A 72089-nucleotide genomic window follows, 5' to 3' on the forward strand; every position below is an offset into this window, starting at 1 on the left:
TACTGTACATTGTATATGAAAAAATATTTCATAAGCAAGTTGATTATATGAATGCATAATAAATACACAGACATGGTGTTACACTGAATACTTTTAATCCTTCATCATCACCTACATTTGTCAATTCATAGTTAACAGAGGGTGACATGGTGGTGCAGTGGTAGCACTGCTGCCTCACAGTTAGGAGACCTGGGTTCGCTTCCCGGGTCCTCCCTTCGTGGAGTTTGCATGTTCTCCCTGTGTCTGAGTGTGTTTCCTCCGGGTGTTCCGGTTTCCTCCCAAAGTCCAAAGACATGCAGGTTAGGTGCATTGGTGATCCTAAATTGTCCCTAGTGTGTGTGTGTGTCCTGCCCAGGGATTTGTTCCTGCGTTACGCCCTGTGTTGGCTGGGATTGGCTCCCTGTGACCCTGTGTTAGGATATACTGGGTTGGATAATGGATGGATGGATGGATAGTTAACAGAATTAAAAATAAGTACAGTAGAACATGTAAAGGGAATAGTTCAGGTAGGTAACCAAAAATGATCAAACTGATGGAAATGTCCGATAAAGAATAAAATGTATTTTTAAATCCATCATACTTTAAAATCAGTGGTTTACTATTAGTAGCATATAAAATTATTTATTAGGTCATTTCTAAAATAATAATGCAGTTTGGTCATAACTGATCATTTATAATAGGCAACTTTACTTGATATGTGTGTAGAAAATCAACACTACTGTACTTGAGATGGGGGGTGAGGTGCCAACTTGTGCCCTTACACCTGACACCACCAACAATAAGATCGACCCTGGACTCTGCTGTGTGTATGGCGATTTATAATGGGCCCAGTATACGAGTGAGAGTGGACATATTTGAGTGTGAATGTGCCCTGTAGGCACCTTCTGTTTGGATCCTGAAATGGTTTAAGCATGTCAAAAAACAGACAGATAGCTCTGGGCATTAATTGGCAAAGACGTACCTGCAATCTCCAAACTGGCCCAGTTTGAGTAAAAAAAAAAAAATTATATATATATATATATATATATATATATATATATATATATATATATATATATATATATATATATAAATATACACTCTACAACTAGTGCCCAATCCATGCCTTGTACCTTATAAATTCCATCTCAACAAACTCACAATTAGGTTTAGAGAATGGAATATTTGATTTTCCTTGGATAAGTGGGTTTAGTATGGGTGTAGAAATTGATGGTGAACTGATAGACGAACTGAAAAACTGACTTGGAAAAATAATAAAAAAAAAGATTCTCCATGGCTAAAACTGTTTATTTATACCTGTAATTCAAACCATACATCGCTTAGGCAATCCATTAATTGGACACATAAAAAAATGATAAAATGAACACTTCCTAAGTTTAACCAGCAGAAACTGGAGAATAAAGTGAACCCCGTTGTGATCATAATGCAAATATAAAATTCTCAAAGGCATTATCAGATTCATTCAGAAGGTTTCACTTGCAGACACATTCATTTGAAAGCGAAAGCAGATCGTGAACTAACAATGAAAGCCCATTCATTTGGATGTGCGCACCAGCTAAGCTTCCAGCACAATTCCCGGTCATACATACTGTACTGATGTGCCTTCACTTTTAATTAAAACACAGCCATTCACACGTCATTCAGATGCTATTAAGTTTCACCAAAAGACAGCGTGAGTAAAAGGTGTGAGGATTGTGTTCCTGGAAGAAATCCAGCTCGTATCGTCTGAACAATGACGTCGTAAAAACTATGGGCTGTGGGAGGAGCTACGTGAGGAAAGCCACGCCTTCACCTGCATCGCCTCTTCCTCTGCAGGTGGATATCAGAACAGCTCCAGAAGTGTCGCCGCGGAGCATTTCGTTTTTCAGTTTAACAGGGAGTTTACAGGGTACGGCTCGTGTTCCTTTATAATCAGCTCATCTCAAGTAAACGCGAGAGACGGGACAATGCGAATAATCATCATCGGATTACTTCTGCTGCCTATTATCTCAGGGTCCAAAGGTGAGTCGATGGCGGTTACCTGTTGTCCTAATGTTAATCTTGGGTCAGCTATGCTGTCTATGGTCTGTATTATTCGTGTTTACTGTCTATTGAACAACATCCTGTTCTCGTTCCTGTCTCGCATTCGATTCTGACACAGTGCACCTCGATTCGCTGCGACCTGTGTGTTAATAAGATCGGCGTCTGCATATAAAAAGTGTGCAAAAGCTCCATAGTCTATTGTTAACGGAGCCATCTGGCCACCCCTTCCTTGGAGTGATCACACTTTAGGATGGGTGTTGTTTTGAGAGATTTTTTTTCCTTTCAAAAAGGATCTCGATATCAATCGGCGTTGCAATTATGGTTTTTAACGTTTGACACCTTATCTTTTTATCAGAGTCCGTGCCTGTTTTGTATTCTATGGTTGTCACGTAAAACTCACTTTTCTGTATCTCGCCTGTTTTAAAATCGACATTGCAGAGACAATATGGCAATTTTATTCGGTTAAACATTATTTTTCTGAAAGCCTTCATACGTTTCACTATATAAATATCGCAGAATGCAGAGTATTTACCGCCTATACAACGGCGATTGTAGTGCAGTTTAGCAAGCAATGCTATGTAATAAAGCTTAAGGAGTTCGCGCCTGCATGTATTTTTTTATCTGAAGTGAATACATTTCTAACACACCGCATTTTGTTAGCTATAAACTTTTGCCAGCAAATAACAGTGAAAGGCAGTATTAACAGTGAGTAATTTGTCACGGTTTATTAAAGGGGGGGTGTTAAAGATCATTCATCCACTATCGAACTCGTTTAAAACAGAGTTACCTGCTCGGAGCCCGCCCCGAATGGGACTTCGTACAGGCGCCAGGACTTGTTAGCATCGGGCCAATTTACAGACTGCGATTGTCGTAACCTGCAGGCGAAACCGATTAAGAACATCAAGGGTGCCTCAGTCACATGTCTTCATTAAATTCGTAATTGATCAGCGATTCTCGTGTCAACAGGTTTCAGTCCTGAAACTCGTTTTTTCTTCTTTAGGTTTATAGTCTGTCAAGAACAGGGAAGACTCGCGGAGGCGACGTGGGAGGGGATGATTTAAGCAGGTAGCACAGTTTCGATTGCGCAACCAGAATCAGACCTGTAACCTGATCCCTAAAACCGGGATCACCGAGACCTTAGTGGGAATGTGTAGAAAATATTATTAGTCCTGTGAGTGGACAATCCGCTGTTTTTTTTTGTTTGTTTTTTATCTTGAAAATCTTGTAGGTGTTTGTCTACGTGACAACGAAAACATTTTTTTCAGATATGCAAAGTCATTTCTAGTTTGGATGTTTTGTCTTCCTCGTTTACAGGGTCATTTGAAATCAAATGTTTTACATTTTTCAAATCTACGTGATGGGCATTCATTGTTCAGACCCCTCATAATTGATTGTTGGATTCACTCTTCAGCGCGACCCTGCTCTGGACAAGCGGGTTTGGAAGATAGAAGTCTGGATGATAGACTCACCCATTTCAACTACTGTTTGCACGAGTATTTTCGGAAATAGATAGATATAATTATAATGAAAATAGAAATACGTTGAACTTTTTGCCTAACCATAACGTTGAGAAACGCGTGGCATCACGAAAACTTACAGGTACATAATATGCACCATCATGAAGTTCGAAATCTGTATGAACTGCTACATGTGGATTTTATTACGTTTTCCCCATCTTGTACAACTAGATTTTAAATGCATTGTTTGAATGTAGGATTAGACGTACAGTGAAGGCACAACTTGGGTAGATTTACTTCATGCTGTTTTTTTTTTTTTTTGTGGTTTATTTTATATTGGCATGTACTGCAGATCTATGCATAGCGGTGATTTATTTGCCAAGATCCTGATGCTAGGAACGATCAATTTGTACTCCTATGATGTGTGTTAAAGTGCAGTTATTGACATTGCATGCTTTTCCCATTGTAACCTCCGTCCCAGATTTTCTATACTTGTTTCTCACACATCCTGTCCATTACGTTTATGGCCTTGCACTGAATTAAATGGGTTTAAAGAGTTACTCGCCGTCCCTGAGAGAGGAACCATCAGTCCATTGTTATGCACACTTAAATGTGCAACTGCATGCACTCCTTTATTTTGGGCCAGTAGTCACCAATGCACAGGTCTTTGAAATGTGAGAGGGAATTGGGAGCACCGCGAGAAAACTCTACACATGGAAACGTGAACTCCACGCGGGCGATGATGGGGGCTGCTCTCGCACTTGAAATGATGTGCTCTGTGTTTATAAAACATGAGGTACTCGTATCTTATTTTTAATATATTAAACAATCAAATCTGAGATTATTTTAAGAAAATAAAGGGAATACAATAAGTGAAACCTACAAGATTAAAGCAGCCAATCCATTGTCACTTATTACACTTTGCGACTCCTGATTGCCCTGGTTGTGAGTGAGTTTGCCCAGTAGTGGATTAGCGTCCCACCCAGGTTTGACTTGACTAAGACCAGGGTCTTACTAATCCTGCAATGCACAAAATCAACCACAGAGAATAGACACCTTCTTTTTTTTTTTTCTTGTATTGCACAGGAAATGTTTTGACTTGCAAAAGGTTCTTGCTCCTTACATCTGAATTATCATCATCTTGAGTGTTTTTTTTTTTTATTTTATTTTTTTTTTATGTGATGTTATCTGTTTATCCTTCTGTCTAATTTCTGTAGCCCCCTCCTCTAAGTCAGGGTGGTCACGCTGCCAGCGAGATGGGAGGACCCCGCCCTGGGAAGTCCACCTTAGGGCTCTCTCAAACACACACACAAGCAAACTCCTACGTCCGTTTGCACCCAGCAAAGTCAAAGTACATGACTTCTCTTTGTGAATTTGAATTGTTTGATTTTGAATATTCTGTGCTACTGATTGTACTTTACTTACTTTGCCGTAGATTTAATTCAAATGTTAAAAAAGTTGAAAACATAGCAGAAATCTCGAACTACAGTCATGTTAAAAGCTAGTACACCTTATTAATTTTTTTTCTTGTTTAACATATGTAGTAGACCTATCAAGATTTAATCTTCATTTCAACAGTATCTATAAATAAATATAAAATATTACATAGGAGAAATCTTGTTGCATACAGCAGCAGAAACACAAAGATACAGACTCTCAGGACAAAATACAGGCAATTGATAAATTAAATAAAATGAATGTACATTGTGCAGAGATTTCAAAATGAACTTTGAGTATACATTTTGTAGCCCATTGCATGCATCCATCCAGCCATCCATTTTCCAACTTGCTGAATCCGAACACCGGGTCATGGGGGTCTGCTGGAGCCAATCCCAGCCAACACAGAGCGCAAGGCAGGAACCAGTCCCGGGCAGGGCGCCAACCCATTGCATGCATGTTTATTTAAATCGGGGGTCCTCAATCACAGTCCTGGAGGGCCGCAGTGGCTGCAGGTTTTTGTTCTAACCCAGTTGCTTAAGTAGAAAGCAATTCTTGCCAATAATTTAATTTCATGACTTGTTCGTGCTCTAACTCTACCATGTTAGGTCATTCTCATATCCTTGATTTTCTTCCCCTTTCTAAGGATATCATCCAAATGATTTGAAGGCTAAAATGGATGAGCAATTCTCAGTCCTTCATTTTTTTTCTCTATTTTCCTTCCAAGTATTTAATTAAACCCAATAGTGCATGATAAATACACACAGGCGTAAATGGACGCCAGCTAAATGGAGGACTGCTGGTTTCTCTTTTGTCATTTGCATGTTATTGCTAATAAGGAGCCATTAAAAACCGAGAATACAGCTCTTTAAGACTAAAATAAGCCATAAAGGTTCAAAATCTTAACAAGCAAGAGAATTAAAATGAAGCAGAAGTGTTACTTGAGCAATAAGTGCTTCTATTTAAACAATTGTGTTAGAGCAAAAACCTGCAGCCACTGCGGCCCTCCAGGACCATGATTGATGACCCCTGATTTTAAATGATACAAGTGGTGTATGAGGAATAAGTAGACCCCTAAATGTAATAACATCTATAAACACCTAAAATTTAAAATCAGGTGCATCAGGTGATGGGGGGGGGTTTGGTGGGTTACAATCAAAGTTTGTCTTTGCAATAATTTATTCAATTAAAAAAATGAGCAGACATGCATTTCTATCTGGAAAAAGTAAGTCCACCCTTGGCTCTAACAGCTGGTGCTCTCCCCCATAGTAGTTGTTTCTTATAACTGACTAGAAAAAAAGTTTTTCCTACTGCTCCATGCAGAGTTCTTTCACCGGTGGAATGTTTGAGGGGTTTCTTATTTTCGCAGCCCATTTCAAATCCCCAGCATCTTGATGGGATTCAGATCTGGGCCATTCCAGAGCCCTCCATTTCTTTCTTTTTCAGCCACTCTCTGGTGGATTTTCTGGTATATTTAGAGTTATCATGTTGTAAAGTCCACGTTTAGTGGAGTTTCTGGCAGATGGTCTTCTATTATCCTGAAGCTCCCTCTGGTACAATGAAGAATTCATGGTGGATTTTATGATGGTGAGCTTCTCCAGGCCCTGATGGAGCAAAGCAGCCCCAAATTAGAACATTTTAATCAGCAAGAATTACAGTTGGTATTGGGTTCTTTTGGTCAAAAATTTTGGTTATTGCTATATGTGCCTTCTGTAGAGTTGGCACAGTGGTAGTGCTGCTGCTTTGCAGTAAAGAGACTGGGAGTTCATGACTTGGGGCCTTCCAGTGTGGAGTTTGCATGTTCTCCCCACATGTCTGCATGGGCATCCTCCTACTGTCCAAAGACATTCAGGTTAGGTGAATTGGTGACACCTATGTGTGTGTGTTTGAGTGTGTGATGAACTGGTAACCTGTCCAGGGTTTGTTCCTACATTCCACCCCATACTACCTGAGATAACCTCCAGCATTCCCCGCAAAACTGGTTTAGATTCAGTGGGTTAGAAAATGACAAGACCTCTTTAGAGACTTAAAAACTGATTCTATATATAAGGGCTCAGCTCTAATTATATATCTATCACATGAGTGTTTGTGTTTTCATTGCTTAATCTAATTTTAATTTGGTTTTTATTTACTTGTAACTATCCCTTTGACATCTTGTAAAGCACTTTGTGCTACAGCTTTTATATGAAAGTGTGCTATAGATAGACAGGTTGTTCTTCTGGTATTGCAGCCAAACCACTCCATCCTTGCCATGTCTGTGCTACGCACATTGTTTCAGAAGTCCTGGACACTTTTTTTTTTTTTTTTAGATGTTCATGGCTTTAGTTTTGTCATGATCTGGTGTTCTTTCTGGGCAGCAAAGGTTTCCTCCTGGCACATCTCCCATGTAGATCTAAGTTGTGCAGCCTCTTTCAAGCAGCTGAACTTGCTATGGCAGCCTGGCCTGGATGAATTGGGAGTTGCTTGAAATCTGAAATCGACCTAGTCGCTCTTTTCTTGATTTTTTTTTTTTTTTTTTCTGCACTGCTATGTCCTTTTTTTGTAGCCTGGAGACCAAAACTCCAGATGAGGCCTCACTAGTCTATTATAAAGCCTGAGCATAACCTCCTTGGACTTGTACTCTACACATCAGGGTGCTATATAACCTAAAATTCTGTTAGCTTTCTCAATGGCTTCTGAACACTGGCAGATGATAGTGTAGAGTCCACTATGACTCCTAAATCCTTCTATTAAGGTGAACTTTCAATTTCAGACCACCCATTGTGTATTCAAACCTAATATTTTTACTTCCTGCAAGTAATACTTTACATTTACTGACATTAAATTTCATCTGTACAAGCCTGTATGCTATCCAAGCCCCTCTGTAATGATCCAACAAATTCTAGATTATCTGCCAGTCCACCTAGCTTGGTATCATCTGATCAGCAAACTTAGCCAGCTTGTTCTTTATATTCCTATCCAAATCATTTATTTATGTATATTATATAAATAATGGCAGCTGATCTAGCACTGACCCCTTCTGAACACCACTTTTAACATCACCGTAACCCTTTGCTTCCTGTGCTTTAGCCCAGGGGTCACCAACTCCAGTCCTGGAGGACCACCGTGGCTGCAGGTTTTCATTCTAACCCTTTTCTTAATGAGTGACCTGTTTTTGCTGCTAATTAACTTCTTTTGAACTAATTTTAATAGACTTGCTATTGAAGACTCAGACACCTTAATAGTTTCTTTTTCCTTAATTAGTAGCCAAACAATTAATGAAATACAAAATGAGTCAAAACATACAATATGTAAAAATAAAGAAAGAGACATTCCTGAGAAATTCATATCTGCTCAGGTCCCCAAAACATTTTCACAGAGCTCTTAGAAAAGAGAAAATCAACAATATTACAAATGTCTGCTATTGCACAATAAAAACAGCAGCAAGCCATAGAATTAAAGAATGAGTTTAATTAACTACAAGAATCGACACCTCATTAAGCAGCTAGTTGGAGTTTAAGGCCCATTTCTGTTTGGGTGCCATTTAAGGAAAGAGATGAAGCAATTCAGAAGACAGGGAAACATCTTAAAAAAGCAATTAAATTAAAATGAATTCACAAGAAGTTAATTAGCAGCACAAATGGGGCACTTATTAAGAAATGGGTTAGAATGAAAACCTGCAGCTGCGGTGGTCCTCCAGGACTGGAGTTGGCGACCCCTGCTTTAGCCAGTTCTGCACCCAGCTACACACAACACCCTAAACTCCTACTTCTTCCCTCTCATGTGGCACCTTATCAAATGCTTTCTGAAAGTCAAGATAAATCATTAGGTCAACTTAGATCAAACATGACCTCCCTCTTCTGATTGTTCAGTAAAACTCAGGTTCTTACATGTGCTATGCCGTCTTTTCCTTAATAATTCCTTACATTAATTTACCTGTGGTAACTAATATTGTGATCTAAAAATCATTGAACTTTTTTTGTTTTTGTTTTCAGCAAACAGAAATGGCTCTGGACGTTCTTTCATCCATAGACCATCGGACGAAAGCAGCAACGATTTGAGTCATTATGCAGAGAAGATCCTTACGAGCAGCCTGACAACAGTTTTTTTCCCAATCCTATACATTATTATTTTCATTGTCGGCGTACCCACTAATGCCATGGCTCTTTGGGTTTTCATCTTTCGGGCAAAGAAGAGACACCCGGCCTCAATTTACATGGCCAACCTTGCACTTGCAGACCTCCTCTTTGCCATTTGGATTCCTCTTAAGATTGCATATCACATAAATGGGAACAACTGGATCTATGGAGAAGGCCTCTGCAGAGTGCTCGTGAGCTTCTTCTATAGCAACATGTACTGTTCCATTCTCTTTATGACCTGCCTCAGTGTCCAGAGGTATTGGGTCATTGTGAACCCGATGTCCCACCAGCGGAAGAACACCTCGGTAGCTATCGGCATTTCCATCTCCATCTGGCTTCTAATTGTCCTGAGCACCATTCCGCTCTTTATGCAGAAGCAAACCATACATCTTGCCCAACTCAACATTACCACATGCCATGATGTGCTTGAAGAAGAGGACATGACTTTAAACATGTTTGGCTACTTTCTGTCCATGGCCATTGGAGCATTTTTCTTCCCGGCTATACTGACAATAGTAGCATATGTGTTAATGATCTTAACCCTAACTGGCTCTATGAAAGATGACAACATTGGAAAAAAGCGGAAAAAGGCCATTCGTCTGATTATTATAGTGTTGGTTATGTACTTGGTGTGCTTTACCCCCAGCAACATCCTCTTGGTCATTCACTATGCCCAAATTCGGTCCAACAATGACGCATTATACGCCGTCTACATTACCGCCCTGTGCTTATCCAGCCTGAACAGCTGCATTGACCCCTTTGTCTACTACTTTGTTTCTCAAGAGTTCAGGGACAACGTGAAAAACACCTTGATTTGCAGAAGCAACAGGACAGTGGAAAGAATGCGAGTTTCTTTCAGTTCAATGAAATACTCCAAGAAAACCAAAAGTTTTACTTCAAGTTCACAAGGCACCAGCAATACAACCTGTTGAGATTTGTCTGCAAACTGCGTCTCTTCAGCCGGCCTGACAGCTGATGAACTCCAATGAGTGGGCCAAAAGTAAAAGGAGTGCAATCTGATCAATGACGTCAGGAGAGATTTGGCTGCGAAAAGCATTTGGTGTCCGCTTTCATGATTCTTGGTGTCCTTACAAAAGTTCACTTTTGATACAACAATGTTCTTTATCACTTTTTGTTATCGTGTCATGTCCGCTGAGCAAGGACATTGTGAAACCTCTCAAAATGCCAAACCTCCTCCAAGTACATGTTTTTGCAGTGGATTCTCCTTTTTTTAATGCTAGTAAGGCATGTTCACTGAGGACTGTTTCTTAATTTTTTAAATATATTTATTTTTTTTATGGGTTAAAGAAATGTATGATGTACAGGTTTTTCTAACAAAACGGAAATATACTTTTATACAGGAAAAATGTTTTTATGTTTATTTGGATTTTTATTTCTTTAGTAATACCAAAGTTTTGTAAATAGATTTTTACATGCGCATACCTTTTTAATAAAATATTAATATGAAATGAAACTTGGCTGTTAATGTAAAATCATAGCAGAATATAACATTTTTCAAACCCACTGTCAGTGTTGTGCAAGTTCAAACCTCACAAGAACGAGCTCAAAGTTCAGTTCAAATTAATAAATTCACGTTCATAGTTCACCATTTCAATTTTGAACTAGTTCATGTTCAGTTCATTTTGTATTTTTTTAAGGAGTGAGAATAAATGACCCATGAGTTAACTTTTTTCAATTTTGCTTGCCTTATATTAGGCTATTACAGTGTTCTTGAATAAAATACAATTATTATTAAGACTTTTTTATTTAAAAACACTTTATTGAGTTATACCTGGCAACAAACACATATAACCATATATGTTAATATTCGCCCGGTCAAAAAAGAAATTGGAGTATACGTATAAATTACTGCTGAATTTCCATCTGTGTGACACAAATGGTAACTATGGAAACAGCGTGTAGGTGAACTAACCGATTACGCTGCCGGTCAAAATTCGCATCACATATTGTATGCCCAACGGGGGAAAAATATAAAGTGGCCTAGCGAAGTATGATGATTTCCTAAAAGCGAAAGCGGAACTTCACCACATGCTCGTGTCAGTGGGGTTGCAGGTTAAGCACACGCAGGCACACACAGACAGTGTCTATTTGATTTGACGTTATTTTTTCCGAATACAAATAAATGGCAAAAAGTCATACAAAATAAATATTCATAAAAATCCATTATTTGTACTTATCTGAATACTGTATTCAGATTCGGCTTCACCCCTACATTACAGGATAAGGCACAACTTCTAATCTGGACCTTCCAGAATGTCACGTAAACCTAAACTAACTCACGTTCAAGTTCTTCACTTGCAAATACGTTAAATTAATTTCACCGTTCTTTGAAAAATGAGCTTGTTCGATGAACATGCTCTTTTGAACTAGTTCATGCACAACACTGCCCACTGTGATGGATGGCAGGCATGGGCTGGCACTTCAGCAAGGATGATCCCTAGCTGGCTGAGTGGCCATGAAGAAAGGTGGGGTGTTTCCTGCCTCAGCCAGAAGGTGGGCTTTAGACGCCAACATGAAAATAGAAGCAAGTAGGTTGGAGTTCCAGCAGAGCCTGACTAAAGAATCTTAACCAGCCTGGATGCCAGTATAATGGAAGGACAGGGGGAAGAATGTCGTATTCTCCCCCTACACACTTAGGGGAATGAGTCCTACCTTGTGGTCTGGTGAGGAAACATGTAAAGGGTATACACCAGGCAAGCACAGAAGTACTCCAGGGACTGGGGCCGTGTCCTCTCCTGTTCTGGGAACTGTAGTCCCATGTGTCAGCCCTACTGAGTTCCAGGGGGAGCTACAGGAATCAGCTATCCCAACTTAGTGAGACTTCCACTTGACCCGGAAGTGCTTCCCATGTGCATCATCCTGGCATTGGAAGTATTTCCGCATCCTGCATAAAAGGAGCTGCTCTACCTCACCCAGCCAATTCGGAGTCTGGTACAAAGAAAGGAAATAGGCCTCTTTGGTAAGAAAATGATTTTGCTATCACGGTACTGTACCTGTTTGGCTGACAGGTCATGTATAGATCATCCATGTACAGACGCGATTCAAATTCAATTTTACCAGCATGATATTTGTATATTATTACTCTCTAACTTATTGCCCCCCATCTTTAGGTAGCTTATCCTGGTAGCATCAGCTGCAGAGCAGAACTCTGCTAAAATTCTCCTCTCTGCCTTTGACACAGTCAACCACCAGATCCTCTTTGCCACCCCCTGTGACCTTGGCATCACTGCCTACCCTTCAGGAAGATCCTAGCATGTGTCCTTGTGAGGAGAGATGTCAAGGGTATGCACCAGGAAAGTGCCCCAAGATTGGTGTTGTGTCCTTTCCTTTTCTCTCTAAACTTCTGACTAGGCCCCATTGCTTTTCCTATCAGCACCATACTGATGATACACAGCTCTACCTGCAGTTCCCTCCAGAGGACCACACAGTGTCAACTAAAATCTCTGCATATCTCACTGAGTAAAGGAACATCATCTCCAGCTCAACCTGGCAAAGATGGGCCTTCTTATTATTCTTGGTCTTACAAACTCACTCTTTTCAACAGCTTCAAGACCAAACCGTATCTGACTGAGTACAAAGCACATCTCCTGGTCCAGGCTTTGGCCTTGTCACATCTGGACTACTGCAGCTATCTGCTGGAAGGAGTACCAGCATGTGTCACCCAGCCATTGTAGATGATTCAAAATGTAGAGGCCTGTCTGGTGTTCAACAAGCTGAGGTGAGCATGTGCCACTCCTCTTTTTAGATCACTACATTGGCTTCCTGTAGTAGCACATATGAAGTTCAGATCTTTGGTGTTTGATTACAGAGTATTCAGTAGGTCAGGACCAATATATACAGTATGTGGAGACACTTGTGTGGTCCTTTGCTCCTTCTTGACCTCTCCAGTCTGGTGATGGCACAAATCTTGTCCAGACTCTTTTCAGGTGTAGCTCCTAGATGGTGGAACAAACTTCTGACTCCCTTAATGTCTTTAAGAATCATTTGAATACTCTCGTTTGGTGAATTTCTAATTGTTATTAGCTGTTAGTTTTTTGTAACCTTGGAACTGTAACAAGCTTCTTCAGAGCTCCTCACTTGTGACGATCAATTTTGGAATGTCCTGTAATACTTGTTCCCAAACAGTCCATCAGGCTGATGTTTACTTGATTATGTTGACGTCTTTTGCAAGTCACTTTGGATAAAATCATCTACTAAGCAAAGAAATGAAATTCAGCCATGAATGTGACATGTATCCATCGCAAAGCCTGTTTGCTTTCACTCTTCAAACTCACTCTGATTAACCTCCACTGCACACCTTTAGGTTATGCAAGATAAACAGACACACACTCAACATGGACAAGAAGGGAGTGTGCAGACTCAACAGGTTTACTGAGCAGGAAATCAAAGCCAGGTCCACAGAGTATAAAACGTTGTTCTGCCGTGCCCTACAGCACAATGAGCAAGCATGCTGAATAATTTAGCACTGCACTGTTTTTGTAATTTCTATTTTGTTATGTTTTCTCCAAAAAAGCCAAATAAATAAGCAATTGAAGGTATTGGTGACAGAACTGAGACTCTGTATTGTGCTACCAGAGTTAAGAGAGCATGTAGACAGATGGTATGCTGGTATGTCGTAGTTAAAGGCAGGTTGGTACAAGTGGCTGGAATGCAGTGACAAGTGACTTTGTTCAGTTCTGCATAAAGGATAGAGTGGCCTGTTCCCTCCGGTGACACCAACAAACCAGTTCTTCTCAGCCCTAAGTTAAAGGTCAGTATCTCTGCAGCCTTCACACCAATAGGCAAATGTGCGTTAATGGAAAGAGGGAGGAGAGCCCTGGAGGCAGACGGCGAGACAGAAAATGTCAGCCAGGTGTGTCTTAGTGAGTTAAAGGTGGCAGCTTTCTTGCACTCACAAGTGACTTGGCTGTAGGCTCCTGTGACCATTTTGCATTTTCTTTAAACTACAAAAGGTGCTGCTTTTGAAAATATATAATTAAAACATCCGTCATCCTTTTACAATTACAGCTGTCAACATTAGTTAATTAAAATTATGGCTTACTGTACAGCAGGCCTTGTCTGGGGAAAAAAAATTGGAGACATGTAAAATGAAATGATGAGCATTAGATGGAATTTGAAAATGCAGAAAAAACATTGTTCATTTGCTGAAAATGGAGATTCAGCAGGCATTTCTAATAAATGTTAAATTAAGAAAGGAAATTCTCTTGTGTAAATTTCAGGTGTAAGTTGAATTTGTTTATGGGATGGTAGTGGGGGCCCCAAAATAGAACAGGAAGGATGAAGTCATGGAGAAGTACCAGAGGTGGAGCAAACTGGAGAAGGGACCATACTGGACAGAAGTGAACCTTCCATTTACTGTAAGCAGCGCTACTATCAGTTTATAGGGTCATTTTTGTCATACGTACTGTATGAAGGTAAGTCAATAGCTGTTGTCACTTTTCTGATAATTTTGTTTTGGGTTGGTTGAATATTTCACACCTTATTCCAAAACATCTGAATGGATGTTTACGAAGTTTTACATGTGCATTACATTTAACCCAACTTAACATATATAGTGTGTGGAGTTTCAAAATGTTTACCATAATTAGGGTTCAATAGAGGGGACAACAACACAAAAACCCACCTGGCATACTGTGTCAAGGACTCAATAATTCAAACAGCCATACGGTTCATTAATGTGGGATTATGCATCCATTCATGAAACTACAGTAAACCAGAATATACAAAGGGAGGGGGAGTTCATGGTTTTGGCCCAGCAAGGAGTTACTCCAATTATGGAGTCCAATCATACAAAAAAAGAGCAAACATTCTGCTCAGCGCTGCAGAGAAATTGATAGAAAAGTAGCGTAAGATGGCAGCTGGGACACTTGGATTTCAGCCAGCAATGACAAAAGGGGCAACATTTAAAAACCTTAACCCATTATAGAACTACTAGATGTGTAAGCCCGTGCTGTAAAAAACCCAGGGTCCTAGAAACTATTGAAATCGGCAGATAAGAAAATGAAATGTAGAGATGTCAGGTAATTGAAAGGAACTACTCTGGGCATCTCTCTCCCAGGAGGGTTTGTTTTGCCACTGTGCTCGCATCGCTTGTGCGTTAGTGGATAAGCGAGTTTTTGGTTTCCTCGGAGGCAGAGCCCTTACCCTGAGACTCCACCTCTCACTTCCGGGCCGGACAGACACACACACACACTTCCACGTGTAGACGTTTATATATAATACTAGCAAAATACCCGCGCTTCGCAGCGGAGAAGTAGTGTGTTAAAGAGGTTATGAAAAAAAAAGGAAACATTTTAAAAATAACATAACATGATTGTCAATGTAATTGTGTTGTCATTGTTATGAGTGTTGCTGTGTTTTATATATATAAAATACACACACACACATATAAACATATATATACATATACATATACACATATATATACATATCTACATATATATATATATATATACATATACACATCCACATATCAACATATATATATACACATATATACACACACACACGCTTTATGGGTGATGATTGTTTTACTCTTTTTATCTTTATTTTATTTTATTGTAGAATCAACTCCTATCTGCGCACAGCAGGGCAGCCGTGGGCGGATGCGTATGGTGTATTCACTCCATGTTATCGTGCATTGCGCTGTCAGTGGTATTTTGATAAAAGAATTTGAACAACATATAAGAAGCGTATAAATTATTAAACAGTAAAACATTAACATTTAAGAAGTAAAGTTACATTAAGTACTACTGCAGTGCCTTCGGGTATACCTCATTTTTTGTTTGCCCATTACATGCTTAAATGTATACATTTTTTGGTGCACCTACCCGAGAACACGCGACATATAACCGAGCGTGGGAGAAGCATGGATTTTAAACACGCGTTGAGTTCATCTGCTGGTCTCCGTCGTGGAATAACTGCTAATGTTTGACTAAAATCTACAGCGAGTAAAACGACATTACCTCCTATTTTTTTTTTTACGATCTCTGAGATCTTGCTTTTTTCGGTTCAAGGCTTCATAAGCTCTTTTATGTTGTATGGTGTACTTATCCCAAACCATCATCTTTGAATGTTGCAAGACTTTCGCCTTGTATGTAGATCGGGGTAATTACATTCATTGCATTCCTAGTCTGAATCACAATCTGATTGTATGGGTGGTTACCTGGCACTGTAGGGTTGCCACCCGTCCTTTAAAATACGGAATCGTGCCGCGTTTGAGAATGAAATTGCGCGTCCCGTTTTGAATCAATACTGGACGGGATTTAGCCCGTATTTTTTTTATCATTTTTTTTTTAAAGCAGCGTCTCATGCAAATCATCCCACACGCATTTTATGAAGATGCCTCCTTTCCTACTTTTGATTGGGTAATACTTGATGTCATCGTTAATTTGATTGGTGTTTTTAACTGTCCAGTGAGGAGGGCGTGTCTTTTAAGTAGAGTCTGCAAAGTGTTGGCACTGAGATGTGGCATCAGCGCCATAGTTGAAGCCCCTAACGTTGCGGTCAGCAAGTCGGCTAACATCCGCCATGTGCCGTCTTTCAGTTGCGAGAAGCAGATCATAGAATGGTTGAAACTGTTGCCCCTAACGTTGCGCCACGGCGTGTGGTTCGTTTATACCTCGTGTCTTCTCATTAAATTTTTATCTCGCGAATATGTTATTGCAATCCGCAGCGGGAGCGTTTCTATAAACTTAATTTAAACTTACGTTTTACACCGTGCTTTGTTTCCCTTATGAACATGCTTGTATGCTTAACTCGCTCCGTTCTCAATTGTTTAATTAATTTTTTGCTCTTCGCTGTTTGCGGCTCTTCCTCCATTTCCCCCTACTTCGTTCTTTTATCTCGCGAATATGTTATTGCAATACTTAACGGGAGCGTTTCAATAAACTGATTGAAAATAGTTTTGCATTTACCTTTTTAGTAAAAGGCGAGCTTTTAAGCCTGAGAAATCACCCCGTAAATGCACACGTTTAATTGGACATGTGTTAATATGTATGGTTACACAGTATTAAAAGACAGTGAACAACGTCAGTTACCTTTGTTCCCGCGTTTGATAAAAGGTGAGCTTTTAAGCCTGAGAAATCACCCCGTAAATGCACACGTTTAATTGCACATGTGTTAATATGTATGCTTACACAGTATTAAAAGACAGTCAAAAATTAACGTCATTTACCTTCGTTCCCGCGTGCGACTCCTGCTGTAAATGTCTTCCTTGTTTTTAGTTCACGTGATTACGTAGGAGGCGTGACTCCGCGATACGTGACTCCGCCTCCTCCATTACAGTGTATGGACAAAAAATATGTTCCAGTTATGACCATTACGCGTAGAATTTCGAAATGAAACCTGCCTAATTTTTGTAAGTAAGCAGTAAGGAATGAGCCTGCCAAATTTCAGCCTTCTACCTACACGGGAAGTTGGAGAATTAGTGATGAGTGAGTCAGTCAGTCAGTGAGTCAGTCAGTCAGTCAGTCAGTCAGTGAGGGCTTTGCCTTTTATTAGTATAGATAACTAGCACTTTGGCTAATCTTAATTAAGCAGGGTACTCCCATGTTTAGTTAAGCCATGCCACATGCACTTCAGAACAGGTCATCCACCTGAAGCTAAGCACATTCAGACCAGGCCAGCACTTGGATGGGAGACCAACCAGGAAAAGGCTTGGGTTGCTGCTGGACGAGGTGTTGGCGAGGCCAGAAGGGGGAGCTTACACTGTGGTCTGTGTGTGGATCCCAAAGCCCCAACGCAGTACCTGGAATGGCTACTGTGCTGTACAAATGGCGCCATCATTTGGATGAGAGGTAAAGCCGAGGTCTTGACACTCTGTGGTCATAAAAGATCCCTGGGCATCCTTCATAAGGAGTAGGGTGTTTCCAGATGACCTTGCTACATTGTTCATCATTTTCCTGGTCATTCCGGCCTCCTAATCATCTTCTGTCTCTAATTGGCTGACTGCCTCTCTCACATCTTCATTATCTAGAAACTAATGTGTGGTGGGTGTGCTGGCACAAAATGGCTGCCATTGCATCATCCAGATGGATGCTGCACATTGGTGGTGGTCAAACTGGCTCCCCCCTTCCTATGTAAAGCACTTTGAGAGTCTTGAAAGGTGCTTTTTTTTCCTCTTTTTGGAAAACCAACATCTCTTCTACATCTCTTTAATTTTTTATGACAGTAGCTAATTTTATATGTTTTAAAGGAAGGAAGAAAGACTTTATTGTCATATTGTACCAGGAATTGTTAAAACTAAATTGTTAAAATCTGTAAATGATGCAGTACAACAAACAATGACAAACAAATATTATAAAATGCACACATCCTGTAACAAATACCATACATAAATAAATAAGGGACAGAAATTATTATCCACTCAAGTAATTGTTGTACATACTGGAATAAAATATATATAATAGTTCTGAGTTTTTAAAATTTAAAATTCAAATGGCCCAAGGATAAAAACTATGTGCAAATCTTTTTGTTTTACTTTTAATGCTCTTGTACCGCCTGCTGGAGGGCAATAGTGTGACGAGTGAGTGGCCGGGATGGGAAGGGTCTTTAATGATTTTCCTGGCTCTGTGGAGGTATTGGACACTGGCGAGATCTTCCAGGGAGGGCAGAGACTAGCCAATGATTTTGTCTGCCGTGGATATTACCCTCTGCAGAGCTTTCATGTCTGCTGCTGTACAGCCAGCATGCCATGTTGAAATACAGTATGCTAAAACACTCTCAATGGTTGAGCAGTAGAAGGTCAAGAACAGCTTCTTCTTCTTCATTTCCACTTTCCAGTGAAGTTGGAGGAAATGCAGTCACTGCTGGGACTTTTTGACCACAGTCAGAGTGTTTGTTGTCTGGGACAGGACCTCTGAAATGTAAGTTCTCAAGAACTTAAAGGATGTGACCCTCTCCACCAGGTCCCTGTTGATTTAGAGCGGTGCTGGCTCTGCTCTGGGCCTTGAAGTCAATGACCTGCTCTTTAGTTTTGCGGATGTTGAGTGAGAGATTATTCCTGGAGTACCACAATGTGACAGCTTCTGCATCTCGTACGTGATCCAAATCTTACAATCACAATCCTTGAAAATGATATTCTACTTTCTTGAGTATGGTAGTCTTTCTTTATGAAGAAGCTCCTTTAAACAAATGCATACACACAAGCAGCTCATAAAAACAGTCAATGTCAGCATATTATTGAATGTGCAGAGAATCCCAAGGTTGGATCAATTATGATAACACTTGTTAAACCTTAATCCCATTTTTTCCCATTATTTACATGTGAAATGGAAGCCCCAGTTTGCCAACAGCTATAGACTCACAAGGCAGAAAGCAAACAAACAATAATAATGGGTTCCCCAGAGGGGACCGAATAGCAGGGGAGTTAAAGCAGGCGACTGTTACTGCTTACGAAGATGCTTTGGGTGTTTCATCAGATTTCTGTTTTGTTGTTGATGGTCTTCAGAGTCGTGTGTTTAGTTCCCACATGAAAAGAAAATCCTGCTTAATTCGTGAAAATGTTTTTGCTGGCATACCAGAACCAGTTGACTGCAATTTTATGTAAATAAGGAAACATAAAGTATAAGAACAAAAGTAATTGCTTTTTCCTGACATTCCACAATGATCCAGTTCCACAAGCACATTTAGTCATGGTCATTAAATTATCACAGATGACTTTTTAGTGTCATGAATTGGAGCCTCTATGGAAGTTAAAAGGTGTGAGGCCTCAAAAATGCCTTACAAGACTTCACTGGCTAGGCCAGACCTTTTTTGCCTGCCTGGAAAAGTTCTCATTTCATTAGGCTTAATTCCCACTGAAGTGTCTCATGTTTTGTATGCCTGAAAGGGATGTAGCTCTTGTGATGGATGGCAGGGGTGGGCTGACATTCCGGCTGGGATAAACCCTGTACCCTTACCTACCAGGGAGGCCAGTGTAGTGGATAAATGGGGGGGTGGACTGCCTCCCAAGTGTACAGTATATGCTTCCCCGACACACTGGATGGCAACATTCTTGAGCCAGTAAGCCCATTCATGTACCAGCAGGGCATGTTAGGAGTTGTGGTCCCGTGGGGCAGCCCTGCTGGGTTCCCTGGATTCCAGACCTGGGAGTGCTTCCTCCTTGGCACCAAAGTATTCCTAAATCTGGCATAAAAGGGGCCATCACTGTCCACTGAGTTGGAGTCGGGAGGAGGTGGACAAGCCTTGTTGGGGAGAGTGGAAGGAAGAAGGAAATACACTGGGAAGATAAACTGTTGATGGTATATTGTGAAGAGAAGCCTTCTGACAGGTATTTCCTTATTAATAATCTATTTGCACCTAGGACTTGGTGTTTTGCAATTGTGTCTGTGATTTGGGGTGATACTATGCACCTTACTGGCCACACCCTGATATATCCTTGAAATGTCTTTCAGTATCACAAAAAGCCCCACCAGAGGAGGGTAACTATAAACCTCAGCTGGTTGAAAGATGGGCTAACAAAAGAATCTTTATAAAAGGAAGACTTACTTGAAAAAAATAACAAAAGAATGAAACAAAAGCTTCACAGAGCAGACAGAAGTATTAAACAGGTTGTCTAAAAGTCAGTCTACAGCGAACAAGTCCCAGAAAACACAATTCAATAAAGATACTTGCACTCCAAAAAACTTCACCATGATTCCCACTGAGCTGTCTGTCTCCACAGTATTTATGGGTCCTAAATAGAGACTGACAAGTGGCTCTGCCTCTTAGGGTTTCACCCACAAAGGCCATGGAACATATAAAGAGACAGTACACCAATACATAATCACATATGAAACCAATAAAAATAGCATAGACATTAAAACTAATAACTCCAAATAAATAAAAACACAAATAAAACATAAAATACATATAACTTCATCTCGATACAAGACACATTGTACTTTTACTAAACCTAGCGGTCCTCGTCTTGATTGATGTAAGACGTTGAACACATAATGTAAGCATAGAGTGAATTGAGAATGGGCTGAGGGTTGGGGGGCAGTTGGTTGATGATTTGGCTAAAATCTTAACGGCTTTACAATGAAGTCTGGAAGAACACATAGGGAATGTGACAAACAATGATTTTAAGAGGTGTACATCACTTGAGATACAGTTGTGGAAGATGAAATTTAATTTAAGCAAACATATAATATTACATGATGGAAGTAAAAATGTTAGGCTTGAATACACAATGGGAGATCTGAAACTTGAAACTATACCTTATGAGAAGGTCCTAGGAGTCATAGTAAAGTCGCTGCTATGTAGATCAAGAAGGCTAATAAGACATTAGGTTACATATTGTGATGTGCAGAGTAACAGTCAAGAGAGGTGACCTTTATAATGCACTGGTGAGGGCTCATCTGGAATACTGTGGTCTCCATATTACAAAAAAGACATAGCAGCATTAGAGAAAGTCCAGAGGAGAGCAACTATTTTGGGCCAAAGAAGTATGTCCTATGAGGATAGACTGATGGAACTGAACCTTTTCAGTTTAAGAAAATGGAGATCAAGAGGGAACATGATGGACGTGTCTAAAATTATGAGGGAATTAGTACAGTAGACCTCAGTTGTTACTTAAAAATGAGTTATGCAGCAAGAACACAGGGACACAGTTGGAAACTTGTTGATGGCAGGTTTTGTACAAGTGTCAGGCAGGACACCACAGACATGTGGAATAAACTACAGACTACTGTGGTGTAGAGTGTGAAGACTGGCTCGGACACAGACAGGCAGACACGTTCATGTCACCCAACACACGTTTATTTACAAGTTATTTACAAGTCCTTAGTGCACAAACCCAGTGCCAAAGCACCAATCACCCTTTCACAAGTCCTGGCCACAACACAATGCCTTTTCTCTTCCTGGTCCGCCTCCACTCCTCTCCAACACGCTTCGTCTTCTTCCTCCCGACTCTCGCCCTGACTGGAGGGATGCGGTCCCTTTTATGTGCCCCGGATGGGCTCCAGGTGCATCGTCAGGGCCTCCGTAGCCACACCCCTGTGTGGCGGAAGCTCCCAAGGTGAAGCCGGAAGTCCACCGGGTGCCCTCAAGTCTCTTCCCCCCAGTACTTCCCGGTGTGGCGGAAGTACTGAGGGCCAACACTCCCAAGGCATTGGGGCGCCCCCTGGCGTTGACCACGGGCCACTACAGGGCTGAGCTTCCAAGCTCCGTACCCGTGGTCCCCAAAGCCACCAGGGAGGACGCCCCCTCGTGTCCTGGAGGCGGCACAAGCCCTCCTCCACTCCTCCTAGGCGTCCCGGCCGGGCATGGATGCCCGCCGGGCACCACAAGAGCAAGACTTCAGGGACCTCCACATCACTACTTGATTACATTTTGGACAATTTAGGTGAAGAGGATTCGTAAACTTGGTGGACAAAATGGCCTCTTCTTGTCACAACTTTCCTAATGTTCTATTGTTCACTCACTTGGGTGGGGTTTGACATTTATTTAATAAGTAATTAAAATTCTTAGAGCTTCAACTATATCACTACATATTTACATCACATCCCCTTCTCAAATATGGTAAATTATAATATAAATTTACAATATGAAGTAAGTCTCACATTAATACATTTAACACTTTGAAATTATGAAAAAGTACATAAATACCCATCCATCCATCCATTTTCCAACCCGCTGAATCCGAACACAGGGTCACGGGGGTCTGCTGGAGCCAATCCCAGCCAACACAGGGCAGGAACCAATCCAGGGCAGGGTGCCAACCCACCGCAGGACACACACAAACACACTCACACACCAAGCACACACTAGGGCCAATTTAGAATCGCCAATCCACCTAACCTGCATGTCTTTGGACTGTGGGAGGAAACCGGAGCGCCCGGAGGAAACCCACGCAGACACGGGGAGAACATGCAAACTCCACGCAGGGAGGACCCGGGAAGCGAACCCAGGTCCCCAGATCTCTCAACTGCGAGGCAGCAGTGCTACCCACTGCGCCTCCGTGCCGCCCTACATAAATACCGTTTCCCATATTTAAATGACAGAACACTGTGTTTTTTTAACATTGTCCACCTATTATACTTGTGAACAAATAAGCACTTACTTATTTTAACAAGTTAGAAAATGTACACACAGCATAACATTCAGGTGTGACTTAGTTAACTGATCTGAAAGTCGGAGCGTTTTCTGTTATTTATTTGCTTAAACAAAGAGACAGATATCACATTTTTATGTTTAAAATATTGTGCTATAAGGGTGAGTGTGACGAGTGATGGAGATTTGCTCAGACCACCTCGCCCCAGTTTGAACATAAGTACCGGGCACATGAGTTGTCATTTCAACCGTTTGTGCTTAATCCTTGGTTTTGCCAGCAGTAGTTAGCTATTGGATGTGTAAAAAAAGAAAATACTGTATACAAAATACAAAAGAAAATACTTGTATACAAGCTGAAAGAACCTCTCTCATGTTAAATATGAAACAATATACTGATCTGTAACTCAAATTGTATGGAATATTCAACTATTTGTTTTAATGATGTAAAAAAGACACTTATAGTCAATAAAGGTTTGGGGTTTTCCGGCCCCGTATACTGTGGGAAAAGTGCGATTCAATAATACTTTTTGTACAATTGTCATAACACCGTTCGCCATCATGGCGGACGGGGGGAACATTTATGAGGGAGGGACCGGAAATGGATGAAGCGCTGCTGGGAAGGAACCGAGATGGATGATGGGACTGCTGACGTCATTGGGCTGCGACAGAGGGAAGGCGGAAGTGGCGTGTTGAGATTCCATGTTCAGACGTTCATGGCGGTGTTGTGTCTTTCTTTCTGTTTGGAAATAAATAGAGAAAGGTTAGTACTCCGCCATTCCCGTCTGGTATATGTCTTCGCGCAACAGTTTAGGTCGTTCCGCGGCTCCCTAATCGCGCGTGCGTGACATGACCCCCCCCTCAGCCCAGACCCACCGGGTCGGGCGGACCGAACCGAGAGGTCGTGAACCCGGGAGAGGGCATCAGCATTGGCCTGAAGGGGACCCCGGCGATAAGTAACGGTAAACTTGTATGGCTGCAGGTCCAAAAACCACCTGGTGACACGAGGGTTCGACTCCTTGTGCAGGGCCATCCACTGCAGGGCGGCATGGTCCGTTACCAGAGTGAACTCACGACCCAGCAGGTAGTACCGCAGATGAGTCACCGCCCACTTAATGGCCAAGGCTTCCCTCTCAACCGCCGCGTACCGGGTCTCTCGGTCCAACAGTTTCCGGCTCAGGTAAAACACGGGGTGTTCGGCACCGTCGACACTCTGGCTCAACACTGCACCCAGGCCTGTGTCCGAAGCGTCGGTCTGGAGAAGAAAAGGTAAAGAGAAATCAGGGGTGTGTAATATAGGTGCCGACGTCAGGGCCGTTTTCAAGTCACTGAATGCCAGTTCCGCTTTCTGGTTCCATACCACATAGACAGGAGACCCTTTCTTTGTCAGATCAGTCAAGGGTGCTGCCTTTTCAGAGAAACGGGGAACAAACCGGCGGTAATACCCCGCCAACCCTAAGAAAGCCTGCACCTGTTTCTTGGTCATCGGACGGGGCCATTCTAAGATGTCTTTTATTTTGGAGCATTGAGGTTTCACCTGTCCCCGCCCAACTAGGTAGCCTAAATATTTGGCCTCCCTTAAGCCAAAGTAACACTTACGGGGGTTAATGCGGAGGCCGGCTTTCGCTAGTGTGGCAAGAACAGCATACACCTGCAGTATATGTTCCTCCCAGGTGCCGGAATAAATGACTACGTCATCCAAGTAGGCGGCACAATAGGATTGATGGGGTCGTAGCACTCTGTCCACCAGACTCTGGAACGTAGCAGGTGCCCCGTGCAACCCGAATGGGAGGACCTTATACTGCCAATGTCCACTAGGGGTACTGAATGCTGTTTTCTCTCTGGCGGATGCCGTTAGGGGAATTTGCCAGTACCCTTTTGTCATGTCCAAGGTAGTCAAGTATTGTGCCCTCCCTAGGCGCTCCAAGAGATCGTCCACTCGGGGCATAGGGTAGGCATCGAACTTAGAGACTTGGTTCAGACGCCTGAAGTCGTTGCAGAACCTCCAGGACCCGTCTGGCTTAGATACGAGGACGATAGGACTGGACCAGGGACTATAGCTTTCCTCAATAATATTCATGTCCAGCATCCTTTGGATTTCCAATTCCACTTCCGTCCTCTTTGCTTCCGGGAGGCGATAGGGTCTCTCCCTGACTATCACCCCCGGGTCAGTAACAATATCGTGCTCAATCAAGGAAGTACGGCCAGGTACCTCGCTAACCACTTCGGGGACGGCATGGATAACATGTTCCAGCTCCAGCCGTTGTGATGGGGTTAAGTCTGGTCCGAGGTTAAGTGTGAGTTTACGCGCGCAAAGGGAGAGGGCGGTACCGGAGGGTGGAGCCTCGTCCCTATCTCTCCACGGCTTTAACAAGTTCACGTGGTACACTCTCTCGGCAGGTCTACGATTCGGTTGTTTCACCAAATAATCCACCAGCCCTTTCCGCTCCTTTACCTCATAGGGACCCTGCCAATGGGCCAGCAATTTAGAATGGGAAGTGGGTACGAGCATTTTTATTATAGGACCGGGCTTGCGTTGCTTGAGCACGGGTCATGTGATCTTTTAGGATGGGTCGGATTTTGTTCATTCTATCGCGCATTTGCGCGATGTACTCCAAAACATTACAGCCAGGCAGAGCCTCCTCCTCCCAGCCTTCTTTTAATATATCTAAAAGCCCCCGGGGCTGACGTCCATATAAGAGTTCAAAGGGGGAGAAACCCGTGGAGGCCTGTGGGACTTCCCGGTAAGCAAAGAGCACGAAGGGCAAAAGCTCGTCCCAGTTCCAACTGTCCGCGCTGACTACCTTACGTAACATCTGTTTAAGTGTCTGATTAAACCGCTCCACTAAGCCATCGGTTTGCGGGTGATAAACCGACGTCCTCAGATGTTTGATTTTCAGTAACTTAGCAACCTCCCTGAACGTATCCGAAGTAAAGGGAGTACCTTGGTCCGTGAGGACTTCTTTAGGTATTCCCACTCGGGCAAAGAGCCTGACTAATTCCCGTGCGATATTCTTGGAAGTAGCGGACCGTAAGGGTACCGCTTCTGGGTATCGAGTTGCGTAATCTACCATGACCAATATGTATTTTTGGCCACGGGTCGAAGGTTCCAGGGGACCTACAAGATCAATACCGATCCTCTCGAAGGGAACATCAATAAGGGGAATAGGAACTAAAGGAGCGCGGTCCCTCCTAGGAATCTGACGGATCTGACACTCCGGGCAGGACTGACAGAAACGTCGGACCTCCTCATTTATTCCTGGCCAATAAAACCACTGTTTAATTCTCTCCAGCGTTTTTTCGGTTCCCAAATGGGCGCCCAGGAGGTGGGAGTGTGCCAATTCGCAAACCTCCCGCCGGAAGGTTCGCGGCACTAACAATAACTTCCGCGCTCCACCTTCGTGACTCGCAACTCGATACAACAGATCATGTTCTAATACAAAGTAGGGCTCCGGTGGTAAGGAACCATCAGACAAATGGTCATTTATTGAAACAATTGCATTCCGGGCGTTTTTTAGGGAATCATCATTCCATTGCTCCCTTTTAAATGACGCGGGGGTAGACCGGAACTGATTGATCATAGAGTCTATTGGGTCCGCATATACGGGAGCTCTGCAGACACTTTGGCTCGTGCCCTCGCCCGGATCATCTTCCGGGTCGGGTCCGACGCTAGAGACTCTTCCCCCCGGTCACTGTTATTTACGGCGGTCGCCCGTGTGCATGGCCTGGGAGCCGCGGGGGTGGTGCTTCGCGTACCCATAACAAGACCCAACTTAGCCCTAGGAGTGGTTAATTGTTTCCCGCTGTTGCTATTGGACCAGTCGTGTCCCAAAATGACAGGAAAAGGTGGCTCGGGTAACACTGCGACTGTTAATCGAGACAAGCCACCATTCCATGACAGAAAACACTTTGCGGACTTATAAGACTTGGTCTCCCCATGTACACAAGTTACACTAACGTACTGGTATCGCCATTGTTGCGGTAAAACATAACGGCGAGCAACAATGGTAATGTTACTGCCGGAATCAAACAATGCAAGCACAGAATGACCATTTACTAAAACCACTCCCGTATTCGGAATAGCCAGAGGGTTTGACAGAGCACAGTACCTTTCGGTGGTGGCCCAAGTGCAGTCCATTGGCTCCTGGAGTGGCTGATACAACGGGCAGGCAGACAACAGGTGACCGAGGTCCCCGCACTTGAAACAGCGCGGTGGCCCGGGTCTGTCCTTGGCTTTCAGCGGTGCTTCCGCCACGCGACGTGTGGGCTCGGAGTGACTGGACCGTCCCTGTCGGGCGCCACGAGCCGGCTTTTCCGATCCCCCGGCTCGGTGAACCGCAAGTTGACGCTCCAGGACCTCCAAGAGTCCTTTCATGTCTTTATAAGGATGTCTACGGACCTGCTGGGCGAGATATCCTGGCATAGCGTTTACTAAGCCCTCACAAGCCACCTGCTCTACGACTTTACGCGCCTGGGGACCTTCTGGTCTTAACCAACGCCCCATCTTGCTCCAGAACTCGAAAGCCTGGGCTCGGGCAGGGTGGTCGGGGTTGAACTGCCAGGTTCGCCACTCACTCGCCTGCTGGTCCGTAGTGATGCCGTAGCGACTAAGGATCTCTGGCTTTAGGAGGTCGTAATCTGCGGCCTCCTCCTCGGGGAGATCATAATAGGCCCGCTGCGCAGCACCCTTCAGGTACGGAGCCAAAATGGACGCCCACTCCGCCCGCGGCCACTGGTTGCGAGAGGCGGTCCTCTCAAATATGCCGAGGTACGACTCTATATCGTCGGCATCGGACAACGGTACCATCGGAGGAGGCGGAGGTCTGGAGGGCTCCGGTCTTACCGCTTCTGCCGTTGTCAGCCTTGCCTTAGTTGCTTCAAGCTCCCTCGTTGTTTCTGCGTGTGCGATCCGAAGATTCTGAATTTGGGCAGCCATCCCGGTCAACACTTCGTTCAGGTCCTGTCCTTCTGTCATGTTCGGACAACCTTTCTCTCCTGCCGACTACGCCACTGTAAAAAAGACACTTATAGTCAATAAAGGTTTGGGGTTTTCCGGCCCCGTATACTGTGGGAAAAGTGCGATTCAATAATACTTTTTGTACAATTGTCATAACACCGTTCGCCATCATGGTGGACGGGGGGAACATTTATGAGGGAGGGACCGGAAATGGATGAAGCGCTGCTGGGAAGGAACCGAGATGGATGATGGGACTGCTGACGTCATTGGGCTGCGACAGAGGGAAGGCGGAAGTGGCGTGTTGAGATTCCATGTTCAGACGTTCTTGGCGGTGTTGTGTCTTTCTTTCTGTTTGGAAATAAATAGAGAAAGGTTAGTACTCCGCCATTCCCGTCTGGTATATGTCTTCGCGCAACAGTTTAGGTCATTCCGCGGCTCCCTAATCGCGCGTGCGTGACAATGATCAGTGACATACAAGAGAGAGTTGCTTTGGTCAAGATGGACTACAACATTCATCGATCCAAACATCCACCATCTTAATCTGTTTGTCCAGAGCAGGGGGCAGCAGGAGCCTAGCCTAGACAGCAATGAGTGCAGGCAGGAACAATTCCTGGACAAAGCCTGAGGCTATCGCTGGATGAACATGCACATACTGTACACACACATGCACACACACACACACTCACGCACTCACACAAGCATCAGAGGATGATGTAGCTTTGCCAGTTCACCTAACCCACATATTTTTGGACTTTGAGAGAAAACTGAAGCAGACTCACATCCAGACCCCACGTGGGAAGCTCCCACAGCACAACTCCCAGACTCTTTGCTACAAGGCATCATCGTGCAGGATATTAGTTGATTATTAACATATTTACATTAGCTGTGGCCTTTGAAAACAATGAGTAAAAATACCCTTTATTTGAGACTTTTTTAAATAATACAGTGCATTCACTCTCTTGGGGCAGGCAAACCCTTAAACTTGGCCCATGTTTACTCACTTTAGTGGTCTCACACTCTCCGCAAAAATACTGCCATTCCAAAGGATGACAGACAATGGAACTGTAGAAGATGGTCTTTACTGTGTGTGTGGTATTTTGTATAAAGTCAACAATGTGAAAAGATTGCCATCAGCAGCATATTTTTGTTTTTTTTTATTTGTGTGTGTTCTGTCTGGGTTTCAAGACTTTGGAATGGAATCAACATAATATGACCACTAGATGGCAACATTGAATCTTTTTGCAAATTTTAATCCTGCCAGGTCAGTTAAAGGATTCTTAAATAAATTTACATTAAACCAGCAAGTTAAGCAATGATGCCAATATAAATATGGTTGTATATCATTGTAGATAAAACTGTACAGTTTATGTAGCCCCAATATAAAATGTACATTTAACAGAAGAAGCATGGATTACAAATTCTGTACAAAAATGTTATTTTATACTTAATGTGGTTATGCTTTCCATTGAAAATCACAAGGCAAGCCTGAAAGTTTCTATTAAATATTCCTGAATTTATAAATATTAATGTTTCAAATGATAAAAATCACAAATAGTTTGGTAGTTTTTACATATAACAAAAGGCAGAGCTAGAGAAAATCCAGAGAAGAGCAATGAGGCCGATTGCAGGACTGAAGGGTGTGAGTTATGAGGAAAGATCAAAGGAGTTGAACCTTTTCAGTTTAAGAAAAAGGAGATTAAGAGGTGACATGACTGAAGTGTTTAAAATTATGAAGGGAATTAGTCCAGTGGATCAAGACTATTATTATAAAATGAGTTCATCAAGAACACAGGGACATAGTTGGAAACTTGTTAAGGGTAAATATTCACACAAACATTAGGAAGTTTTTCTTCACACAGAGAACCACAGTCACGTGGAATAAGCTACCAAGTAGTGTGGTAGACAGTAAGACTTTAGGACATTCAAAACTCGACTTGATGCTCTGCTATGTGCTAGATCAGGGGTAGGCAACGTCGGTCCTGGAGTGCCACAGTATGTGCAGGTTTTTGTTCCAACCCAGTTCCTTAACGAGAACTCAATTATTGCTGATGAAGCACATATTGCTTAAGTGACATTTTAATGCTTCATTTTAGTGGTCTCGCTTGTTAAGGTTCTCCAACCTTAATTGCTTATATCAATCTTAAACTGCTGCATTCAGTGTTTTAATTGCTCCTTATTAGCAATAAGATGTAAAACAGGGGTAGGCAATGTCGGTCCTGGTGAGCCGCAGTGGCTACAGGTTTTCATTCAACCCAATTGCTTAATTAGAAACCAATCTCAGACCTTATTTAATTTTATGGCTTGTTAGTCTGTGCAATGTAAGGCTTTTATATCGTAGATTTTTTTCCTTTCCAAGGATATCATCCACATGATTTGAAGCCTAAAACAGATAATTTTCAGTCTGTCACATTTTTCTATTAAGTGTTTTATTAAATCAAACCGTGCATGATGAACACACACAGATGTAATTGGAAAAAAGCTAGCTGGAGAACTGCTGGCTGCTTAGTCTTTTACATCTTATTGCTAATAAGGAGCAATTAAAACACTGAATGCAGCAGTTTAAGATTGAAATAAGCAATTAAGGTTGGAGAACCTTAACAAGCGAGACCACTAAAATGAAGCATTAAAATGTCACTTAAGCAATATGTGCTTCATCAGCAATAATTGAGTTCTCGTTAAGGAACTGGGTTGGAACAAAAACCTGCACATACTGTGGCACTCCAGGACCGACGTTGCCTACCCCTGTGCTAGATGTTTACAAAAAGCAATAAATATAGCTACAGTTTGTAATTTGCGGTACTTTCTGACACAGTGTGTTTCATCTCATTGCGCTTGCTTTCCTTGGGGTATGGAGGGAGGATCACTAAAAGGGGGGAATTGAGAATTCCAAATAAATCAGGTACTGTCCTTTTATCCTTGCAAGAAGGAACATAAAATGCAAGTACTAGGGTATGCTCAAGAGAAGAGACCAGAAAGAGTGTTCAGCTTAGCCCAAGAGGGTCCAGCTCTGATAAGGCTATGAAATGCTACAGGCCTACGTGGAGGGCAGTTCACTCGACTCCAGTAAGAACACAGGAACTTACCTAACAGTCATCTCCAGGCATCCAGAAAGGAAAAACAAACAGCATTCCAGTAGTAGAAAGGGGGGGGGGGGTGTTGGGGTTACAGATCTATTTTCTCCATTATTAAAAAAAGAGCCTGAATGCGGAAAAACACACTACAGTTGAAACGTTAATGGAAAAACCTCTTTTGTTTTTCACCTTTGTCAAGTGTTGCCTTTCCTTCTTACTTTATGAATCTTTATAATACTGATGAGCAAGACAGGCAAGTTTCAAACAAAATATAGTTTTGTGAAATTGACTCTAAAGATTTAGCAATTTGAAAATGTGAAATTCACTGAAGAGATTTTTTTTTAATGTGAAAAACAAAGAGTACTACCCACTTAAACCTCATTGTCACTTCCATGTTTACCTATGCTCTTTTCTGCAGCTGCATAAAGTGTCTAATCCACCAAAACCATCTCTATCTATTCCTCTCATTCACATCACCGCGGAAGACTGTAGTACGATTTTGAAAATTTGCGACACATTTTTCCACATTAAAACCCGCCATCCTTCACGTTACTGTGTTCTCTCCACAGGATAACTCACTATACAGAGAGTTGCTGCTTCAAACCCTGGCACCATTACATAGTATCTCTTTATCCTAGTTGAAGATATGCACAATGCTGTTGTTTTTTTTTTCCACTAGAGACCTTAATCTAAATAATAAATGACAGGCAGGCACACTCAGGTGCATTTAAAGCATGAAAATGCTTGTAAGAGTGAAACTAAATGCTGTTCTTCTTGTGAGTATGGCACATGATGGGAGAAAAACATAATTTATTTCACTATTTTTTTTGTAAAGAAGTAAAATTGAGAGTTTCACTACTAGTTTAATTTTGCACAATTTGTTTTATCCTTCACTAGTTTATAATAAGCTAGCTGCCCCCCACAGCTCTGCCTGCATAGTAGTGAAACAGGACAAACTTTAAAAATCAATAAACAAAGGGGTATTGCTAGCTAAGTGGAGGTAAGGTACACTCCAAAACATGGCGAGAGATAGACCGACTCAAACAGAGGGTGGCGCTTGAGTGAGGAGGGCACTGCCACGTCACGCTTCCCCCTCCCTTCGGACCGCAGCCATTACTCCTACAAGCGATCTATGATACTTAGTGTGATGAGACAAATCGCAAAATCCACCAGAATGTTCAAGCAAATTATAGAAAAAAATCCAATCTAAATCTGTTAAGCAGTTCTCTCGTGAAAACTGGACAGGTATACAGACAGACAGACGCTGGATTTTATATTTATACAGAAGATTCTTTAACTAGAAATAAACTTTGCTCTAGTTGTCTTGGGAATAGAGGTTTCTTTATTTGTCTTCTCATCCTTTTTGTGGTCATTTTGTGAACTTTATGAGCTTTAAAAGCCTGTGCTGGCCAGAATCATGCTATTTAAGTTTTGGGGCTTGTCTGCCTTGGGTGAGGCCAATCCAGTAGGCCTAGATTTGTAGTAAGAGCAGAATTGGTCTTTTGTATGTGTGTGTTTTTTGTGGCCTTCTCCCATTTTTGTTCTTCTCAGATCTGTTTAAAGAGACTTTCGCCAATCAAATGCACTTTAGTAGATGAAAAGATTAAGTATATTAATTACTGCCCATCCAAAAGAAAGATTCACATTCTGTGGACTGGATCAAGTGTTATAAAAAGCACAGGTTGAAGGGAAAAAGATGATGTATTTAGTTGGGTTATGGGTATTTTGTTGAAGCTGTAGCTGGCAGTAGCGGTAGGGTGCAGGGAGGGTGCCAACATTGAGGTTACAGTAATCCCTCACTACTTCGCGGTTCACTTTTCGTAGATTCACAACTTTGCGGATTTTATATATAAGCATATCTAAATACATAACGCGGATTTTTCGCTGCTTCGCGGGTTTCTGCGGACAATGGGTCTTTTTACTTGCTTCCTCAGTTGGTTTGCCCAGTTGATTTCATACAAGAGATGCTATTGGCGGATGGCTGAGAAGCTACCCAATCAGAGCACGCAGTTAAGTTCCTGTGTGCTGCTGATTGGCTCAGCGACGGAGTGTTGCATTAACCAGGTAGTCTCATCTCACTCATTCATCATTAACGTGCTAATGCTTCAGGGGCCGTGTCCAAGCACCAACAGAAGATGCAAATGATTGCAGAAAAGGTAAAAGTTTTGGATATGTTGAAGGAAGGGAACAGCTACACCGCTGAAGGACATCGATTCTTTTTATTTAAAAAGGAGGAAAAGCATATAAGATCTACGGCCGCAGTGTCCTTTAACCAGGGTGCAAAACGAGTTGCAAGTGGACGTGATAAGGCAGTAGTCTGGATGGAATCTGCTTTAGGAATCTTTGCAACAAGGTCGACGACGTCATGACCGCCTACAAGCTGCTACGTGTACTTCGCTATACAGTAAGTGTAAACTTATCTACCGATTTCATTTTGCTTAGCAGTTGTCCCTGTTTTTAATAGAGTAAATGGTGGGTTGTAAACAATACAGGGAGGGTTTAAAAACGTCCAAATACACGTTAAATAATTAAATAAATATAGTGTCCCTACTTCGCGGAAATTCAGTTATCGCGGTCGGCCTTGGAACCTATCTCCCGCGATAAGTGAGGGATTACTGTACTGCTGTTCCTCTCACTTCTATACAAATCATTTAGTAAACTGTTTTACATCCTCGCCCGTCTTTTATTTATGTGAAAGTGATATGCTAATTCTACTAGAACATTAAAAAAGTGCTACTGATTTTCTGAGTATAACAGATGAGGATCCTATGAGATTTAATGAAAGCCACCTCTTAAATACCACGTGTGTACTCAAATTAGTATCTTTTATCATAGCCCGGGACACTAAACATATTGAATGAAAGATTGTTAAATAAAAGCTGTAAATACACTTGAAGAAACAGACAGCAAAAAATACTATCTGTTCCTCATAGATTTACGGCAGAGGACATTATAAACAGCCATGCTGGAACAACTGACCTGCTTATCTTCCTCTCATAGTTCATGCCCCTCACCACTTATCACCTCAGGCTGCTATTTTTCTCTCCAGAGAATTGTTGTAACTTGCCTCTCGCTTTCAAAACGTCAGTCTCAGCATGTCAGTCTGGCAGAAAGAAGCCATTTATAGTTAATGTTACTTTTGGGGCAGGGCTATCCCTGCAGTAGGTAGAATCTCTCACGAGAGGGAAATGTCCGGTCAGAGGAGCACAAAATGTACTTTCAATGCAGGGCAGTAAGCCGAATACAGGGAGTCAATTTGAGTACCAGACATCTTGTGCCTTGAATCAAAGTGGTCAGCACTGAAACTAACATTAATTCTTTTCTCAACCCTAACCATAAAAAAGCGTGCTACACTGAAAGTAAAGCACTAAAGCTCAGAACACCAATATATGAAAAGTATAATATTCTCAGACCCTCCTTATCCAATTCTGGACAACAGAGTCTATAAAGGCAGCACTGAATGCAATAAAAAAAACTGTGGACCAGGTAGCAGTCCATCGCAGGGACACATCACACACACACACACACACGCACACACACACACCCACGCACGCACACACACACACACACACACACACACTGGGGTCAATTTCCTTTCACCCTTTTTCCCCACCTGCATATCTTTAGGGCTTTGCATCACATTTACATTTACTCACTTTGCAGATTATTTAATCCAAAGTGACATCTAAATGAGGTTAAATGTAACCAAGTAAATGTCATCCTGGACACTGTTTTTAAACAACTGATAGGTAACAAAATTACAAAATGCTCCTCTGACCGGACATTTCCCTCTCGTGAGAGATTCTACCTACTGCAGGGATAACCCTGCCCCAAAAGTAACATTAACTATAAATTCAATTGTACTTTCAATACGAAGCGTTCGTTTATTCTTATTACAGTTTGGACATGTGAGGATGACGTACGTTTAAAACGGAGCGTTCGTTTATTCTTATTACGCGTTGTAGGCACCTTCGGCTTTCGTACTAACTCGCGCCTTCCGTACTATTATGCTGTGTATGGTGGACCTTTGTGGACTCCGTACTTTTTCCCGTTTCACTCTGGGGCGGGGGGCTGAATCTTCTTTTTTGTATGGCTGTGTCGTTACCTATGGGTGCGTTGCTTCATTTCTTATTTACATTAGTTGAGCTCCTTTGTTTTTGAGCCGTGATGCGTTGTAGGCGCTTATTTACGTTAGTTGAGCTAATATTATACCTCCGGTGCCGTGTGTGTATTTCATGTGGTAGTCGTTGTAGGCGCATGTGCCCTCCGTACTATCTCGGGTTTGACTATGCTGTGTTTTGTGGACGTTTGGGGACGCCGTACTCTCTCCGGTTTGATTGTGGGGCGGGACGCCGAAGCCTGTTGTGTTTGTTTTGTCTGTGAGTACTCATATTATTGTATTACTGTAATGTGATTCACATATGCTGTGGAGTCCGTATCTCTGGGGCGTCTGTAACATCTCGGGGGTCTGCCTGCGGTGTGTTAGACGCGCGTTGTAGGCGCACGCACCTTCCGTCTGTAAGTACTCATATTATTGTATTACTGTAATGTGATTCACATATGCTGTGGAGTCCGTATCTCTGGGGCGTCTGTAACATCTCGGGGGTATGCCTGCGGTGTGTTAGACGTGCTTTGTAGGCGTACGCACCTTCCGTACTATGTCGGGTTTGACTATGCTCTGTAGTGTGGACGGTTAGGGTTCCATATTGTCTGTGCTCAGTTGAGCTCCTTCATTATTGAGCTGTGACTCCTTCGTTCTCAGTGGATCAGACTTCGCTCGCTGTCGGCGAATGCGCACTATGTCTCCTGCGTCCATGGGCATGCCATGTACCTGCGTCCATATTCGGTTTATCATTCTCGAATAGTAATATGGATGTCCCTAACCACATTAAAAGAATGCAGTATCCTAAGGAAAAAGATCCTGCAATGCCCTTCCTTCTATAGTTGCTCTGTGCTCTGAGACCAGTCCAACATTTCAATAATGTGGACCCCCAAGCACTTGTAGGAGCTGACCACCTCTGTGTTCACACCTTGAACAGTGACCGGACACAGTGACTTTTTGGTGTGGTGAAAGTCAATAACCTGTTCCTTGTTTTTTCTGATGTTAAGTTGCAGGCAATTCTCTTTGCACCAAGAAAAAAAGGTCCTCCAACCGACCAATCTACATATTACAACATCAGAACATTAGAAAAAATGTAGATGAGAAACAGGCCATTCAGTCCAACAAAGCTTGTCAGTCCTATACACTTACATACGTCTTCCAAAATAACATTAAGTCTAGTTTTGAAGATCCCTGAACTCCTACTGTCTACCGCACTCCTTGGTAGTGTATTCCATGTGTTTGTGCTTCTTTGTATAAAGAAAAACATCCTAATGTTTCTGTGAATTTTACCCTTAAAAAGATTCCAAATGTGTTCCTGTGTTCTTGCTGAACTCATTTTAAAGTAACAGTCTCAATCCACTATTCTAATTCCCTTCATAATTTTGAATACTTCAGCCATGTCTCCTCTTAATCTCCTTTTGCTTAAACTGTAAAGGCTCAGCTCTTTTAATCTTTCCTCATAATTCATCCCCTGTAGTCCTGAAATCAGCTTAGTCCCTCTTCTATGGACATTTTCTAGTGCTGCTATGTCTTTTTTGTATCCTAGAGACCAAAACTGTTCACAGTACTCTAGATGAGGCCTCACCAGTGCATTATAAAGCTTGAGCAGAACCTCTTTGGATTTGTACTCTACACATCAGGTTTAGAATTATACATGGAGGAACAAACAACGGTGAAGAAATAAAAATGCGTAGTAATGTAAATACTATTCCAACATTTTAATGTAAAAGGCATAACACATTAAAAATAGGATTAAAAACACATTAAAAATCTATCACAAATCTGCCCAAGTCTGTGTGCTGTCCAAGTCCCTCTGTAATGATCCAATGGGTTCCAGATTATCTGCCAACTCACCTAGCTTGATATCATCTGCAAACTTAACCAGTTTGTTACTTATATTCCTTACAAAATTATTTATTTATATTAAAAATAGAAGTGGGCCAAACACTAAACCCTGGGGGACACCACTCTTAGCATCACCCAATTCTGATGAGGTTCTTCACACTATCACCCTCTGTTTCCTGTGTCTGAGCTAATTTTAATCCCACCTAAAGACTTCACCCTGAATTCCCACTTCACTTTGTTTCATTCCCAACTTCTCATGTGGCAACTTGTCAAGCACTTTCTGATAGTCCAGATAAATAATTTCATCTGCTTCACTTTGATCATATGCCACATAGAATTCCAACATGTTAGTAAAACACGACCTCCCTCGCCTGAACCCATGATGACTGTTCAGTAAAACTCATGTTCTTGTTATATGCTGCTCAATCTTACCCTTAATATTTCTTCCCATTAATTTTCCAGTGATGCACGTTAAGCTTACTGGCCTATAGTTACTTGGATCTGCACGATCACCCTTTTTTATCACAGGATAATAGTTGCCATTTTCCAGTCCTTCTGAATTTCCCCTGTGAGCAGTGATTTCCTATAAATATGAGTCAAGAGTTTATGTATGTACTTGCTAGCCTACTTAAGAACTCAGTCAGTCTATCATTGTCCAACCCGCTATATCCTAACACAGGGTCACGGGGGTCTGCTGGAGCCAATCCCAGCCAACACAGGGTGCAAGGCAGGAACAAATCCCGGGCAGGGTGCCAGCCCACCGCAGGGCACACACACACACACACACATACCAAGCACACACTAGGGACAATTTAGAATCGCCAATGCACCTAACCTGTATGTCTTTGGACTGTGGGAGGAAACCGGAGCACCTGGAGGAAACCCACGCAGACACAAGGAGAAGATGCAAACTCCATGCATGGAGGACCTGGGAAGCAAACCCAGGTCTCCTTATTGTGATGCAGCAGCACTACCACTGTGCCACCATGCCGCCCCCTTAAGGACTCGAGGGTAAATATTATCTGGACCTGGGGCCTCATGTATAAATGGTGCGTATGCACAGAAATGTTGCGTACGAACATTTCCACACTCAAATTGCGATGTATAAAACCTAAACTTGGCGTAAAGCCACGCACATTTCTACGGAACCTCATACCCTGGCGTACACAAGTTTTCCGCTCGGTTTTGCAGACTGGCGGCACCCAGCGTCAAAACAGTGCTACTGTTCCTATGTGGTTACCCTTTCTTTTTCAGATCCACATCTCTGACGCTGCTTTATAAATACACTGAAATTAACCGCATATTGTTTATTAGTTTAATGCATCTGATTGTAATTAACCTGTAACAATATAATGGTCCACGGAATGGTCAAACTATTCCAAATGCCATAGCTGCTTTAACGTTGTTACTCTCACTGCACCTTCTTTGTCTTCTTTCAGCTGCTCCCGTTAGGGGTTGCCACAGCAGATCATTTTTTTCCATAGTACTCTCACTGCACCACTCGGAGCAGCTGATTGGAAAGAGAATTATCGGTATACAGCATCAAGCACACGCTGCCTCAGCCATGCTTCCTATTTGAACTGTTCCTCACACGGCAAATGCTTCAAAACCTTTCCTGTACGGACCTCGCGGTTCAGAAAGAGTTTCATCCCTAGAGCTCTAAACACAATCAATCAGTCCATCAAGTGCTCCTTGTAGAACTGTTTACCTCACTGTAAACTTGCACTACAGTTATAATATTGCACAACCTGAGCCACTTTATAAAGCACATATTTACATATGATGATGATATCATTTTTAAGATGAAATGCAGCAAAATATGTTTATTATATTATACAGATAAAACTTTGACTTCATTTAAATAATCTATATTGTTAATAATTAAAGGACACGGTGTCACTACAGTAGCAAGGATCTGGCGCTCCGTTCACGGATTGTTCCTGCCTCGCACTGTATGCTTCACTGGGACTGGAGTGAAGGATAGAATAATTAAACATGTACTACGAAGATATTTCAATGTTCCTTAAAAGTTTTGAAGAATCAGCGTTCTAAGCTTACAGATGGCTTAACGTCTATTACAGAGCTGATTGTGTGGCGATTGGTTACTTGGAGAAAGAAAAGGAAGGACAGGAATTGGGGGGTTAGTACGTTTGAAAGAGACAGTACTGCTGCAACAAATTATTTCATCGAAGGTCGCGCACAATCACTGCGCCACCGTGTCCCAATGTTTAATAACATGCTTTAACTCCTATCATCATGAAATTTATATCAAGTATACATCTCAGTATTTTAATTATTCAGAGAGCTGTAATATTACGAATGTAATGGATTTTATGTCCTGTTCGAGGAAGAGAAAGCTGGTAAGCACGTAGTGATTCACACACATAAAGCACATAGAAGATCAAATACAAAACAAAGCATCTAACGTGCTACTTTAATTACGATAGGATTTGAGAAACTAGTAAATTGAATGATTTTAAGATGAAGTTTATAATGTTCTACTTTAATGACAAAATAAACAACATGATCAAAGTGGAAATTTCAAGATTAAAGTTGACATTTCGTGCTTTTTTCCCACTGTGTGCCTATTTTTTTTTTCTTTGTACCCTAATAAGCTTTCATATGAAACTCAGACGGTGGGCTACGACTCGCCTTTTCACGGCAACTTTGATATCTAAAAACTTCTTTTTTATTTCGGGCACTATGTGACTTTGTGAACTTGAGCTTTTTGAGCTAACTTGTATCTCAGAATGGATGAATAGTAACTTTCTCAAATTAAATAAAGAAAAAACCGAAATCTTAGTGATTGGCAATAATGGATACAATGAGGCTATTAGAAATAAACTGGATGCATTAGGATTAAAAGTCAAATCGGAGGTAAAAAGCTTAGGGGTAACCATTGATTGTAATCTGAATTTTAAAACGCATATTAATCAGATCACTAGGACAGCATTTTTTCACCTAAGAAACATAGCAAAAGTTAGACCTCTTATATCATCGAAAGATGCAGAGAAATTAGTTCATGCGTTTGTTTTCAGTCGGCTAGATTACTGTAACGCACTCCTCTCAGGACTACCCAAAAAAGACATAAATCGTTTGCAACTAGTGCAGAATACAGCTGCTAGAATCCTTACCAGGAAAAGAAAATCCGAACACATTTCTCCAGTTTTGATGTCACTACACTGGTTACCTGTGTCATTCAGAATTGACTTTAAAATTCTGCTTATGGTTTATAAAGCTTTAAATAATCTCGCCCTGGCTTATATATCGGAATGTCTGACACCTTATATTCCAAATCGTAACCTCAGATCCTCAACTGAGTGTCTCCTTAGAATTCCAAGAGCAAAACTTAAAAGAAGTGGTGAGGCGGCCTTCTGCTGTTATGCACCTAAAATCTGGAATAGCCTGCCAGTAGGAATTCGCCAGGCTAATACAGTGGAGCACTTTAAAAAACTACTGAAAACACATTACTTTAACATGGCCTTCTCATAACTTCACTGTAATTTAATCCTGATACTCTGTATATCTAATTCATTATAATAACTATTCATTCAAAATCTGTACTAACCCCTACTCTCTCTTCTGTTTCCTTTTCCGGTGTCCTGTTGGTGGTGGCGTGCGCCACCACCATCTACCCAAAGCACCATGATGTTCCAACAATGATGGATGGATTAAAAGCCAGAAGTCTGTATGACCATCAGCATCAAGTGACTCCGTGAAAAACCCGAACTACAAAGAGGACTTTTTCATTTATGTTAGGTAGAATGCCCAAAGGGGACTGGGCGGTCTCGTGGCCTGGAACCCCTACAGATTTTATTTTTTTCTCCAGCCTTCTGGAGTTTTTTTTTGTTTTTTCTGTCCACCCTGGCCATTGGACCTTACTCCTTTCTATGTGAATTAATGTTGTCTTATTTTAATTTCTTATTTTGTCTTTTATTTTTCTTCTCTTCATTATGTAAAGCACTTTGAGCTACTTTTTGTATGAAAATGTGCTATATAAATAAATGTTGTTGTTGTTGTTGTTGTTCGAGTTTCGCCGACATGCTATGTCACGCGATCAGCTGCCTTTTCTTGTTTATACCACTGCTTAAACCAACAAATAGTAGGTTTTTCTTTGCCTCCACTTGGTATTCGCTGAAATTCTTATATATTCCCCCATGCTTTTTTCATTGTCTTTTCACAGAAGGCTGAGCTTAAGGGCTATTTATATTGATTTGCATATTCAAAGAGGCGTAATTCTGGGAGGAGTTGGGGCGGGACAGCAGGCACGTGCACGTGCATTACTTTTCACGCTTATCGGGATTAATGTAACAGAAGAACGTAGAAGTTTGCGTACGTACAGATTCCTGCATCTGGATTTTTCTGTGCGTACGCACATTATAGTGTGAGTTCTACGCATGGCGTTATACATGAGGCCCCTGATGATTTGTTTGATTTCGACCTATTCAATCTGAGCAGTACTTCTTACATTTCCAACCAATGTAATATGCATGAGTTTGGGATGTGTGAAGAAAACATAAGTGAATGGAAAAACCTCACACAGACAACAAGGAGAACATGCAAACACCACACATCCCATCCCATCCCAGGTACCGAATGCTGTGCTACTCTACTGCCCTCTTTATTATCAGCAATATAATAACAAATCAAACCAAATACACAAACAGTGCAAATGTAAAAATTCAAAATAATAAACGAGTCAGCAGTTATTTTCTTGTGACTGGAAACCCAACTTCTGGAGTAGAAAATCACAAGTTTAAAAGATAAATAAAGAGCTTTCTGAATGGTTTAAAGATGAAGATGTTTCTAAAACCAGTGAGCTGTGTGGTCCTCTAACTCTTCCGTTATTTGCTTTTATGAATTTCCAAACAACTCTCACTTCTCTTTTTCAAGTTTCCTAAGTTAATTTGTTGTTATTAAGAATTACATTTCCATTCCCCATAGTTCTGTAATTAGACATGTGTATAAGCAGAACAGGCTCTCCAGGTGCTGTTCTTCTTTGTTCCCTTTAACATACCTTTTCTTCCTTAACCTAAATGATCTTTATAAACAGATTTATAAAGAAAATTAAGGCATATATCAAAAATTAAATGGTTCTTTAAAAATTATAAAAAAGCATCTAGAAATAAAAAATAGCAATACCAGTCTGGGCCGCTCCTTCTTTGTTTCACATGAGGGCAGTAAAGTAAACTCAAACTGAGACAAATGAAATCCCATCTGTCCTGCTGGGCCCAGTCAGGCGGTGTTTGTTTCGTCTTGGTTGGCTTGTCGCAGGTCTGCCGCAGACTTTTCTCACTTCTCCCTTTTGCTTTCACTTTCAAATAAAGGCCTACTAAAAAGGCTGGCTTGAGCAGGGGCCATTCCTCTGTTTTTCTGTTCTCCTTGCTAGCTACAGCTCAGCAATTACATATAAGATTGACCCACTTCTTTATTTATTATTCTTTTAGACTCAGTGGTCACCCAAGAAGGCCTCAATCAGCTTTCACATACTGCCTTGGTTTATTGGCATCAAGCCTTGGTATTCTGGTTGTGGTATTCAGTATTATGTATGACCCACCTATCCAATCATATAATAAACAAGATATTATTCTCCTTTGCCTAAAAAGCACAAGCTGCACGCAATTAGAAGTTTTAAAATTGAAAAAGAGGGATTTGAAGCAGGACACCCTCATGTTTGCTTCTTGGATAAAGGAACATATGCAAGCACATAACCAAAATGTATTATAAACTGTGTTGCTGTTGCTCTGTCTCCTTGTTCCAACAGTGTCTCCTGGCAGCAGACTTTTTACAAAGCTGCCCAGCTACACAGTACTGGGGTCTTGCAGCATTTGCATTTGTTAGGTGGTCCTAACTAGGGAGCCTACTCCTTTGTACAGCATGGCTTTTGATTTGCGGCATAATACTCACAGGGGGGAATGTTCCTTGTTGACCTTGGTCTCAGAAGTGACCGCACTAGAGATTTATAAGACCACCCTGAAGCAATCTGGAAGCTTTGAGTTGGATCGAAATGAATAATCCTGGAGTCTGGAGTGGCAATGTTTGGAAGGAGTTTGGAAGAGCAAAATGGGAATTGAATGTGTTATTTTAAAGAAAGAAGATAAAACTCTATTGATAAGCCATCCTGCACTGAGGGGACACAAGAACAATGATGGTAATTTGCACAGAGGAGCAATGAGGTTTTGTCCCTTTGGCTGCCTCCCTTCTATTACATTTTTTTGTTTAATAATGTAGACATTAGTCTCCGTTTTTGTTGTTCATCCACACTACCCCACACTAAACTTCTGAAAACAACAGCTCGGCGTTGCAATGTAAATGGGTGAAAATGTAGAATTTTAAAAATACAGATTCTGATTATTTCATAGCCCTTCTCCAATTGGGTCCTTCTCATTAAATCTCATTCCCTGATTGGTTGCCCTTCATGGAAGAAAATCATATTCTGACGTAGTGGAAATAAAAGAGTTGACTCTCACCTGTTTCTATTCTAGAAGAGATATTGATCAGTCTTGGGGACTCAGACAGCATTTCCATAATATATAAAATCATTTTAAAGTCCTTTTCTTTTAAAGATCCCAGAGTACAGTGGGAAAAGGATCTCTTACTCAACATTTCAGAAACTAGAGTGGAAGGTAGCCACACACAGAATTCACTCTAGCTCCATATGTGCAAAGCATTTAATTATTTAACTTAAAATCTTTTTCTGAGAACATCTATTTTGTTTAAAATTGTCCAAAATGTTTTCAACCCGCAAACGTTGCAACTGAGCTCTAGCTTCACTAGGCCACATGTTTTGGGTGAGTACCAAATTAACATCATTCTGAACAAAAATTTTTAAATAGTTTTCAGACAGCCTTGGACTCACAATCCCTCCTAATCCACTAACAGCTGTGTTTGGTGGACTCCCAGATAGGCTTAAAGTAGAGAAGGACAAACAAACTGTAGTTGCCTTTACTACACTATTGGCATGTAGACTTATCTTGCTCAACTGGAAGAATCTTAACTCTCCTCTGTCAAGTCAGTGGGTAACTGATGTCCTATACTATTTGAAATTGGAATAAAATCAAATTCTCACTTAGAGGATCTGTAAAAAACTTTTTCAAAACCTTTCAGGAACTAATCAATAACATTTTAGAATAAGTATTTATATTGGGGGAAAAGACTCCTTTCCCTCTTCACTACTCCCAATTGTTTTACTCTGGCTGTTGGCCTTCCTCTCTTTCTCATGGATGGGGATTGATTTGAATTTAGTTTTGTTAAGTTTGACTTGATTGTATGGAATGTAATATGCTTTTAATAAATGCAATAAAAGATAAAAAAAAGGAAATAGAAGAGTTGCTTTCCATGGTGCTTATCATGTCGATTACTGGAATATATCTAAATTTGTACAGTTTGAATGCTGTATGCATGCACATAAGGCAAATAATTTATTAGTCACTACAGTTTTGTAATAAATCCCCTGGTTGGTGCCGTTACCATCCTGTCAAGGATTTTTCCACTGATTTACGCTTGCTCATTGTAGGCGAATGTTTACGTCATGTGTGTTTGTGGTCATTTTAGTGTGGATGGAGATACTTTTGTAGGTGATGTGAAAACACTAATGTGTCCGAAGATCATTTTGGTTTAAAAACGCTGTGTATGAATTAAAATGTGGCAGTGTGGATGTAGCCTTTGTTTAATTTTTTACTGTTTGTTTTTAAGCACTTCTGTATTTCACCTATTCCCAAAATTTATTTAAATTTCCAAATTGAGTGGCTGGGCAGACATTTATGGATCTGTTTTGTAGTGATTTACTCCTATTTTTCAAACAGAAAATGTTCAGTAATTTTTAGAAATTATCATCTGCAGCAGCAGTGGCAATAATAAAATGATAGTATTATTATCACCACATGTGGAGAGTACAGTAAAAATTTTAATTGAATGTCCGACCAATCCCTGTGGCCATGAGAAATAAGTATGTGTTAAAATACAGAACTTCATTGTTGTTAATAGGAAACCCTGTAGCCAAGGGGGGGGGGGTCCGAGTACATCCTGCTTCTTGGAGAAGCTCCTCAAGAACTATCCATAGGCCCAGAGTCAAGGGTGGATTGGAGCCAAAGGTTTAAACTGTGTCACTATGATCTCTGAAGTTCATCCCACAGTGCACGATTTTCACCAAACAACTAAAGCCACAAATTGACACAGATGAACAATCCAAATTGTTCGAACCAGCTGACAGAGAGAGCTCAACATGGCCATGTAGGCAATCTGACAGGGAGATGAAACAAGACAAAGGGAAGCAACTCAGGAAGGCAAGTTAAGGAAGGTAGTTGTATCCAGAGGTTCAATGGTGCTGCAGTGGTGGTGTGTAATTTTCTATTCACGTAATGCCAGCAAAATATTGTAATCATTTTTGGAGATTGCATGCTCTTATTTGGGGAATCTCGATCTGTAGAGAAAATATAAAAGCTCTCCTAATTGCCCAGAGCATGGAAGCTCATCTACAGATGGACAGACAATCTTTTTGCTACTCATGCCTAGAAAATGCCACCACTACCAAAGTCGACGAGTCCCACTTCCAGGTTCAGGTTTTGTCAAGAGCTTCCTTCGGGTTTTTAACTATTGTGTAAGCCGACATTAAACAGAAGCTAAGCGTATCCCTTCTAAGAGTTTATTTTCTTCTTTATCATAAATTTACTGCCATATCACTAGGGAGAGATATATGACTTTAGTTTATACTTATATAGATTTTGGTTAAGTAAAAAGCTGCAATGGCTTATCAACGTATTCCCAGGGAGTTTGCGCCCCCTTCTGGATACAAACTCACATCTGCTTACCTGCTGTGCTCCTTATTCATGTATCCATGTTCACATTACCTTTTGGAAGAAACCCTGATTCTATTTCTATTTTTATCTTATATACATCACTAACCTTACAGTGAGCACTAGTAGTGTATCTCAGAACCCAGTCAGCCTTGCTTTCATTACACGCCATGTTCTATTTCGGCATAATATAAATTTGAATTGTCATGCTATTGACACCTACTTACAGTGTATCTGTCTTAATATTTGTGAGATTACTGTGCTATATGATTGCATTGCTGACATTAACAAACTGATGCAGCTGATAAAACAGGGGTTTTAATTTTCAGATCAGATTAGTCAGCTAAACAAATTCTAGTTGTTCTCAGCATAATGGCTCCTATTGTTCAGCCATGGGAGTACTTTTCAAAACAAATGTAGGATTTGACATTCAGATGAGAAGACTGGTGCAGTCTTGTTTTTGCCAACAAAAAACATGCTGTCATATGTTTATTTATTTTGTCTTTTTTTGTATATTTCTTTGAATATTGGAAATAACTTATACTACCAGATTGTTTACTAAAACAAAAAACAAAATCTTCAGCTCATATTACACCTGTGCTTGCCTCCCTGCATTGACTGCCTAGAAGTTTTTATGATTTTACTTAACTGAAAATAAGACAGCTTTGACCTTAATTTCCAATTTTCCCCAGAGTTATTGCCATGAAGCCTATTGTTACGTTGGCACTTATCAATATAAAGATTAAAAGGATAGATTAGAGATAGCTTTCTCTCCCCCCTTAGTCCCCCACCCCCTTATTTTGCCTCCCTACATGAGGCTGGACCCCACTTCCCAAAGTCCCAGGCTTCTGACATACCTAGAGACAGAGCACGTCCAAAACAAAACAAGCCCTATGTGAGGAATAAAATTGAGATATCTATTGCCAATACAGTCCAATTACTATACGCATAAAATGTAATCTTCAAAAATCTTGAGATAATAAAATAGTAAACCTAGGGAATGGTGTTAAAAAGTGGCCCTGGATAAGCATAGTAAACCCTAATACCATAATAACAATAAACCAAGGGTATTATGTTAAACAGTCTCCTTTAGAAGAGAAAAAAATGCATTTCTTCCACACATACATACATATATGCATATAATTGTAATTAAAGCATAAACAAAAATTGGCCGAGAAGGGAAAAGGATGTATAATTACAGTACTAGTATCACTGCAAGCGGATCAAACAAAGATCTTCTTTGTCATGCCATGACAGGATGCAACTCACGATCATATTTCAAAAAAGTGTTGGGATCAGTTTTCTTAACTCTTTTTCTGCTTCCTCCATAGAGGTATAGATGTAATGTTTGATTTGAATATCCACTTTCAATTTGGCAAGATACAAGAGGCTGTATCTGATCTCGGCATTCCGTAAGCTCTGTTAAATGTTGTAAAAAGTGTCACGTTTAGCAGTTGTTGAGGGTGAGAAATCCGAGAAAATACAAATGTGGTTATCTTCAAATGTAATCTCTTGTTTCCGTCTGAGAAGTGACATTACATATAATTTAAATTGTAATTTTTCGAAGCACACAATAAGACGCCAGGTTTAGAGGTATTTGATCCCCATATGCGGTAAGCTTCTGCTATCTCGGTGTCTGATTTACAGTCCTCTCCAATTATTGTAGAGAATAGCTCAGCTACAAATTTCACTTGCTTTGGACTTTCACGATTCTTCCTTCTGCATCCATCTTCCAGTGCAGCAAGTCTGTCTCTAAGTTTTTTGCATTTGCCTGTCTAGGCTTGGGTCTAGCTTTGGATTTCTTTTCCGTTTATTTCTGAGCCTCTTTCTTGCCGCTCATGTTTAAATATGCTTGCATATACTGTAATAGAACCTCCTTGAGCTGGGTAAATACAAGATACCTCAGGATGATAAAAATAAGAGAAAAAGTAACACTGCTGCTAACAGAGTTCCTCTTCAGAAGTCCATCTCCCATAATGGAAAAGATCCTATCTGATTTTACTAATTATGTACTGTATATACCCCAGAGAATAATATTGAGATGTGGATCCCTTAGGAGACTCAGAGATCTCTCAGATCATCAGATCAGGCCTTGTTTGTTTAAGGTCAAGACTGAATTCTAGGAATGATAGGGCATTCACTGTTAAGGCTCTGACACTATGGGATAGTCTTCCTTGTAGTAATAGCCCATACAGTTCAATTTCTGTTTTGAATAACATTTCAAGTCTTATTTGTATAAACTGACTTAAAACTACTTATTTTATTAAATACCTGATGGGAGTCACCATAATAAAGGAAACAAGGAATTTTGATGACATAACATTTTCATCATCTAAACAATGTGCAGAAACTATTAAAAATGGCAAAGAAAATGTTAGGTTATAATGTAAAAATAAATCTAGGGACTATAGCCAAATGTTTGAAGTGTGCCATTGTGATATGTGAGATTTATTCCAAGCGCATTATTCTGTTAAAAATGGGTAATTGAGACTATAAATAAATACAGCTGAATCAAATCAGCTGACAGAGAGATAGGAAGAAACAAGTGGAAGACGACTTGGGCAGGCTATTTAAAAGTGCTGATGTGCCCTGTTTATTGATAATCAATATATGGCCAGGGGACACTCTGAACAAATTCAATGGAATAGTTCTTTTAGGCAGGGATTTTGGTCAACTAAAGCAGGCCTGACCCATCACTTTCAGGTACAGATAGGAAAAGAGGTGCTGCTTGGGTCTTAGCATAACAAATAACCACAAATAACATGGTTCAGATGGCAGTTATCCATACCTGGCACATTTCATAAAAAGATCTCTGAATATGTCATATGTGTGAGTATTTATAATGCAGGGGGACCATCTAAAAGTCAGAAGCCGTCTGCAAGCAGAATGACCTCTGCACTCCACTGAACTGGGTGTACATTCATATGCTTTGATATATATGTATAAATGATTATAATGCATTGTATATTGGGAGTGAAAACTGTACTTTAATATATTTTATTATATAAATATATTTATATAATATATATATACACACTATATTGCCAAAAGCATTGGGACGCCTGCCTTTAAACACACATGATCTTTAATGATATCCCATTCTTAATACATAGGCTTTAATATGGAGTTGGCCCACCCTTTGCAGCTATAACAGCTTCAACTCTTCTGGGAAGGCTTTCCACAAGGTTAAGGTGTGTGTTTACGGGAATTTTTGACCATTCTTCCAGGAGAGCATTTGTGACATCAGGCACTGATGCTGGACGAGAAGGCCTGGATCGCTCGCAGTCTCCACTCTAATTCATCCCAAAGGTGTTCTATCAGTCAAGTTATCAGTCAAGTTCCTCCACACCAAACTCACTCATTCATTTCTTTATAGACCTTGCTTTGTGTACTGGTGTGTAGTCATGTTGGAACAGGAAGGAGTCATCCCCAAACTGGTCCCACAAAGTTGGGAGCATGAAATTGTTCAAAATGGCTTCGTATGCTGAAGAGTTCCTTTCATTGGAACTAAGGGGCCAAGCCCAACCCTTGAAAACCAACCCCACACCATAGTCCCCCCCTCCATCAAACTTTACACTTGGCACAATGCAGTCATTCAAGTACCGTTCTCCTGGAACCGCCAAACCCAGAGTCATCAATTGGATTGCCAGACAGAGGAGCGTGATTCGTCACTCCAGAGGACACGACTGCATTGCTCTAGAGTCCAGTAGCGGTGTGCTTTACACCACTGCATCCAATGCTTTGTATTGTACTTGGTAATGTAAGGCTTGGATGCAGCTGCTAGGCCATGCAAACCCATTCCATGAAGCTCTCTACGCATTGTTCTTGAGATAATCTGGAGGCCACATGAAGTTTGGAGGTCTGTAGCTACTGACTCTGAAGAAAACAGGTGACTTCTGCACACTGTGCACCTCAGCATGTTCTGTCCCTGCTCTGTGATTTTACATGGCCTACCACTTCGTGGCTGAGTTGCTGTTGTTCCCAATTGCTTTCACTTACCAACAGCTGACCATGGAATATTTAGTAATGAGAAAATTTCACGAATGGACTTATTGCACAGGTGACATCTTATCACAGTACCACGCTTGAATTCACTGAGCTCCTGAGAGCGACCCATTCTTTCACAAATATTTGCAAATATATATATATATATATATATATATATATATATATAGTGGAATTAGCCCGGCTACAGACAAACATAGGACACACAGAAGTCCCAAAACACACGTTTTATTTTTCCCAAACACACACAGTGCACAAACCACCAGCACTATTGCTCAGTCCTTTTCCCTCTTTGTCCTTCTCTTTGCCTTTTCTTCTTCTCTGCCGCCTCCACTCCTCTCCCGCAAGCTCTGTCCTCTGCCTTCCGACTCCAGCTCCCCGAATGGAGTGAGGTGGCCCCTTTTATGTTGTACCCGTATGTGCTTCAGGTGCACCCTGATGAAGTTCCTGCAGCACTTCCTGGTGTGGCGGAAGTACTGCAGTCCAGGCTCCGGAACCGTCCAGGCACCCCCTAGCGGTGGCCACAGACCCCACAGGGCTGAGGTACTGTATCACATATACATATATCTTCTTATACCATATTTCTCTTGTCTGATTATTTCCGCTATGGTTACTGAAAAGATATACAGGTTCATTTATTTCTTGCATTTCAATAAAGAACACAATTTCAGGGAGCTAGCACCCTCGATAGAGACAGGGACGTTATGCTCAGACTGTATAATGCACTAGTGAGACTGTGTCTGGAGTATTGTGTGCAATTCTTGTCACCATGCTACAGAAAAGACATAGCAGCAGTTGAAGTTTTGCAGAGTAGAGCCAAATGCATCTCAGGACTTAAGGACATGTTGTACTGTGACAGACTCAGAGAATCAAACCTGTTTAGTCTCAAGCAGAGAAGACTAAGTGGGAACCTAACCCAAGTCTTTAAAATCCTCAAAGGCATTGATAAAGTAGATCCAAGAGAATTCTTTCAATTTAACAGAGACTCATGTACTGGAGGGCACCAGAGGGGATTAAGGGGAAGTGCATTTAAGAATGAAGTCAAGTCAAGTCAAGTCAACTTTATTTATAAAGCACTTTACATACAACAGCCGCTGACCAAAGTGCTGAACATAGGCTAAAATAAATTTTAAACAAAAACAAAATAATAAATTAGTAAAATAAAATACAATAAATGAAACTAATTAAAACATAGTAAACACAACTAAACAGAGTTAAAACAGAGTAAAATCAACTGTTCACACAGGATCAAACGCCAAACCAAAGAGGTAAGTCTTAAGAGCAGACTTAAAAATGGGCAGTGAGGAGGCCTGTCTAATGTCGATCGGCAGAGAATTCCAGAGCCTTGGAGCCACGATGGAAAAAGCCCTATCCCCCCCTGAGCTTTCGCTGAGTCCTAGGCACATCCAGAAGCAGCTGACCAGCTGATCTGAGTGAGCGGGAAGGAGAGTGCATATGCAGCATCTCAGCGAGGTAGGGTGGAGCAAGCCCATTTAAGGACTTAAAAACAAATTAAAGAATCTTAAAATGAACTCTAAACTGAACAGGCAGCCAGTGCAGTGAGGATAACACAGGTGTGATGTGCTCATTCTTTCGGGTGCCAGTTAAAAGGCGTGCAGCAGCATTTTGCACCAGCTGGAGCCGAGACAGGGTGGACTGGCTAACACCAACATACAACGAATTACAATAGTCCAACCAGGTTGTAATGAAGGCGTGGATTACTGTTGTAAATTGATCTTTGGAAAGAATGTTTTTTATCTTCGCCAAACGTCTTAACTGAAAAAAACAAGATTTCACTACTGCACTGATCTGACCGTCCAGTCTAAAATCCTCATCTATCCTAAAACCCAAATTTGTAATAACAGGCGTACCATATTGTGCAAGGGGACCCAAATCCACAGGAGCAGATGTAGAAATAGACCCACTGGTGCCCCCAGGACCAAAAACTATAACCTCTGTCTTATTTTCATTCAAATTTAAGAAGTTTACTGCCATCCAAGCTTTCACCTCTTCTAGGCACATAACCAAAGTTTGTATGGATTAAGCATCCTTGCGTTTGAGGGGTACATAAACCTGAGTATCGTCTGCATAACAATGGAAAGCAATTTTATGCTTTCTAAGAATAGAGCCAAGAGGCAGGAGATACAAAGAAAATAGCAGAGGACCAAGTATGGAGCCTTGCGGAACCCCACATGATAGTGAAGCAGAGGAGGATCTAAATTCATCTAGCCTCACTGAAAAAGTTCTTTGAGTCAAGTACGATTTAAACCACGCCAAGGCAGTACCACGAATACCCACACAATGCTCCAGACGAGATAATAAAATACTATGATCTATAGTATCAAAAGCAGCTATTAAATCGAGCAGAACTAAAATCACATAATCCCCTGAGTCTGTTGCCAAAAGGATGTCATTACAAACCTTCAGTTATGCGGTTTCAGTACTGTGAAGCGGCTTAAAACCAGATTGAAACACTTCGAGCACATCACTTTCATCTAAAAAGGCTTTCAATTGAATATACACACTTCTCTCCAAAATTTTGGACAGAAATAGAAGCTTGGAAGCTTTTTTATGCAAAGAGATGTGGGAATCTGAAACAAAGTACCAAGACATTTAGTTGAAGAAGAAACTGTGACAACCTTTAAAAAATAATTAGATGAGACATTGGGACAGCTTAGCTATTTGGTAAGTAAACAGTCTTGATGGACTGAATGGTCTCCTCTCTTTTGTTGTGTGTTCTTATGTTCATTGTTTTTACATTTTTTTATCTGCTGCTGTAATTTTTCTTAATTATGAAGCACTTTGTTCGTCTTGCTTGAAAAGTCCTATATGAATACATTGTTAATATTATATTATATTGCTTTGCACAAGCATTTTGAGATTAAATGTGTCTTATATATTTGGTTATTCAAATACATTTTCATACAGCTGAGAACTATAAGGCATGCTTATCTGATGGTCATTTTCAGTTCATCTCAACGGATAGATTGTACAATGCCTTCAACTCAACTGCACCTGTCACATATTCCCTTACAATGCACATTTGAATTGTTGCCTAAATGTAACTGCTAATGTTGCTAAAGAATTTCTTCACAAGAGGTTGGTTCACAGCTTGTGGTTTTTCATATTTCTCAGTTTTGCAAGCCAAGTTAAAGTTAGTTCAGGAGAAGGGGCCTTTACCTTATTCAACAAGTTCAACAGGACATGACTTTAAGTGCACCCATTTTTGAACTCGGTTAATCCAGGTCAGAGTCATGGAGCTCAGCAGCAACCATGGACACACACACACAAAAAAATCTTATGTATGAAAACATACAGTATTTATGTAACATTTATAAATGTATCTAAAGTTAAGGTTAGAGGTAAGCAGCTTTTTTTTGTGTCTGAGCACAGTGTGAGGAGAGCTCTGATTTTTGTGAACACCTGGAAAGCCGCAGGCCTTGATGGTATAAGAGATCATGTGCTCTAGGTCCATGGTAGTTAGTTAGCATCTGTGTTTACCACTATATTTAACACCTCTCTCGTCCTGCCTGTAGCCCCTACTTGCCTCAAAAGGTGCACCATTGTCCCTGTCCCCAGGAACACCTTCCCATACAGTCGGAATGACTACCATCCTGTAGCTCTCACTTGGGTCATAATGAAATGTTTTGAACATCTGATTAAAGACCACACCTGCCTTCCCAGAGTCATTGATTCATTTCCACAGATGTTGCCATTTCCCAATTGTTACACTCTGTTTTTTTTTTACATGGCCACTGTTAAAAACACTATGTGAGGCTGTTGTTTATTGACTTTAGCTTAGCCTTCAACACAAGTGTCCCCACCAGACTAGCAACAAAAAGAATCTGAATCTCAGCTCCACCGTATGTATATGGATCCTGGACTTTTTGTTTGTCAGATGCCAAGTAGTCAGGATGGGTAAAAACACCTCCAACTCCTTTATGCTGAGCAAAGGTATCCCAGGTGTGTTCTTAATCCCCTGCTTTATTCACTATAAACACACGATTGTATAATCAGGTACAGCTCAAACGCAATTGTGAAATAAGCGGATGACACAACTGTGGTAGGCCTCAATGAAAATCCCTGCCTAGACAAAGTGGCTGGCCTGTCACTGTGATATCCAGGATGAAGTGTGTAAATTAATTTCAGCAAAACTAAAGAGCTCATGGGAGAATGAGAAACAAAGAACTGAGTACTCACCTCTGTTCATTAATGGTACTGCAATGGAGAGGGCTGAGTGTTTCAAATCACAATCAGGAGTGATGTAACTTGGTCCACACACACACAGACATTCTGGACAGCAGTGGCGGACCTACATTATTGGGGGCCTGAAGCTTGAGCTGTTATGGGGACCTCTTCACAACCACCAGCGAGGTCTGGGTAACCCCTGTTATCTTTTTCAGTGAGGTTGGTCCATGACAGGTCACCACAGTTTTTTATTTTTTATTTAACCAGTACATCTTAAATTTGGATTCAAATTGCTTTACTGGATTATCTCACATATGAAAATCACAGGTGTGAATAAAAATTTCCTTTGCCTTATAGTTTTCAAGTTATGGAGGGAATGAAAATTAGGGAAATGTTATATACATACATGATGAATCAAAGAATGATAAATAAAACACAGAAAAGACCACAGTCAATATCATCATTAATTTTAGACACTTGTGAGAAGTAAATAATAAGTTACTGAAATGAAGTCCTTTACAGCGACTGCTAGCAATGAAATTTTACTTTCATTTTTTCGATTACAGCTACCCTAAGATAAGTAATTTTAATTATAATTTAAATTTCTGTCATAAATGTTAATAGTGTTTTAAATTATTTATACCGTATATACTCGCAGATAAGTTCTCCTGCGGATAAGTCGGGACTTGATTTTACAGTATAATTTCTGGTATTTTATAATGTCGGTCATATAAGTTGAATGAGGAAAACACACTCTATTGGTCCAAGAGATCATGATATACTAACGCCTACTTGAGACAGTAACCACGGAGCACACTGCCTTTTTTTTCTATGTATTGTGCCTACATGACCACACGGTAATATCCAAACTATTCTGAAGCAATGTTTGCACTGATTTGCGTTTTTTTGTATCTCACACCCTCATACACCTTTATTGTAAGAGCATCCCATATCTAAGATGGAGCGTTCAATCAGAAGAAAATATGAAGCTGGTTTTAAATTACAGTAAATGTCATTGAAGTGGTGAAAGAAAATGTAATTGTGCTGCTGCAACAAAATTCAATGTGTCTGAGAAAATGTAAAAGAAAAATGCAAGTGTCCTATTTTTGAACGGGCGTATATGTCAGGGTCTGATTTTATGATCAGTTTTTCAGGTTTCAAGACCCGACTTATACATGAGTATATACGGTAATTATTTTATACTAGCTGTGTAAGCTCGTGCTGTAAAAGGCCCGGGGTCCTAGAAACTATTGAAATTGCTAGAAAAAAACTGAAATGTAGAGATGTCAGATAATTGAAAGGAACGTACTCGCATCGCTTGTGTGGCGTGAGGAAAAGTAAAAGATACTGTTTTGCCGATGTGCTGGCGTTGCTTGTGTTACTAGTGGCTAAGTGAGTTTTCTGTTTCTTCAGAGATGGAGCTTTTACCCCGACCTCTCACTTCCGGGCTGGACAGACACACACACTTCCACGCGTCAACATTTATATATAAGATTAAATTCTAGCCGTGGTACTTGTCGAATGCAGGTAGTAGAATAATTAAAAAATGTTAGCTATCTCTTGCCCTTGCTATCTTCCAGGCTTTCTTTGTTTTCACATGTGTGAATATCTCTTCACTGGCACTCACTGTCTCAAGCGTGATCCCATAAAGCCAGCTATTCAGACTCTCATTATTTTTAAGGTGCCTTTCTTTCCTACTATCTGGTTTTATACTTTCAGTCTTTAAAGGCGATTCTGTTAACATGTGTCTTATGCCTTTACTAACGTCTCTTGACCGGTGCTCACTCTCTCAGTCGCGTTCCTGCAAAGCCTGCTTCTCAGACTCAGTCATTATTTTTAAGGTGCCCTTCTCACATCGTCATGTCACATCATCACTATTAGCACATGCTCCCAGCCTCCTTCTCCTTCTCACATCCTGTCCGGTTTTACACTTGCCATCTTTAAAGATGATGTTCTCAGCTGGCCATATTTCCTTTTTGGGTCACATCACCAAAGGCAAACTGACCGATAATCACACTAAAGCCAAACTGACCGACCAGATTGTCCAGAGGGAATGGACACATAGACCTTAGTGGTTTTATTATATAGTAGATATTTAGAATGAAGCATGGTTAATTTTAATGTTTTATCATTTATGGCTAGCCTACTGTACATGCATACTTCAATAACCTTTTAATTTTTTAAACTATTATTTTGCATTGAATTACACTGTATAATTAATACTATTATAAACAAAATAACCTATACAATAACACCCAAAATTTTTAAGCAATGTCACTTCTGGGTGTCGGGAGCTTATGCTTCATTAGTTTCATAGTAGATCCACTCCTGCTGGAGAGAAGACAGGGCAGCACCTTTATCATCTCACACAACTGAAGAAATTCAGAGTGCCAAAAAGAGTTCTGAAGTCCTTCTACCACATGGCAATTGAAAGCATACTGGCAGGATGCATCACTGCCTGGTATGGAAATGGTTCAGAAAAAGCACTGTACAGCACTGGAGAGAGCTGTCAGTTCAGCTGAGCACATCATGGGGATATCACTACCTTCTCTACAGGACCATTATACAGTAAGCTGCATTACCAAGGTAGCCAGGATCATGAAAGGTTCCGCTCACCCTTTCTACAACCAGTTAAATGATTAAGATCTGGCAGGCATCCATGTTGCATCAAATGAAGAAGGCTTCTGAAGAGAAAATGTAAGGGTACAAGCCCCTGAAACAAGAAGGAGTTGAAGATGGCTGTATAAGAAGCTTGGCAGAGCATCACCAGAGAAGATCCTCAGCACCTGCCGATGTTTAGGAATTGCAGACTTCAAGCAGCCATTGCACACGGGGGATATGTAACAAAGTACTAAACATGATGGCTTTAATAGACCTGCCATTGCTGCGTCCTGAACATTATGGTGCCCTGAAATGGAGGGTCCGTTGTACAGTGTCATTTCTATATAGTGTGTTCAAAATGTCTGCAAATCCCCTTCAATTAAAGTTTACAATGTGCACTTCTTTCACATCTGAATTGTCTGATTTGTATTTTTAAATTGTGGAGCGGAGAGGTAAAGCAAGAAAAAAATGTGTCTTTTGTCCCAAACATTATGGAGAGCACTGTATGTTCATGTGTTCTGTGGCAGAAACTTAATAATTGTTTCAATCTTACAGTCACTTTGTTTAAATTCAGCCTGAATTTTGTTAACAATAGTAGCAGAAAATGTCCCCATTCACAAGTTGACAGTTCAAACAATTTCGTGTTTAAAGAGTAACCTGTGATGTATGTGTCTCCTCATCTCACTCTTACAGTACAATAAACTTGCCATTGACTACATCTGTCACCAAATTATATTTACAACAAATGTTAAAGACCTTGTGAAATAATGTCAAAGATAAATAGTTGCTAGGTAAACACCTAGATCTAATAAAGTCAGTTTATAACATCACCAGTAACGGCTCACTGCGCAATAACGTGCAGTGAATACACTTGACTTGAGCATTCATAATATTCAAACTCTTTCTCTGTACGTTTAGCATTCATTTGCTCAGAGGTTGATGCGCTTGCTGCTTCCTGAGCAGCTCTTCTTTTCTCCACCCTAGCGGCCCGATTCTTCTCTTCTTTCGTTGGCATCTTTTCACGTTAAAACTGATTAAGTCAGTGTTTGTGCTGCAATTACTTAGTATGTTTTCTTTAATTTTTCACTTAAGCTGGCACTCAAGTGTTCAATCTCCCTCAAGAATGATTTAAGATATGAAGAGTGACGGCGAAGGTGGTAGGGATAAGAATGGCGCCTGTAAGCATGTGCCGCACGGCCACCCTGCTGTCTGCTGCAGAGAGTTGATTCTACAATAAAATAAAAAGAGTAATAAAAATCATCTCCCCGAAAGCGGATAGTAGACATCACATAGTATATGTGTACCAAATTTCAGCTCAATTGGTCAAACGGTTTGCGAGATACAGGTGATTTAAAATCCTGGACAGACAAACGGACAGCCACGGTAGTGTATTATATAAGAAGAGAGCAAATTTACCTCATTGATTCTGTATTACAACATACTGACATCTGTCACAAGTGAGCAAGCTAAGATAAATATAACAAGTTAGAAAATGCATGCATAGCGTTACATTGTGCTGGATGTGGGGAGCTAGTTAACTGACTTGAAAATTGGAGTCTTTTATATTTTTTATTACTCCAAAGAGATAATTATTACATTTTTGTTTCTTAAATATTTTTACCAGTGAGTGATATTCATAAATAACAGTGAAACAGAATGCAATTACGTGTGTTAGTAGACTATAGTGATCAGCAAAATTTGCCAAAACCTTTTTCACAGCTGTGTTTGCCGGTGACCTTGTTCACTGAATGTTCTTCTGAATGTGGTGCAAGATGCAGTTTAAAGAGTCTGAGAAACAAGCTGGTGGCTCACACCACAAAGTAAGCTGCAGCCAAGTTCTGATAGGCTGAAATAGTTGGAGAGTTTATGCAGTCAAAGGGAGTTTTTCTGACTGCATGCAGAATTAGAGAACTGGAGGATAGGGACTTGCTGGCAAAAAGGATGCCATACGTGCTAAACAGACAGAGCTCGCTACTGACACCGCCACATAGATTTGCGTACAGCTGAGCGGTCTGCACAAGTGAATGCTGTAGTGATTGAATAGTGTTGGAATGGAAATATGATACTGTGGGGAACTTCACATCCAGATTATTCTAAATGTGAGGATGTGGGTGGAGTTTTAGTACGGGGAGGAGGTGTTTACATGTTATACGGAGTCAAGAGTTCAGTTATGGTTGTCAGTTTGAGAATACACGTTCATGTTATGTTTGCTGCTAAACTGAGAAACATTAGAAAAATAGTTTAATAAAGGCAACAGGCAGCATTCACTCCCTGTTGTAAAATCCAGAAAAGAGACTTGAAGAAATGGTTTAAATTCTGCAATAGTTTAATTAGCTAGTGATAGCTTGACAACAAATCTGCTGTAAATAGTTTGAGGTAAATATATTTACCTGGTGTTTGAAGAAGAAACACTCCAGCTATCAAGTTCTGTAGTTTGTGTTTATGCTTCTTTGAATGTCTTTTCTTTTTAATTTAAAGTGCTTTTTAAATGTTTTTAAGTTATTTATTTTATGTTCATAATATTTCAGTTTTGTGTTTCTGCATGAAAGTTCCTTGTGTCTTGTGGTTGGTACCTCAAGAGGCAGGGCCACCTACAATAAAATACAATACAATTTATTTTTGTATAGCCCAAAATCACACAGGAAGTGCCGCAATGGGCTTTAACAGGCCCTGCCTCTTGACAGCCCCCCAGCCTTGACTCTCTAAGAAGACAAGGAAAACTCCCAAAAAAACCCTTGTAGGGAAAAAATGGAAGAAACCTTGGGAAACGCAGTTCAAAGAGAGACCCCTTTCCAGATATGTTGGGCATGTAGTGGGTGTCAAATTTGAGTACCAAGAAGAGAAACAGAATAGGTGAGGGTTAGTCACAAATTATAACTGCTATTATTACTTATGTTTTAGTGCTAAGGTCTAACAACAGAGATGCAGTCTGTACAGTTTATCAGCAGCTCTAGTCAGTATATGCTAAACTGAAGTAGTGAGTCTTCAGCTGGGATTTAAAAGCTGAGACCGAAGGGGCATCTCTTATTGTAGCAGGCAGACCATTCCGCAGTTTAGGGGCCCTGTAACTAAAAGCTCGACCTCCACTGTTATTTTGTTTATCCTTGGAATCATAAGCAGACCGGCATCTTGAGATCTTAATGTACGATCTGGTTTGTAAGTCATGATATGTTCAGACAAGTAAGCCGGACCTTGGCCGTTTAAGGCTTTATATGTTAAAAGGAGGATTTTGAAATCTGCTCTAAACTTAACCGGGAGCCAGTGTAAGGATTTAAGAACTGGAGTTATGTGTTTGTATTTTCTTGATCTTGTAATAATTATTGCAGCAGCATTTTGGATTAACTTGAGGCTGTATAGAGAACAGTTTGAACATCCAGTGAACACTGCATTGCAGTAGTCAAACGTACTAGAAATAAATGCATGAATTAATTTCTCAGAATCCTGTTTATTTAGAAAGCGCCTTAATTTCCTAATATTTTTAAGATGGAAAAAACATGATTGGGACAACTTTGTAATATACGCTTTAAATGACATGCTAGTGTCAAAGATAACTCCTAGATTATGGGCTGATTCAGTAAAATTAATGGTGATTCCAACTGAGTTAAATGATGACAAAATGTTGTTGTGATCAGTGTCATTCCCTCCAACAACTAACATCTCTGTTTTATCTGTGTTTAAAGACAAGTAGTTCTCATTCATCCACTCCTTTAATTCACTAACATGACTAATTAAAGACAACGTTGGAGAAACTTCATTTGATCTAAATGAAAGGTATAACTGGGTGTCATCTGCATACAAGTGAAAATTAACATTATGTTTCCTAATGAGAGATCCCAGTGGAAGCATGTAAATTGAAAATAGTAAAGATCCCAGTACTGAGTCCTGCGGGACACCATATTGAACTTCTGTGCATAATGATGGAGTACTGTCAGCACATTTCTGTACATATTGGAATTGATTTGATAAATAAGAACTAAACCAAGCGAGCACAGTGCCTTTAAGCCCAACATCATTTTCTAGCCTGTGCAGTAAAATAGAATGGTCAATGGCGTCAAATGCTGCGCTGAAGTCTAACAATATAATTACAGTAGTGTTTCCTTCGTCAGAGGATATCAGAATATTATTTATAACACTCATTAGTGCCATTTCTATACTATGATCAGTGCAAAAACCAGACTGGAATTTCTCAAATAAATTGTAATTCATAAGGTATGACTGAAGCTGATTGGCAACTACTTTTTCTAGTAGTTTGGACAGAAAAGGTAAATTTGAAATGGGTCTATAGTTATTAAGAATGTGTGGGTCTAGGTCTGACTTTTTAAGTAATGGTTTAATGTATGTTTTGGTCTGTGTGCCAATCTTCAACTATTGGGCCTGTTCAGTTACAACGCCAGATGTTCAGAGTGTAAGTCTGTGCAAGAGTGCCATTGTACAAATAATCACAGGATTTTACCCCAGGGCAGCACACTCTTGCTGTGGAGCTCAGCATGGCTAGAAACCCTGAAGGAGAATCTCCCCGATATTATCCTGACCACAGTCCAGAGACATGCATGAAATGTATCAAAAGGGAGTCATTATCTATGCAATAGTGCCCTGCAGAGTCAGTAGATAGTCCTGAAATGGCCATTGAGGACCAGAACACAGAGTTAAAGGAGCTCAGCAATAATCCAGTAAAGAAGGTTTCGTGTGGAAAAGCTCATGATCTCACACCCTCTCCCTTCAGCACATGCAAAGATGTTCTCGTTTTGGGAGGCTCATATAAATTCTGTCTGGCTGAACTTGTAGGCGCTCTAGAAGTAGTCTACAAAGCTAAACTCAGAATATTCAATTGTATGAGAGGTGTTGTGGGGATATTTATTATACATAGTTCACGCTAAAGATAATTCATTGTAAGAAAATAGGTTTCTATGGTTTGCAAAATAACAATAATATCAGAACATGGAACTCTGATGTTCAATTGGATGTTTGTAAATTTGAGAGTTATTCAAAAAAAAAAAAGGAAATGTTTCAGGTGTTATATTTCAATTAAGTATTCAACTCTGTACTTACCTTTGACCTGGAAGTTCTTATTCGGGTATTCACTGTATTTTCTTTTACACATTTGTTGCTAAACATGACTGGTATGCTATGCAATTTTGTTATACATAGTATAATGACACCAGGACACCCTAGGCCTCAGTTCGATGATCGACTTTGTGGTCGTGTCGTCGGACTTGCGGCCACATGTGTTGGACACACGGGTGAAGAGAGGGGCGGAGCTGTCAACTGATCACCACCTGGTGGTGAGTTGGCTTCGATGGTGGGGGAGGATGCCGGTCAGGCGTGGTAGGCCCAAACGTGTTGTGAGGGTCTGCTGGGAACGTCTGGCAGAGCCCCCTGTCAGAAGTAGCTTCAACTCCCACCTCCGGCAGAACTTCGACCACATCCCGAGGGAGGTGGGGGACATTGAGTCCGAATGGGCCATGTTCCGTGCCTCTATTGTTGAGGCAGCTGACCGGAGCTGTGGCCGTAAGGTGGTCGGTGCCTGTCGTGGCGGCAATCCCCGAACCCGCTGGTGGACACCGGCGGTGAAGGATGCCGTCAAGCTGAAGAAGGAGTCCTACAGGACCCTTTTGTCCTGTGGGACCCCGGAGGCAGCTGATAGGTACCGGCAGGCCAAGCGGAATGCGGCTTTGGTGGTTGCTGAGGCAAAAACTCGGGCGTGGGAGGAGTTTGGGGAGGCCATGGAGAATGACTTTCGGACGGCTTTGAGGAGATTCTGGTCCACCATCCGGCGTCTCAGGAAGGGGAAGCAGTGCAGTGTCAACACTGTATATGGTGGGGATGGTGCGCTGCTGACCTCGACTCGGGACGTTGTGGGTCGGTGGGGGGAATACTTCGAAGACCTCCTCAATCCCATTAACATGCCTTCCAATGAGGAAGCAGAGCCTGGGGACTCAGAGGTGGGCTCCCCCATCTCTGGGACTGAGGTCACCGAGGTGGTCAAAAAACTCCTTGGTGGCAGGGCCCCGGGGGTGGATGAGATACGCCCGGAGTTCCTCAAGGCTCTGGATGTTGTAGGACTGTCTTGGCTGACACGCCTCTGCAACATCGCATGGACATCAGGGACAGTGCCTCTGGATTGGCAGACCGGGGTGGTGGTCCCCCTCTTTAAGAAGTGGGATCGGAGGGTGTGTTCCAACTACAGAGGGATCACACTCCTCAGCCTCCCTGGAAAAGTCTATTCAGGGGTCCTGGAGAGGAGGGTCCGTCGGATAGTCGAGCCTCGGATTCAGGAGGAACAGTGTGGTTTTCGTCCTGGTCGCGGAACAGTGGACCAGCTCTATACCCTTAGCAGGGTCCTGGAGGGTGCATGGGAGTTTGCCCAACCAGTCTACATGTGTTTTGTGGACTTAGAAAAGGCATTCGACCGTGTCCCTCGGGGAATCCTGTGGGGGGTACTCCGAGAGTATGGGGTACCGGCCCCCCTGATAAGGGCTGTTCAGTCCCTGTACGATCAGTGCCAGAGCTTGGTTCGCATTGCCGGCAGTAAGTCGAACCCGTTTCCAGTGAGAGTTGGACTCCGCCAGGGCTGCCCTTTGTCACCGATTCTGTTCATAACTTTTATGGACAGAATTTCTAGGCACAGCCAGGGTGTTGAGGGGGTCCGGTTTGGTGGGCTCAGGATTGGGTCACTGCTTTTTGCAGATGATGTTGTCCTGTTTGCTTCATCAGGCCGTGATCTTCAGCTCTCTCTGGATCGGTTCGCAGCCGAGTGTGAAGCGGCTGGGATGAGAATCAGCACCTCCAAATCCGAGACCATGGTCCTCAACCGGAAAAGGGTGGAGTGCCCTCTCAGGGTTGGTAGCGAGATCCTGCCCCAAGTGGAGGAGTTCAAGTATCTCGGGGTCTTGTTCACAAGTGAGGGAAGAATGGAGCGTGAGATCGACAGGCGGATCGGTGCGGCATCCGCAGTAATGCGGGCGTTGCATCGGTCTGTCGTGGTGAAAAAGGAGCTGAACCGCAAGGCGAAGCTCTCAATTTACCAGTCGATCTATGTTCCTACCCTCACCTATGGTCATGAGCTATGGGTAGTGACCGAAAGAACGAGATCGCGAATACAAGCGGCTGAAATGAGTTTCCTCCGCAGGGTGTCTGGGCTTTCCCTTAAAGATAGGGAGAGAAGCTCAGTCATCCGGGAGGGGCTCAGAGTAGAGCCGCTGCTCCTCCGCATCGAGAGGAGTCAGATGAGGTGGCTCGGGCATCTGATCAGGATGCCTCCTGGACGCCTCCCTGGTGAGGTGTTCCAGGCACGTCCAACCGGGAGGAGGCCCCGGGGAAGACCCAGGACACGCTGGAGGGACTATGTCTCTCGACTGGCCTGGGAACGCCTTGGGATTCTCCCGGAAGAGCTAGAAGAAGTGGCCGGGGAGAGGGAAGTCTGGGCATCTCTGCTCAAGCTGCTGCCCCCGCGACCCGACCTCGGATAAGCAGGAGACAATGGATGGATGGATGGATAGTATAATGACAATAAAAGCTTCTAACTAAAAGTAAGAACGATAATAGAATGCAATTACATGCGTTAGTAGACTACATTAAATGCATGCTGTGAGGGACGGCCAGCAGCTCAACCCAGCAAGGATGCCCAAAGGAGAAGGCAGATACTTTTGGACACTCTCCCCAAAAACCGTAGATGGCAGCTTCTCTGGAATGTAGCGGTGCCCCAGATTCCTGCAGGACATCCTGGGACTTGGAGTTCGGTTGCTCAACTCTGTTGGGTGCCATGGGTGCCACCAGGAGGACTTATGCCTTATTTATAGCCTAATAGTACTCCCAGGTGACGAGGATGGCAGCTCCAAAGTACTTCTGGGCTGAAGGAAAAAGCCATTTCTTCATTAGACCCGGAAGTGCTAGCCAATCACGTGGTCAGAAATGGACAGAAGCACTTCCCGGTCAAGGAATATTTAAAGGACTGCTGGAGACCCAGCAAGCAAGGAAGAGTCGGAAGGAGGTAGACAACGCTTGCTGGGAGGTGTGGAGGAGAATTACATTATATTATATTTGTACTTAATTTACCATTTATTTACCTGTGCTATTTTGACTTTGGTGCTTAGGCACTGTTATTAAGAAGTCAAAGAATTAAAATACTTCTTGGGACTTTTACTCGGTGTCCAGAACGTCTGTCTGTTGGGGTTAATGGGGTGACAGTGACCCCTAGCGTTTACAATGGAGTTAAAAATGGAGCACTTGTTGTAGCTCAGTAGATTTCATACACAGCAGAGTCCAATTCAAGTGATGGAAGAATGGCATCGATTGATGTGTGTTAGTGGTGGAAGGTCTGTGTCTAATTGTTGTTGAATTTTCTTAAGCATAATATTGTTGAAATTGTACCCAATACAATAGTTCCCAATTGAAAAATATTAATAGAAAATTACTGATAATAGCATAAAATCTGTATCTATAATAACTTATGAAAAGATAAAAGAAACTGAAATAAATTCCCCATTTAGCTATTGTTATTAATTAAAACATGGTCATTTATTATAACTATATATATAAATAGCAACATGGAATGGAATTGATTTATTGTATGACAGGAATACAAATGGTACATGATAGCCAAGAAGATCAGGGGTTTGTCACGATAGTTGGTGTCTATCTGGGACTGAAACATCAGGGGTTGGGTGCTAGAGAACCACCAAAGCCACCAAAGCCACCCACCTTCTGACACCACTATCCATTTTTAAACCTATCCTAACTTTAAATCAGCCAGGACAGCTGCACCTTTCCCATTTTATTAATTAGTTCAAACACCATTTTGCTGCAGGTTGATAATGTCGGTTGTTTAATGATCTGCAGATAGTATTGTTCAATCAATTCAGTCTCACATATGCTTACATAATTGCATTCCCCCTTCCGTTTATTTCCAGGGAAGTGAGCTTTTTTATCTTCTATTAATAAACCTACCTGAAGCAGCAGGAGGAGGGCACTGCTGTCTGAGCTGTTTATGTGTGCACGCTCTGCCAGGCGTTTGATTCACTTCCATTGGGCGTCCGAGTGGCTGTCAGATGAGTAAAAGAGGAAAATACGCAAAAAACACAAGTTCTAACAACTGCTCTCAAGGTAAAATTGAAACCGTAAATGAATTCAAAGTTGCAGTCACATGGAATGTTTTCCTGTTTTAAGATGGACAAGTTTGCTAACTCGCCAATGCTTTCATTTTGAAATTTCAAAACTTTATAGAGTACGATCTGTCCAAGATATTGAAAAGAGAAATTGAACAGTTTTGACAAATTTCTTTGAAGAAAACTCATAAGCGTGTCAACAAAATTGGTCCACGGAGAGCCGAGTTGTTTCATGTAGACGGACAGACAGACAGACAGACAATGGCTTTCACAATAGGTGCTTTATATGCAAACACACCTAAAAAGATTCTAGGACTCTATCAACTTCTAGAACAAACACCACTGTGCATGTTATCAAATTTGTATTTGTTAAATAAAGTCATCACTGATTAAAAGAGATGGAAAACCTATTCAAAGAATTTGGGTGATTGTCATACACTCCCATGCTGTGACAGCTCAGTGCAACAAAGTTTGATTTTTATATAAACGAGCTTAGAAAACAGATTGACAGACACATTCATGAATCCGACGTTTTGTGTTTTCTCTTAATGTTACTGCACTTCTGACTGCCTCTACGGGGTCGTGTGCTCACATCCCATTATTGGCAGGTTGTCTGCAGTACTTGAGCTCGCCACTTCATTTGTCACAGTGCCCTTTGGAATGGAGTTCTCTAGGATAAATTACAAATAAATATAGTACACCCTGAATAAAAATAAAACACAACCCTTGAAAATGTAATAATGAAATGTCCATCCATCTACTTTCTGATCCATTCAGTCGTTTTCATGATTGGAGCCTATCCTTGCAACACTGCATACAAGGAACAAACTAACCCTTGTTGGGGCACAAGTCCAGAGCTGGGCAGCCACATTGGGTTAGTTTAGAGCTGCCAGATAACCCAACATGTATGTTTTTGGTGACACAGGGGTGCAAATGAAATTCAAGAGTTAAAATGTGTTTGAGGTAAAGAAAAGTGACTGGCTGACTGCAGATCATGTGATCAAAAATTATACTTTAACTTGAGCCACTTAACAATTCAAACTGTCATGTTTAATAATTGCCACTTCATTACTTCAAAAAGAAACTTCCTGCGCAATGGATGCATTGCCCCACCTTAGTTTACCCAAGAGATGCAGGGGCTACTAGAACAGAATAAACCTTCTTCACTGTGCCGCCGTGAGCAGCATACTGATTAGGAAGCATCAGTGAGGTCCTTTTGTGGGTTTTAGACAAAATCACACTCAAGCTCAGACAAAGAGTGCACCACTTCCCAGGATGAGGGAGTTTCAGCCCTGAATGCCTGAGCAAGCATTGGCAGCACACAGTTCTTATAATAACGGGGCGCTTTTAAAAGCTGGAAGTGAATGAAACTCTCATTAATGCTGCTTTAATAGCCAGTGAATATGAATTATAAAGACTGCCATTAATCATACTCATATTCATTCATATTCATTTATTATGCTTTTTTTTCTCTCTCTCGATAAACAGAATAATGTTAGCTTTTGTTATGTACTGCTCCTCACAATCAAAGCAGAATAATCACAGCCTGCTGTGGATAATCGTAACGTTTACAAAGGAAAGCCTAAAGACTGTTATACTTGACGTGCAAATGTTTTGTTTTTGTTTAACTGTCTCCTCGGGATTTACTCATTTGCAAGACAGAGGAAAGAAATCAGGATGTGAGCACAAGACGGCAGAACGGGGGCATGTAGAGAAAACATGTAAATCCCCTATCAATAAAAAAAGGGAAACATTCAAAAGCCTTAAGACAGTCGCACTGTCCCCTGTGTCTCTTTTTGGGGGAGTTCGTGGGTGAGGTAGTCAGTCAGTTGGGGTGCATTAACGTGCAGTGTATTAAGCACTAGTTGAAGTGCCCACTGTTGCCCAGGTATATTTGTATGATGGGTTTAGGGAAGAAAGCAAATATGTATGTGTGTTGATCATTTTAACATTGTTGACTAAATTGCAAGTATCCCATCATACATCTCCACTGCCTCTCTAGCAATTTCTCTGCTCTCACAAGTTGAGAATTTGTTCTTTATGTGTATGATTGGATTCCATAATTGCGGTAACTCCTTGCCGGGTTGGAACCATGAATGTCAATTCTTTGTATTTCATAGTTTACTGTGGTTTCTCGATAGGATGTTTAACCCTACATTATAAACTGGATGGCTTGTTGAATTTTTGATTCATTGACATGGCATGCAAGCTGGGCAGAACTGGAGTTTTTTGTGCTGTTCATTCGTGGTAAAGCTTTTGAAACTCCATAACTGAGTTGGCTGTAACATACATGCAAAATATCATGAGCATCCACTCAACTGTTTTGGTGTAATTCAAGGTTTTTGTGGTGTTGGCCCTCCCATTAAAACTTACTAATAAAATTCCATGAAACCCGTATTTTAAGTTGTATGAGCAATAATTGTGATGCTTGGGTTGCCCTTGTCATCTTCTTGCACTAGAACATTGATAGTCATGACTGGGATTGTTAGGACATTAAGGACTCTAGATAACAAGATTAATGCAAACAAGTGATTTGTGCTCTTAATAATAGCCAAAAAACAAAGAGTCCCTTTAAATAAGGTAAAATCAAAGAATAAAATAATCAGACACTGGGTTCCTTTTCGTTCTCTCCTGCCAGCTCAGCCCATTCTCTTTCTCACTCGTCTACCCTGCTCACCCATTCGGGTCATCTAAGCTGTGCTGAGATACTGTCAACTGTGGTCCTCTCTTTTAAAGTCAGGTTACATCCAAGAAAGAAGGAAATGCCGACACCCTGAGCAAGCTCCCGTCCATCCACTTCCTCATCCTCCTCCTCTGACGACATCATGATTATAGGATGCACCTGCAACTCATTACCCACACTCCCTCTGTCTATTCCGGCCCGCCCTATAAAAGTTCCCCCATCACACCAGCAAGGTGTTCAGTGATACTCTGTTGTAAGACTCTGGACTGTTGTGACGAATTTGCAAACTGTACAGTATACGGGGCCGGAAAACCCCAAACCTTCCTGTGTTGTATTCTCTTTCTTTTACAGTGGCGTAGTCGGCAGGAGCGAGAAGACAACGTCCGAGGTTGAGCGAAGGACAGGACCTGAATGCCGTATTGACGACTCTGGCTACCCAACTCCAGAAGCTCCAGGTAGAGCATGCCACGACGCAGCGGAAGCTGGAGGAGACCATGGCCCGGCTAGACTCCCCTGACGTGGTAAGACCGGAGCCGGCACGGCCTCCGCCTCCGCCTATTGTGCCGTTGTCGGAGGCGGACGACATTGAGTCGTATCTAAGCATATTCGAGAGAACTGCCTCTCGAAACCAGTGGCCGCGGGCGGAGTGGGCGCCCATCCTGGCGCCGTATCTGAAGGGAGCCGCGCAGCGGGCTTATTACGACCTCCCCGAGGAGGAGGCCGCGAGCTATGACAATTTGAAGACGGAGATCCTTAGTCGCTACGGCGTTACGCCGGACCAGCAGGCGAGTGAGTGGCGGCTGTGGCGCTTTGATCCAGAAGCCCCGGCCCGAGCGCAAGCGTTCGAGTTTTGGGGCAAAATGGGCCGATGGCTACGGCCAGAAGGCCCCCATGCACGGAAAGTCGTGGAGCAGGTGGCCTGTGAAGGCCTCATAAACGCCATGCCAGAGTACCTCGCCCTGCAGGTCCGGCGGCACCCATACAAGGATATGAAGGGCCTCCTGGAGGTCTTGGAGCGTCAGCTCGCGGTTCACCGATCCGGGGGGTCAGAACGGCCGGCTCGCGGAGCCCGACAGGGACGCGCTAGCCACCCCGAGCCCACCCGTCGCGCGGCAGAAGCACCAGCAAAACCCCAAGAAAGGCCAGCCCAGCCGCGCTGTTTCAAGTGCGGTGAGCTCAGCCACATCCTACCAGCCTGTCCGCTGCACGTAGAGGCCATGGATTGCACTGTATCACTAGCTGAGAGGTATGGGGCTTTGTCGAATCCCTTGGCTGTTCCAAATGTGGGAGTGGTGTTGGTGAATGGGCACTCGGTGATGGCATTATTTGACTCCGGGAGTAACATATCCATTGTTGCTCGCCCTTTTGTTTTACCGCGACAGTGGACAAGCCAGCGCAAAAGAGTTGTGCATGTGTGCATGGAGAGACCAGGGCGTATAGAGCTGCCAATTGCTTTATTACATGGAAGGGAGACGTGCTACAACTCTCGGTCGCTGTTCTTCCTGAGCCTCCCTTCCCGGTGATATTAGGGCATGACTGGTCAAACATGAAAAGCGGTAAAACAAAAACCACTCCCTACCTTAACCTGGGTCCAGCCGTGAGTAAACAGGAGGCACTCGCTGCGGCTCCCACGCTGTGCCATGCAGCAAGCGATGATGATGTAAGTCGCCGGGGGGAAGATTCCCAGGCGCCGGACCCCGTCCCGGAACCACCTGGTGAGGGCCCGAGCCAGGGCGTCGACCCCTATATGGTGACGGACGATCCTTTGGGCTGGGTGGAATGCCAATACAGGGCGACCCCGGCCTCCTTTAAGCGAGAACAGTGGAATGACAATTCCCTGAAGTTTGCTAGGAATGCTGTTGTTGCAGTAAATGGCCATATGTCAAACGATCCCAGACCAGCAGAGCCCTACTTTGTACTTGACAACGATCTGTTGTACCGAGTCGCGACTCACGAAGGCGAGATACGGAAGTTGTTGTTAGTCCCGCGGACCTACCGGCGGGAGGTCTGCGAGCTAGCGCATGACCATCTCCTAGGCGCCCATCTCGGGGCCGAAAAAACGTTGGAGAGGATAAAGCTCCGGTTCTATTGGCCCGGTATTAACGAGGAGGTCCGGCGCTTCTGCCAGTCCTGTCCAGACTGTCAGATTCGCCAGATCCCTAGGAGGGCACGAGCTCCTCTCGTGCCAATCCCACTAGTCGATATTCCCTTCGAACGACTCGGAGTCGACATTGTGGGGCCCCTAGAGCCTTCGAGCCGAGGCCACAAATATATAATGGTCACGGTAGATTACGTGACTCGGTACCCGGAGGCGGTTCCGCTGCGCTCCGCTAACACCAAAACCATCGCACGGGAACTTGTAAACCTTTTTTCAAGAGTGGGAATACCCAAAGAAGTCCTCACAGACCAGGGTACTCTCTTTACATTGGATACGTTCAGGGAGGTGGCCAAGTTACTCCGCATAAAGCATCTGAAGACGTCTGTTTATCATCCCCAAACGGACGGGCTGGTCGAGTGATTTAACCAGACGCTTAAACAGATGCTGCGCAAAGTAGTCAGCGCGGACAGTAGGAATTGGGATCAACTACTGCCCCTCGTGCTTTTTGCATACCGGGAGGTACCCCAAGCTTCCACGGGCTTTTCCCCTTTTGAATTGTTATATGGGCGCCAGCCCCAGGGGCTTTTGGATATAGTCAAAGAAGGATGGGAGGAGGAAGCCCTCTCCTCTACCAATGTCGTAGAGTATATCGCGCAACTGCGGGATAGACTGACACACATCAGGCCACTTCTCAAAGACCACCTAATGCGTGCTCAAGCAGCGCAGGCGCGGTGTTATAATAAAAACACCACCCTCAGGGAATTCCAGCCTGGGGACCGAGTGATAGTGTTGGTGCCCTCCTCTCACTCCAAATTACTGGCCCATTGGCTGGGGCCCTACGAGGTTATTGAGAGAAAGGGGCTGGTCGACTATTTGGTCCGACAGCCGAATCGCTGGCCACGCGAAAGGGTGTACCACGTGAACTTGCTAAAGCCGTGGAGAGTTCGGGATGAAGCCCCGATCTCCGGTGCATCCCTCTCCCTTTTCTCAAACAAAATACATCTTAACCTCGGTCTGGACTTGTCACCTTCCCAACGGCAGGAACTGGAACAAACCGTCCTAGCCGTCCCCGAGGTGGTGAGCGAGACACCTGGCCGCACCTCGCTGATTAAGCATAACATCAGCACGGACCCCGGGGTGGTAGTCAGGGAAAGAGCCTACCGCCTCCCGGAGGCAAAACGCGCGGAGGTTGAACTTGAGATCCGACGGATGTTGGACTTGGACGTTATTGAGGAAAGTCACAGCCCGTGGTCCAGTCCTATCGTCCTCATTTCTAAACCTGACGGCTGGTGGAGATTCTGCAATGACTTCCAATGTCTGAATCAGGTCTCCAAGTTTGATGCCTACCCTATGCCCAGGATAGACGACCTCATTGAACGGCTGGGGAAGGCCCACTATTTGACTACTCTTGACATGACCAAAGGGTACTGGCAAATTCCCTTAACGGAATCCGCAAAAGAGAAAACTGCCTTCAGTACCCCTAGTGGGCATTGGCACTATAAGGTCCTCCCATTTGGGCTGCACGGGGCACCAGCAACCTTCCAACGTCTG

General features: G+C 42.1%; 1 protein-coding gene across 2 annotated transcripts; it reads left to right on the forward strand.

The window, feature by feature from the left end:
* Window positions 1–1750: 1750 nt before the first annotated feature.
* Window positions 1751–10380, forward strand: f2rl1.2 (coagulation factor II (thrombin) receptor-like 1, tandem duplicate 2). 2 transcript variants are annotated; one of them, XM_051929521.1, is made up of 2 exons: window positions 1751–2005; window positions 8898–10380. In XM_051929521.1, the coding sequence occupies exons 1-2, from the start codon at window positions 1947–1949 to the stop codon at window positions 9964–9966; spliced, it is 1128 nt and encodes a 375-aa protein (XP_051785481.1). In that variant the 5' UTR covers window positions 1751–1946; the 3' UTR covers window positions 9967–10380. The 2 variants fall into 2 exon arrangements, with proteins under 2 accessions (XP_051785481.1, XP_028661533.2); XM_028805700.2 differs by having other exon boundaries at window positions 1759–2001; window positions 8891–10376.
* Window positions 10381–72089: the final 61709 nt, after the last annotated feature.

Source organism: Erpetoichthys calabaricus, chromosome 7 (assembly GCF_900747795.2).
Source record: "Erpetoichthys calabaricus chromosome 7, fErpCal1.3, whole genome shotgun sequence".
Lineage (NCBI taxonomy): Eukaryota > Metazoa > Chordata > Cladistia > Polypteriformes > Polypteridae > Erpetoichthys > Erpetoichthys calabaricus.

Excerpts from the sequence above, each read along its gene's own strand:
- f2rl1.2 (XM_028805700.2), top strand. The coding sequence starts at position 1,947 with ATGCGAATAATCATCATCGGATTACTTCTGCTGCCTATTATCTCAGGG. Across the intron at positions 2,002-8,890 it reads TATTATCTCAGGGTCCAAAG|CAAACAGAAATGGCTCTGGA; the intron begins GTGAGTCGATGG and ends TTTTGTTTTCAG.